The sequence below is a fragment of the Silene latifolia genome, chromosome 2, assembly GCF_048544455.1.
Source record: "Silene latifolia isolate original U9 population chromosome 2, ASM4854445v1, whole genome shotgun sequence".
Lineage (NCBI taxonomy): Eukaryota > Viridiplantae > Streptophyta > Magnoliopsida > Caryophyllales > Caryophyllaceae > Silene > Silene latifolia.
In genome coordinates this window covers 10,821,266-10,893,354 of record NC_133527.1, presented here as the reverse complement: position 1 = coordinate 10,893,354, position 72,089 = coordinate 10,821,266, and the positions used below count along the sequence as shown (strand labels likewise).

Here is a 72,089-nt window from a genome sequence, read left to right as displayed (position 1 = left end):
TTCCCTTATTTAAATTGTATTTAAGTTTTTAGTGGGGATATTTTGTTTGATTAGCTTAAGGTAAACCATATTACGTAGAAATTCTCATTTACATACTGTGGTGAACTAGACAAACAACTCTTATCATTTCGTAGAAATTACACTTTCGTAGGAAATTTCACTTCCCATAATAATAACCACAAAACCAGCTTCCACTTACCTAATTCCTAAAAATTTCAAAATACACGAAATTACCTTTAAAAGTCTAAAATAAAAATAAGGCGGCCACAAGACGGTTTTGCAACCAAATTTTTTTCTGTGACCACTCTAGACAGTTGCAAGATATAGTTCGGATCAACTCTGGTTCGAGACCCAAGTCGATTTTAATTCAACTTGTAATTCAGTTTAACAAAATGGAGCTATGCTAGGATGGACACCCATTGTGCTAGTAGCACAAACCGAAGTCCAATAATTATTTGCTTGAAAATCTTCGACGTTTCCATAGTTATTATTCCATAGAAGCATTTCGTCATTTGATACCTCTGATGTAGAACCGTCGCTATAATTGAACGTAGGGTAAAAACCGCCTTGATCCATTGTACTAGAACATGATGAACTAGGATTAGTGTTGGTTGTCGGCCCCTCACCGGCTTCCTTAATTTCTCCGTCTCCTAATAAAAGAGAGATCATCCATTTCATGTCTATTGTCATAAACTGATCATTTGGCTCTTGTTGTTGTGGTTGTGGTGGTTGTTGTTGTTGAAGAAGTTGATAATATTGTTGTTGTTGAAACTGCTGTTTTCGTAACAAACGAGTTTTTGACCTTTCAGTGTCGACTCTGGAAACTTTAGTCTTTTTCTTGAAATGTGTTCTCCAGTAGTTCTTAATCTCGTTATCAGTTCTTCCAGGTAAACTACGAGCAATTGTGGACCACCTACGCATAAACAATAGGGTACTATTAATTAGTCTTTAATAAGCATGTATTCCAAAATATAAAAATTAGTCTTTAAGCATTGCACTCAAATGATCATGACAACCAAAACATACAAGTTAGTGGACATAGAAGAAAAACTAGTTTACGTGTAGAAACTTTTATTAGGGTTAATAATTTAAAATTTTGACAAAAAAAATTTAATATGGTTGTTAAAAAATGTGGATATTTTTATCCTCGTTATCTTAAGTTAAGCGACAGTCTCCAATACCACCAGCCCACCACGTGGGCGATACTGAGTTATAATACCATATTAATAATAAAATAATCAAATATATATCACGGTATTAAACTCAGTACTAGTAGGTAGCGCTATTACATTTTCGTTTAGAAATAATAGGTAATTAATACGAGTAATATTAGGGCCGGGATTAATTACCTGTTACCCCACCTAGCATGGAGCTCAAGGATGATGGTCTCCTCTTGTGGAGTGATTTGGCCTCTTTTAAGGTCGGGTCTCAAGTAGTTCACCCATCTCAATCTACAGCTTTTACCGTTCCTTCTCAGTCCTACAATACGTAACCAATTGTGTCAAAATTTATTATACAAATTATTATAAAGTACGTATTAATAAGAGTGGAGAACCGTAGTTATGCAAGAAGGAGTACGGTCCGTTGATATTTCAAATATATGTTTTTTGTGCAAATAAGAAACAAAATCAAATATCTATTGCAATCGTGTTAGTGTAGGATGACATCAACGTTTATTTTGTCCACCAAGGATTTAATTAATCAAAAAATGGATGAACAAACTTAATTTAACTTTTGGTACGTACACGTACTTAAGATTGATTGTAAAAGTAAAGGAATCAAATCAATATTATATCTAACACGTATCTATAATCTAATTTTGTTGAGTATTTTTATGACTTTTATTAATGGTCGCAACTCCGGGTACGGAAGGGGGCTCATTTTTAATATGTCTGAACACAATATTAATATTTGTCAAATTTGGTTTAAATGATCACTATTTTCTTGTTATCGCTTTAAGAAAAACCGTTGTAAATATTCGTATTATAAAAGAAATAATGGAGAAATTAACGAATAAAATGCAAACGAAGCATTATATATAACCAATATGAAAGAAGACTAATTGATGCGCTATTTAGTTTATTTGTTTATTATAATGGGTCATGTAATCATCATGATTTAAATTTAATTTATTGGACAATACATAAGATGAAAGCAAAGCACCAACGAAACACTTTGTTATGTCGTAAATAATTATGAGTCGATCTTAATATCTTATGATAAGGTAACAAATAGCATATGTAATTTGTCTTTTTGTTTCAAAGAAAGTATAGAAGTGACCATAATCTCAATTAAGCACATCAATAGAAAAAGTAAGCATAAAATTAAATAAGACCGTTATATAAATACAACACTCAATTCATATTATATGCTCCAAGACATCGATTTTACGACCAGCGGGATTATTTAAGATAATGATAAGACGTCACCTGATGGTAGACTTGTAGTACCAAGTCTTTGTACTACATGCATGTATCTATGTAGCTGGGAATTAGGGTGTTCATCATTTCAATGTACCCTATATGCGGTATGTGAGAGGGTGATACTGAGACTCGATTACCAGAACAAAATTAGAGAAAAAGAATATGAATTACCTCCAAGCCTAGCAACAGAATTCCATCTACCTTCTCCATGAACCTTAACATATTCAATAAGCAATCTATCTTCTTGAGTAGTCCAAGGTCCCTTCCTCCATCCACCCTCTTCCATCATTCCCCAACCCATCATCCCCATTTCATGTCTCGACATTATCGTCGTTTTTGAAACTTACTCCCTTTAAATTTAAGAGGAAAAATATAAAACCCTAGCAATTAAGCTTGCTTTTGTTTGTATGTATGTGATGTTATGTTTTTCATACAATTTGATGCACTTAAGGTTGTAGTGTTTGTTGCATATTTATACCCTAACAACAACACATACATCTTATGTCTTTGCATGTCCCTTTCATGTAGCTTTTTAAAAACCTAGATCTTTTTGTATCTACATATCTAAGGAAAAGTGTGGAACACATTGATGTGCTTATTTTACTTATATGCCCTAGTCACCCTTTGCCTAAGTGTAAAGGATGTTTTTAGTTTTCAAGGTTAGTAGAAATTTATATTTTCACATTTAAGGTTATGTTATTTAAGGGTCTTGTAGCCAAGGTCTTTAATTATTAGACTCAATATCTATAGACCAATTTCTTTATTTGTTTATTGAGTTACAATTATATATAATTTTGCAACATTTAAAATGAAGTGCACTATCATTTAAATTTCTTAAAAGTAAGATGGCTCACTTTTAAAAGACTAATATATGTGTTTTCTGATTTTATTATTACGATCATGATCGTTTTATTCTCTCGGTTATTATTAGTCAATAAGTCTCATTAACTTGTTTCACACAAGTTTTTTAACCAGTCGAACCCAAGATACAATATTTAGACTCGTTGATTTTAATTTGAGCTGGTCCCAGGGTAGAGGCCAGGTCATGTTTTTCAAAGTCGACCTTAAACTACTCATCCATGCTTGAGCTCATGTTTTTTACCTCAAAAGTTCAATGTAACGAATGAAACAACGATACAGAGTACTTAATAAAAATGAGATACTCTGTATACCGTAAGTTTAATGGACTACTCATCCTATACATTAGTGAAATATCATCGAATTTGCTTGTGAACATATCCCAATACTCATTGGTGTCTCCCTAACAAAACTAAAGATACATACGGAGTACTCTTTAAGTTTTGCTAAGGATTGGGTAACATGTTTTCGCAACGTCATAAGACAATTAAGAATCAATGAGATGCTAAAGCTATAAAAATGGATAAACAAGAATAGATTGTCAATTGTCATGGTTAAAATGCCACGTATGGCATTATATAATTGGATCTATTTAGCTAGATACAGGGAATTAGTAGCTAATAATGCATAATTAAGATGATATTAGGGTAATTTAATATTTGTTGGGTGGTACCACTTTTATCAATGAATGTCACTACTCACTACTCACTACTCACTAGTCGACCACTAAGGAATCACCATGTGTTTGTGTACTTTCTTTTTAAAGTGATTTTAGTCATCCTCGACATACATCAAATCCTTGACTATATGTATGATACCGCTTTAGTCTTTCTAGTAATCTTGTTACTAAGGTTTTATTCTTTTGGTTTAATGAAGTTAAACTTAGTTGAATAAAAGTTAAATTAGATTTAGATTAAGTTGAACTGAATTAGAGTGTTAAGCTGAATTAAACTAGAGTGAGCTGAAATGATGAGTTAAATTGAATTTAATAGAGCTGAATTTAGCTAAATTATTGAACTTAATTAACTGGACAAATTATAGTGTTCCTTCTTACTGCAGTTGGTCATGGAGGAAGATTACACACATCATGGCTCTTTTAATTTCAAACAAGCATACACTGGTAGCAAATGGCTTAACATTGATCAGAATTACATCATACAATAACAATAATAATTGTTTATGAAGTATTTTTACAAGTACCATAATATATTGCTATTGCAAAAGAGCTCAATAAAAGCTGTGTTTTTTTTTTACTAGAATTAGTTTATGAAGTATTTCTACCCACTAATGCTCGCATTTTTATTAGAATTAGTTTTGTTATTGCAAAAAGAGTAGGGCCCAAATAGTTGTTCAGCTGTATGCCCACCAATTTCTTGTATTTTGAGCTGATGAATAAAAGTTGTGTTTTTCTAAAATAAAATAAAAAGATACGGAGTAATAAATAAAATAATAATAATAATAATAATAATAATAATTAATAATAATAATAAATAACAATAATAAATAACAATAATAATAATAAGAATATTGTTACTTCATCAGACATTAACTACCTTATCAGTTAGTTTGCCAAATAAAATTAATAATAATATCAAGAAATTTATCCGTTTTTAGTTTTCATTTTTTAGCTTAAGAGTTTTCAGCCATTTTTTCAGATTTCAGCTAACTTTTAACCAGTTTTGCCAACAGAGCCTTAACCCTAGCAATACTCCCTATATACTGGTCATTACTTAACATATTCTATTCTTGGGTGTCTCATTAATCTGTTTACTTTTTATTATTGAGAGTATTTTGAAAGGTGATCTAATCATTCACATAACGTATTGTTCAGTTGTTATTTAATAACACCCCTCTTAAATGGCAGACTCGCTTCTCCTTAATCTTTGTGCCAAAACTAAATTAAGGTAAACATTTTGTCTTAGAAGGTGGCAAAATTCGATAAATAGAGGAATAATAATCCCTAGTTGCGTACGAATGCTAACATTCGACAAAGAAGAAGTACAAAAGGACAAAGTGGAGGCTTAGTAAGCACTAAGCAAGTTTATTTATTTAAGATATTATTAAGATTAGATATTAAAATAAGAGTTATGATAAATACAACCTAGTGGGTTGTATTTAAGCAACTAAAAGAGGAAATAAATAGTTAATATATATATGCATTAATTGCATTGATTTATGTGTAATTTACTCTCTAATTTCTAAATTAATACCAAACTAGGTTGAAAGCCCGTGCGTTGCAACGGGTTAATTAACTCGATTATAATGAAAAAAATATTATAAAATATTAATGTTTACGTCTAATTATTTGTTTACATATGATTCAAATATCTCTTTCAAAGAAAATAAATGATAAATTCATACACGTCTACCGTTTATTGATTATGCGAGAAAAATAAATAATAAATAAATTTTGCTATTAAAGAGCTAATAATAAAAACTCTAATAAGAGATCTCTAATCAATATATATACTTAAGAGACTCAAAAAAAATTTGGTTGGTATTTAAGTTCCAAAGATAACTTCTATTTATAATCATAGGTTCACCCCACCTTACAGTAATTTTCCGATGTGGGACAATTCGACTATTTATACATTATATATTAACAACACCTACATTATTTTTCAATATGGAACAAATAACATTGTCATAAATACACTATCTTTTTCGCACCCAGTTCGACATCTAATCCGATTAATAATTAGAAAATAGAAAATACTATGCTATGTTCTTACGATTTTTCTATACTTATATGTATGATATGATGTTTTTTTCTAAGTATATTATTTGTGCCATATTAAAAAATAATGTAGGTGTGATGAATATACTACAAATAAATAGTTGAATTGTCCCACATCAGATGATTATCAAGGTGGAGTTTCCTAAAAATTAATTTAGGAAACTATTATAAATAATATTTTTGGATGCAAAAACTAAAGTGTAGAATCTTTTACTTATTATAATTTATTATATTATATTATGTTCAAGTGATGTTTCTAATTTTTATATAAAAACCTATACATTTCATTTGGTAAAAAAATATCGTTAAACAAATTATGAAAATAATATAATTTGATTTGTGGTAACAAATGCTATCATTAAAGTATAAATTTCATATAATTTTTTAATATAAAAGATTGTGTACTTCTTATTATGTTATATGTCCTACATTGAAACATAATCTAGTGTGATGAATATATTACATATAAATAATAAAATTTTCCCGCATCGAAAGATTAACACAAGGTGAGGTGATTCTATGATTATAATAGAAGTCATCCTGGAACTTAGATAATATATAATGTATAAATATGTGCAACTGCCAATAAATCTATACTTTAATGATAACGTTATTTTTACCACGAATCGAATCTTATTATATCATTTTCGTAGTTTTTTTAAAGATACTTTTTGGTCAAATGAAAGGTAAAAACTTTTATATAAAAATTATAAGCTATCACTTGAGTATAATATAGGAAATATGTGTTATAATAATTAAAACATTCTCCACATTATTTTTAATATCAAATTATGGAGACAATGATATAAACTCTTAAGAACTCTCTAAGTTAATTGTCCGTATTCAGCTTTACTACCTTTCAGATATCTTGGCAATTATTATTTCACGGTTGCGATCGTGTGTAGACCTTGACGGTTGCGATTGTCTTGGTGCCTCGAAGTGTATGGGACATGTCACTTAAATGGGACCTCTGAGACCATCCATTAGCAGTCTGTTCTTCCCCACGATTCAGGTTGTTAAACCAAGTCAATTTAGTTGTCCGGTCCTACTGAGCACTAGGGGTGAGATGTAAACCTCCTAGAATCGGTATGATTGGCGGGATTGATGTTCACATTCATACTTAAGGTGAGATGCAAGCCGTGAGTATGCGTGTGACATTAGTAGTCACGTCCCGTGCTTAATTGTTAGAAAACAAATGTTTTTAAAGAAATGACTACAGTTTTTACTCACATGATGCCTGTTGGATTTACCGTTGAAATTTTTATATGGTGGATAATCTTACTGTATGATAAAGAAATATCAAGGTAACAATGTCACATGTTTGATGATTGAACTTGTCGTGCTCACATGTGCTTAACTTGTATTCACTTTCTATAAGTGTTATGGTATTACTAAAACGGTTTCTTAATATATTTGAGTAATATTGAGGTACCATTGAACATCAAGAATGTTGTGATAAGAGAACCTATGTGATGTATGCTTTACGTGATTCTTATTTATGCATTTCATTTCCATTCACATGCCTGCTTTTGAATGATTAAGGCGATGATAGGAGAATGGTTAGGTTACTGTCGCTCAGCGACTTTTGTTTAAATGTTTTTCAGGTACCAAGAACGAGTCAGATGGAGACACCCTTAAAGGGCATACTGGGTTATGAGAGGAGTTTTAAATGTTGGTTTAATTTGTAATTAAATCTCTCGACTAAATTATTTAGTCATGTGTAAGTGATCCATGACGATCTGGATTCATTTTTATAGCAATGACTTGGATTTTTTCCGCTTTTATACCTTAATTAAGTCATTAAAAATCCGGGTTGTTACACCTCGCCTCATGATAATCTTCTAATGTGGGACAATTCAACTATTTATATATAGTATATTTAACACACCTACATTATTTTTCAATGTGGGGCAAACAATATACTTAGAAATACACCATATTTTTCGCACCTAATTCGACATCTAACCCAGTTTAATAATAATAAGCAAATACTATACTATTTGTTAATATTCTTATAGTACATTTCTTTTTATCTTCTTATCATAATTAAAATATGTGCAAATAATAAATTTATGTTACTTTTTTGCTAAATGAGATGTATAACGTTTTATATAAAAATTATAAGCATCACTTGGACATAATATAAAAAATATATATCATACCGTGGATATAATGATATAAACTTTTAAGAGCTCTCCAAGACAATGCTTAAGGCTCATAAGGTTTTGGGTTGGTATTTAGGTTATAAGGATGCCTTCTATTTATAATTATATGATCACCCACCTTATGCTAAACTTTCGATGTAGGACAATTCTATTATTTATACGTAATATATACACCACACCAACATATTTTTCAATGTGAGACAAATAACATACTTAGAAATACACTATCTTTTTCGCACATAATTCGACATCTAATCCGGGTTAATAATAATGAGCAAATACTATACTCCCTCGATTCAAGACCAAATACAACATTCCTTTTTTTTACACTATTCATGAACAAATAGAATCTTTACGATTTCTTGCAGTATGTAAGACAAAATATGGTCATGTGGGATCTTATTTGATTCACATATAAAGTACATTGAGAATATCAAATTTTTAAATTTTTTTATAATGTAAACTTAAAGGTATTTACGTTGTAATTTCTGTCTTGGCAAGTGTGTAAATGAAAATGTTGTATTTGGTCTTGAATGAAGGAAGTACTATTTATTAATATTCGTACATTTGTTTTTAATTTTTTATCATAATTAAAAATATATGCAAATAATATAATACTATATCTAATGGTAACATTTCTTTTACCAAGAATCTCTGATAATATAATTTTCATAATTTTTTTATAATACTTTTTGGGCAAATGAGATGTATAAGTCTTTATATATAGGTTATAAATATCACTTGAATATAATACATAATATAATATATATATATATATATATATATATATATATATATATATATATATATATATATATATATTTATATATCATACTGTGAAGATAATGATATAAAACTCTTAAGAGCTCTCCAAAATAATATTTAAGAGACTCAAAAGGTTTTGGTTGGTATATAGGTTACAATGATGACTCCTATTTATAATCATAGGATCACCCATCTTATGTTAATCTTTCGATGTGGAACAATTTTATAATTTATACGTATTATAATCACCACACTAACATTGTTTTTCAATGTGGGACATATAATATAGTAAGTACACCATCTTTAATATGTGCAAATCATATGAAATCTATACTCTAATGAAAGCATTTTTTACCACGAATCTAATTATATTATCTCCATAATTTTTATAACGACATTTTTTTTTGCCAAATGAAATGTCAAAATTTTTAGTATAAGGTGGTTAGATTAGAAACTTCAGATGAATATAAAATAGGAAATATAGATATTATAATAATTAAAAGATTCTCCACTTTATTTTTTACATGAAAAATATTATTTATGAGACTTTCCTAAATTAATTTTTGATGATGTGGACGCTCTAGAATCGCTCGAAAAAACTCTCTTCAGATGAATATAAATTACGCACGGGCATCCATAATCTTTTAGTTATTATATACAATGATCGTCATGGACAAGATATAAAAGGGTATTAAATGTTTAAATACAACACAGTGGGTTGTATTTATCATTTCCCTTAAAATAATTGTTTTATAATCTTTTGGTCGGGATTTGTAGTGGTTTATTAGCTATAAAGCAAATAGCCTAAAAAACCTTGGTGCGCATATATTCATTCTTAAATTGAAATCACAACATGCTTTGTAAAGAACGTTGTTTTCAGATTGGATTTTTTAGGATAAGAAGGCTGGCGATGCAATCATGATTTATTATTAATTAAGTTTCATATAATAACTCCAAAAGAAAAGGCTTTGTTAAACTTAAGAGATGCATAATTCGATCCCGATTCTAGAAACTTTGATATCATCATCGATGTCACTTCCTCCGTTCACATTTGTTTAATTCATATAAAACGGTTTGTATTATTGATAGTTTGTGTTTAGTAATATAGAAATACGGTGAGGTATTTTGTGACTAGTAAGTATTTGTATCTTTGAAAATATGACCATGTTAGGACTAATTTCAAAGCAGATTAAAAAAGTAGATTATAAATTACAAATTTTATCAGAAGACTTGGCTAACATATTTTAATTAGCAAAATTAGTTTAAATGTTTGGTAATTAGTAAATTAAAATTAACAAATTGTTATGTGGGTAAGCAGCATGCATGTTGTAAAACAACATAGTGACTCAAAATATGTCGTTTTAATTATGTTGTTTTCCCAAAACTAAAATTAACATTGATTAACCAAATATGTATTTTTGGAAAATTTATCGTTTTAATGATTATTTAAGTCTTATTTATTTTGACTTAATTTTAGCTCAGTTTACTTTACTTGACTTCACTTCACTTATGACCAAGTAAAGTCCACTTATTTAGCTTAAGTTAAGTTAATTCAAGTAATTTTTTTTTTTTAAAATCAAGTAAATTTTATTTTGATTAAGTTAAGTTAAATTGAGTGCTTAGTTTAAGTTATTAAGCCAATTTAAATTGTATTAAGTCAAGTCAAGATAATTTGATTTAAGTTAAGTAATATGAGTAATGAGTTAAATTAAGTTAATTTTAGTTTAGTTTAGTTTAAGTCAAGTCAAGTTAAATTAAAATAACGTAAGTTAAGTTAAGTTAAATTTATTTATTTTTAATTTAAGCTGAGTTTTAATTATAGTCAAGTTAAACTAAGTTAAGTTTATTTATTTTAAACCAAGTGGTGTTAGTCCAGTGCTAGTCGGGTTAAACCTTAAAACTTGCTGAAATGCAGGAGTTGAGAGGTCCCGGGTTCGACTACCAGCTGGGACGATGATCACTTGGCCACTGCAACCCCCAAAGGGGGTGGCTTACATGGTTCATGTGGTGGTGCGAGAATGCATGGGCCCGGGAGAATCAACCCCCTCGTCATAAAAAAAAAAGTTTATTTATTTTACATTACGATAACATCAAATATGTGGTTGTACTTCAAACTCGTAATTTTTTTTTTGGAATATAGTAATATTTACGATCGATGAAGTAGTTTGCATTTAAAATTGAGTCTAATCACCCTTTATATCACATGAAGTACATAATACATTCCTTTATCATCTTATACTTTATAATATCTTTCACAGCAAATATTCCATTAAAATCTACTATCATTCACAATCTATCTATCGTTTATCACTTAGCGCCATTACATTTGGTCTCTCTTGAGACGGTCACATCCGTTTTAAGCGTAAAATATGTCAAATACTATTGCATATAGAAAGATGAGACACGAGTTTGGCATTTCCTAAGCATTCTGCTTTTTGTCTAGTCTATCTTTTAACTCGTTTGATTGTTTAAGACAAATATGTCCGTCTTAGACAGGAATTTGTCCATTATTAAAAGCATGAACTTTTTATTGTTCTTTCGTCGTGATGATGCAATCGTGAAGTCCCAACTTTAAGTGTAAATATCTGTCTTTTAATAACAATTTTAAGGATATGAAGTCATGAAGATCGAAACAATAATATCATGAATAAAACACTTTCGGAGATACTCCCTATGAGTCTATGACCTATCAAGTAATGAGAGGATGTTCTACTGTTAGTCTAGACTCTAATAGTCTCCTATTTTGAGTCAAGCAATATAGATGGTCACAAATAGGGAAATGATTGTTTAAAGTTATCGAAAGGTAGACATGTTAAACTAGTTAAAGTCTTAAAAAGGTCCGTCATATGGATGTTTGTTTGAGTTAGGTCACTAGTCTTAAACCCGTGCAAATTGCACGGGATGTTATTTAGAATATTATTATTAACTAAAAATATATAAAAATGTTTAAAGTTTATGTCATATTTAAGATTTTTAGATTTGAATTATAAATTACATTAGCAATTAAGATGTTGTATATACCAGTCATAATAAAATGTGATGATTTAACAATAAATTTCTTATTTAGATACATATCCTACAAAGATTACCATATAAAAATTACAATAACAAATAGAGGATCTCTCATTAATACAGGTTTTAAGCCCGTGCAAATTGGAGGGGATATTCTAAAGTGTGTGACAAATACAAATATACAATATTGTTATTCTTAGATTAAAAATGCAGTACTTGGTGTTAAGTGAACAAACGTTCACTTACTTTATAAATCAGTTTAACATCTATAAATCAATAATTACAAAGTGATCATTAACTCAATCCGTAGTACTAAATAAATTGCGTGTGAAATTTCATGTATTATCAAAGATGTGAGGTTAGACCTTCATTTCTTCGAGGAAATGATTATTAAAGATTGCTTTTATAGGCCAATAAAGTTGCTGACTTATAGTAGTCTCTATTGGACATTGTTGTTCCAACTCTTTCAAGATGATTTGAAAGTCGATAAATTCAACTTACCTTCCTCATTTGAAAGGATGATAAGTTGCTCATACCCTAGAAGATCAATCTATTTTCTTACCTTACAAACAAAAAAATTACAAAATAATCATTTATTAATAACAACCGTAATAGCCTGTAATATGAAATCATCATTACAGTAGTCATAAGTTTAATCCCAATTTTGTTTATCAAAACAACATCCATGATATATATGACAAAAATAACAATGCCTAAAGAATGGTGCGTGAACGACATTAAGAATTACGGATTTATTTTAAACTATATTAGTTGTAACTTGTAACTTGTATTTTTCATTTTTTATTTGTACAGAAAAGAGTAGACATTATATCAAAAAATTGACGTTGACTTGCTGAATGATCAACTTGAACCGTACTCGTACGGTCGTACCCCCGACGTGATACTCAAATTGAGGACTTAAGCCTGACCGTAACTTGAATTGAGCGAATCAATATGACCTACCCGAATGTTAATTTATTGTTGTAAACGACCATTATCCATACAAAACTTGATAATAATAAACTCGAAAATTACCGACATTAAAATGACCGGACCTGGCTCGACCTAACCCGATTTGTACAAACCTAAAAATAACCCAGTCCGAGTTAACCAGCTATCAATAAGCCCGTATTCAATACGGGGTACATGTAAATGGTTAAACTTTGCTATGCGCTCAACCAAGCTGGCTCAACCCAACCCGTTATCATGCTCTCAAACTCGTCACATTGTCATATGCCGGCTAATAGGTTTTGTGAACGTTAACTTTTTTAAAACATTGTACAATTTTTTTTTAATACTCTTGAAATTTCTTATCTACATTTCCGAATATCAAGGATTTCGTCATGCCATAGTTTTGTGAACGTTACTCCGTATAGTTTTTGAAATTAGTGAGACGGTCTAATTTTTTTTATTTTTTTTTCCAAATACTTAGTATTTTAGTAATCTAATTTCTTTATCACAATATTAAACTGGTTACTCATCTAATTTACAATAAGCTATGGTATTAATAGATCTGTATCTAGCAATGTGAAATATGTATAACACTTTGATTAAAAAATCAAGGTGCATTTATGTATAGTACTCCGTATTGTTTTTCAAGTTTATCAAAAAATAGGAAAATTAGCTGTTTGTTACATAAAAAAATTTAATTCTAATTTTTCAATAAATTTCAAATTAGCAGCCAAGAGTAATTATCATTTTAATTTATTAATTACGTATTTATTTGGTTGATGATAAACTTGTCAAATTGGTATCAGACCCATAACTTCAATTTGTCATTGCAAATACATTCATTACTGGTTTCTTAAACACAATTAAAGTGACCACCGTTTATAGTTTATCATCTAATTAAATTCTTTAAAGAACATGGGTCCATATTTCTAGCAAAAGCAAAACCAACTTTGAATTGTTGACTTTCAACCACAGAGCGACACCTCAGCTCTGTGGTTGTTGCTTTAATAAAGAGGATTTTCCGTGTGTCATGACTTAGAAGTTAGATCTTATAGACTTCGAGTCTAGTCATATTGGGTTTTTTCGAGTATTGTCTTTGTTTCGGCTTGTTATAATCTGGTCATTTTTAAAGTGAGTTGATTTTAGACTAATGATTAATTCAATTTCAAGTAATCAGGTTGGATCAATTTTGGGTGATGAAAAGTACGAGTTTGGTTAATTCAAGCTCCAAATCACATTTGGATTGTTTTATTCAAGTCCTAGATCATCTGAGTCTAATCATTTTTACTAGATTTATTTATAGATGGCAGTTAACAGTTTTTCAATGAGTTTACATGAATAACATATAAATATATAATATATTTATTTTTAAAATTAATATTTTTTATGGAATACTCACTTTGTTTCAATCATTTGTTTAACTTTAACTAAAATACCTCTCACAAATAATTAAAATAAAATAAATAAGTGGTTAAAATAGGTAGATTGTATTTTTAAAAATAAAAAAAGATTAATTGAAAACATAATCGATTGGCCAAGAAATTATTCATGCTGGTTTTTTATCTATGTCATTTTTTATTTTGTTAACAATGTAACCTTCTTATAAACATAATTATGAAAAAATTTAATCATACATATGAACATCATATTTTTTGTCTGGTGAACATCATATATTATAAACAATATCTAATTCAGTAGTTTGAGATATAATAAGGACATACGGAGTATATGAAAAGGGATGATACAAATAACGTTTTTTCTAACGTGTGCTCTTATAACACACATTAATAAATTAAATAAAGCAATATTTATTATTAGAGTGTTAGATTATAAAACCGATCCAGGACTCCAACCATCACTTAAACTTTTGGTTGAGATGGTTTCTCGACATGGTATCGAGAGTGCAACCAAAAGGTCATGGGTTCGAATCTCAATCCCCTCAATTCTAAAACACTATGTTAGGGAAGACTAGAGGTGGCAATCGGGTCATATCGGGTTCGGGTTATGCCGGGTTAGCGACGGGTCAGGTCGATTACGGTTCATGTCGGGTCATCTTCGGGTCGGGTTATCAGCGGGTAGCAAGTCTGATCGGGTCCTTATGAAGGAAATGTAGATTCATATACACTTTAAACATACTCATATATGTCTAAATAATTTGTCATAAAATTAAAACGGATTTTATGCATGCAAACAATAATATAAAAGAGGAGAAATCTTGTCCTTACATTATAGATTTCGGATTAAAGGGCACAAGAGAGATCACCTTTCTCTCTTGTTCTTGAGCTTATCCTTATGGAAGAACAAAGATCTAAGTATAAGATCTCTCCCCAAGCTTTATACCCAAGGCTTTCACTTAATCTAATTAATATTATAAGTACTAGTATAATATTAATCTTAGTAGAAAATTGAACCAAAACTCTTTAAATCACATAAAAGTTTCGGTTTTTAAGAGAGAAGAAGAGAGGATTTTTCTTCTCACTAGAACTTGTATTTTGGATGAGTAGTTAGAATGAATAATACACACATTACATTATGGTGTATTTCAAAAATAAGAAGAAAAACCAAGTGGTTTTTCTTCTCTAAAAATCCGGCCAAGAGGAGGTGGAAAGGAGCCAATGCATGGGCTCATTTGTCTTCACAAGGTGAGTAGGCATGCATGGCTACTTTTGCTTTTCATCATTATGTTTTCTATTTAAAATATCAACACAATTTAACCCTAAAACTCCTCTAATATTTCGGCACTTATACTTAATATGGAGTCCATATTATTTTTGTCAATTGTCAATATGTCACATGTCACATGTCACATAAATTTGTTATGTATTTTTAACACATTAAAAATCAACGTATTAATAAAAATACGTCACTTACAAAAATCGACTTAGTAATTTCATAATTACTTGTGCCAAAATATTTTACCAATTTATAAATCACAATAGATTGTATTTATAATAATTCATTCAATTCCGATTGTTTCTTTAAACAATAATTTCATCCGAGTAATGATACAATTCAATTACTCAGACCGTATCTCATTTAATCACATTTCAATTTGATACGTAAATTTTACTTCCAAAATCGTCCGTCAATTTTCAAGTAATTTAATTAACTCGCAATGTTATACGATTAATTAAATAATCAATTAAGAGTATTGCCCTTTAGGTATGACCTAGGGGGTCAACTGATCACCACCGTCACACGACAGTAATGTCAAACTCTAGTCAGCCAATCATTACCGATATATGTTGACCAGTTGACAGTAACAATATTACTTCCCAATTGTATTCTTAAAATGAGATTTAATAATGATATTTAAATCATGTGATCGCACTATTGTTGAGGACACATTTCCCAACAATCTCCCACTTGTCCTCGACAAGTGTGCGTCACCAATTCTCTTGTCCTATTACTATCTCCCACTCAATGCAAGGTGTCTTTCAGGTCGTACTTGCAAGTGATCATATCGAGAGTGGTTTCCTCGATCTGGAGAATAACTGATTGACCGGATTTATCCACTCGGGATACCTTCCGAGCGTGGCCACGCATTTCGATTAATTACTCCTCGAGTGGCCCCGAGATATTGTTTTAACCCCGACAAGGGGGTGGACAATTCCTATCGCACTCATTCCCTTCGATTAGCCACAGCCATCATAACCCAAAATATGCCCATTTGACCCCATTTACGAAGGTCGTAGTAACACAAATCAAAGTTAATCTGAAACTGTGCCATCTTAGGTGAATAGTCTTTAGTCAAAAGAATCGACTCATTAGAATACTATAGCAGATCTCGCCACGACCAGGCTATATAAATTTGCAGAACTCTATAAGCGGTCATAAGGCCCGACAAGGTGTTCCTAACATCTGCCTATGTGATCGACTAGTCATCTCACATGACTGTATGGCACTTGAACTTGCCATCAATCGCATCACACTCTAGTCACTTCGAGACGTCACCTCATACAAGTGACTATGGGCGAATACAATGCTAATCCGTGTTCACTTTAACGGGGTTCAACGTTGTCTCTACAACCCGTTTGGATGTAACAAAGTATAATAAAAGAGTTTTAAAATAAAACTCGAACGACAAATGCGATTATCACACATGAATAGTCAATGCCTGATTACTATTTCATGTTCTATAATCTAATTTGATCTTGTACGTAGTTGTTCATTTCAATTCAATTGAAATGACATGACTCATCATGTTTAGCCTTTGAGAAGGCTTTGGTTAGTAGGTTTTATCAATTTCTTGCACCTTACTCAACCTTACTACGTACTCGTTTTCCTTTGTAATGTATACATTTGCATTACAAAACTTTCTGAGTACGTGTCGAGATCCAATCAAGACATAGGCCCTCTAGCCTTAGAATAGCTCCCACTTTGTTTTCACGGTGTGCGGGACTCATCCTTTTGCACATCTCATGATTGCAAGTGTACTCAATTTCCGTTGTAAATATCTCTCATTGTTCTTTATTGCCTAGAACGATTCTAGAAAATCTACTTCTTAATTATCATAGCCACAATGGTATCTTAACCATCCTAATGTGTTTTGATTATGGTTTTGTCGGAAACCATGCGCAACCTCAATTGTCAATTGTCACTTGTGTAACACCCTTACACAAAATTGCATCATAAACACTTTGCTTTACTTCCTTAATGCTTCTGCAAGCACTTAAGGGTAATCTTTATATACTAGGTAAAGATTACTTAAATTTCGATTTTGAAAATAATTCATCATACTCCAAGTATATGAAGTGTTGCACATCATTTCTTTTTAATTGATTCGGCAGCGGAAGCAAATGAAATCAATCAAATATGTTCAATTTAATTGAACTAGTCATGAATCTTATCAACATAAGACTTCTTACTGACGCTAATATCATGTGGATTTATCTTCATAGATCCGGATATTAAAGATGTATTATATTACTCCAAAAGTCTTATATCATTCGCAATGATCAATATGTCATCCACATATAAGACTAATTAAAACTTCCGTAACTCCCACTAAACTCCATATATAAACACAACTTCTCGACTTATCGAGAAATGTTTTATCACATGATCAAAATGTTGATTCTAACTCATTGATGTCCTACTTAAGACCCTCTCTTAAGTTTCACATTATCTTAGGATTGCAAGAATCTACTAAACTCAAGACATGTATTGAATACATTCCTTCTATTGAAGAAGTGGGTTTTAGATTCACTTGCAATGTATTTCATAACCTCATAATGAAACACAATCTTTAAGAAGATCCAAATAGACTTAAGCATTTCAATTAGTGCAAAACCCTTTGTAGCTAATCTTGCTATGAAATATCTCTTTATTAGTGCAAAACCCTTTGTCACTAATCAAGCCTTTTAATTTGGATTTTCATGGCTCTAAGCCTTGTATTGAGTTGTGACTTAAACACTCTTATGTAAGTCATATGTTCATTACTTTCTAAAAGTAATCAACTTGAATCAACCAATTTCTTTTGTAAGTTATAAGCTCTTTACTTTCTTAAAAGTAGCATGAATTCATCATTTTTAACAAGTGACGAATTTAACCTCCTAGGTTTTGAAGAAACAACGTCTTACACAAAAATGTCTCATGTAGCCAAGAAAGACCCGTTTCTTGCGACATAACATTCTTTGTGGCATTCTTTGTGGCTCTTGGATAATTTCTCCCACTCTGTCTTCTAGAAATAAACCTGTATTTTAGAAAGACAGCTTCATGAGCCGCAAACCCGTCGTGCTCGTGATAATTGCAAGGGAAAATGAGCATTTGTTTCTTGTGAAAAACTTACAACCATGGTACGTTTACCATTTCATATCTCATATGATTCGATTTAGTGGAAAAATAATTTAGACAAAAATGATAAAATCCCCAAAAGGATCAAGTAACTCAAAGTAACTTGATCGAAGTCCAAACCTTATCGAATAGCGTTTGAATTCTTATCCAATCATACATTATCCCATAATGCGTGTTAAGAGAGATTAACTTGTGATACTATATCACATTTCCTTTGGCTTATATCAAAGTCTTCACTTTGATAATCCCATCACGACTAAATCGTGATTCCTTGAACTCTTTGAAATTCTTCAAAGATTTCTCCTTTTACCTTATTAAGTGAACATATTTGCGTCAACTTAAATTGTTGGTAAAAGAAAATGATCAACCTATTTTGGATCGATGATATACAACTTCGATTTCCTTTTCAACCAAAAAGGCACGAGACATCTTGTTTTGAATACAAGATACGCATATACCATTAACAATCTAATGGTTTCAAGAGTACTCGATAACTCTTTGCGTTCATCATTCCAAAATTTTAAGGTTTAATCTTGGGTTACCAATTTGAGTCTTGTATCATCTTCATGATATATCGTTCTAGTTTGGTTTAGAATGTTATCACCTTGATAATGGGCTAGCCATATATCAAATCGTGGTGTAAAGGGTCACAAAAGTGAAACCTCTTTTGTATCGTAACAAGTTTGTATCCTTATTTAGAGTTTATGTACTCAATACTCACAATTAAGTACAACTCCAAACCCAAAAACTAGATTTAGTACACAATGACTCTATCTCTCAACTTCATTGTTGCTAGTCGTCATATTCTATTCATCCCATGTATCCAACACAATGATGAAAAACTCCACTGGTTTCTAATATTGACGAAGTAGTATTAGCAAAATTTTATGTTTAATCAAATAAACATTTAAAGAAGAAGGTCCCATTAGATGTCCTACATCTAACTTGTTGATTCTTCAATAATTTGGGGTAGTTTCCTTTCTCGTGTCCAACATTTAAGACAATGGAAACTATATCGGTCGGGATTGATAGGTTTAGTATCGTCATTCTCAACAATTTTACCTTTAACATTACCTTGTATCAATTCCATTATTATCTTTACTTCTTGAACCTCGTTCTCATCTTAACGGTTTAAGAGAATGCTCCCACTCATTTCAATGAGTCTTTGCTTTGAGAAGCAAAATTGAATTCATGAAGATTACTCTTCATTTGTTCGTTTTAGTCTTAAAACTTTCATTGAAGTGGTTGCGTTATTTTGGTCAATTACGAATTCTGACAAAACTAATTACCAAAACAATTTATCGCTTCAATGTACTTAATTCAATTAAGTATATGAAACATAATCCACTGTAAGTAGAAGTGTTAGTCAAGAATCAAAAACCTGTTTGATAATGAATAACTTTAATCTATACTCTTTACAAGAGATCCTTAGCAATGGTTCATTTGAGGTTTTAGAAGCAAATTCATATTTGTCTTTAGTTACGATGTTTTAATGGAGATTTGTATCAAAATCAAAATGATATCGTATATGAATTGTGGTAAAGAAATAGAACAATATAACAACGGAATAGTGGAAAACTTAACATTTATCGTTTTATTAATACTTGTAAACAACAAGTAAAGCATTTACATAGTGACCTCTACCCAACTATGATAAATGATTCCAAGATCCAAATTCATATTAACTTGGGCACGGTAGGGCCGATTCATCCCTTATCAATATAACTCGGTGGATTAACTCTTTAATCGATTCTACTTTTAGAACTCTTGGTCGATAAAATTACTCTAATATTTATCTATAGCCCAAAACACATCCGACAAGGGCACGGTAGGGCCGATTCATCCCTTATCGAAAAACTTTTGTTGAGTTCAATCCAAATTTCGAATAAATGTGTCCATGATCCAAATCCACATCAACTCGGGCACGGTAGGGCCGATACATCCCTTATCAACATGAATTCGGTGGATTAACATTCATCACCCACTTCCCCTACGTAACAAGGTTTGTACCCCGGTAGGGCCGAGTGCACTCCCTCGCGAAATAGGTTTTCATGGTTTCTACTATTTGGTAAGGCTATGTCTCAATTAATTGTTTTAGCGAGAGGTCATGTCAATTTATTATCTATCACGTTTTAAGTGAACTAAAGCGGTGAACTACGATAATTCTAATTGACACGGTCGATAAACTCGATAAAAGAAGACAATGCATGTTTAGTTATGGCGATTTAGCGATGCATGTGACATAAAATAAAATGCAAGCATAAAGGGAAAAAAAAAAATCCTAGTATGGCCTTTCCTAAAATAGAAAAACTATTAATCTATTACATATTCGGAAACCAACTCCATTGGTCCCTTGAACTTCGGTTGTGGCACGCATCTCGAGGTAACACCGTCTTTATGTATCGCCATTCTTGAAGAAATCCGTCTTTAGGAACTCCGGAATGAATAAAATTACATAATAAATTACATAATTTCCTATTATACATTTGTAACTAAAATAAAATAAATCTATTAAATTACAAAACGGTGATACGAGATCACAATAAAAATTACAACCGAATCGATATTCCCATACATATCGGGAAATACCAATTAAAAACTAAGGCCATACTAAGTAAAATTACATAATTCAAAATTACATAAATTAAAATTATGACAATCATAAAGGAAAAATGCAGCATTATAATATGTATGAACATGCTTAATTTTTATGCTAAATCGCCTTTTAATTAGCCAATATCGTATATTACTCGGTTTTTACGGATTTGCGTGATTTCAACATTTTATAATCACAAAATACATAAACTCATATTTATGCATGAGTTAATTACCCTAACCTCTTAGGACTCAAAATATAGTCTTCACTAATAATTTTGACCATAATTAACTTTTATTTACAAAATTGTTCATAAATGGACCAAAATTACAAAAATAAGCTATTAAACTTCAAATAAATCCAAAAATTTCAAATAAATTCAAAATTTGAAATTTAAATTCATGAACATTCTGGAAAAATTCCATGACACTCATAATGTTCAAAATCTTAGGTCAAAAATTTCGAAATTTATCCGGAAAAACAATGTTGCGGTTTATCGATATTTAATAAAATAATCATAAAATACATGGAAAAATTATTTTCATTAACTTTTCAATTTTAGATCTGAAAAATACAATAAAATGCAACATTAGACGTTTTTCCTAAGTCATAGAATATATTTTATTAATTTTCACTAATAATGTCACTATTTATGTCATTTTTCTACAAAAATTCATAAATCATGCTAAAAGACTTCTTTATAGCCAATTATTACTAGATTTATTTATAGATGGCAGTTAACAGTTTTTCAATGAGTTTACATGAATAACATATAAATATATAATATATTTATTTTTAAAATTAATATTTTTTATGGAATACTCACTTTGTTTCAATCATTTGTTTAACTTTAACTAAAATACCTCTCACAAATAATTAAAATAAAATAAATAAGTGGTTAAAATAGGTAGATTGTATTTTTAAAAATAAAAAAGATTAATTGAAAACATAATCGATTGGCCAAGAAATTATTCATGCTGGTTTTTTATCTATGTCATTTTTTATTTTGTTAACAATGTAACCTTCTTATAAACATAATTATGAAAAAATTTAATCATACATATGAACATCATATTTTTTGTCTGGTGAACATCATATATTATAAACAATATCTAATTCAGTAGTTTGAGATATAATAAGGACATACGGAGTATATGAAAAGGGATGATACAAATAACGTTTTTTCTAACGTGTGCTCTTATAACACACATTAATAAATTAAATAAAGCAATATTTATTATTAGAGTGTTAGATTATAAAACCGATCCTGGGACTCCAACCATCAGCTTAAACTTTTGGTTGAGATGGTTTCTCGACATGGTATCAGAGCCAGTGCAACCAAAAGGTCATGGGTTCGAATCTCAACCCCCTCAATTCTAAAACACTATGTTAGGGAAGACTAGAGGTGGCAATCGGGTCATATCGGGTTCGGGTTATGCCGGGTTAGCGACGGGTCAGGTCGATTACGGTTCATGTCGGGTCATCTTCGGGTCGGGTTATCAGCGGGTAGCAAGTCTGATCGGGTCCTTATGAAGGAAATGTAGATTCATATACACTTTAAACATACTCATATATGTCTAAATAATTTGTCATAAAATTAAAACGGATTTTATGCATGCAAACAATAATATAAAAGAGGAGAAATCTTGTCCTTACATTATAGATTTCGGATTAAAGGGCACAAGAGAGATCACCTTTCTCTCTTGTTCTTGAGCTTATCCTTATGGAAGAACAAAGATCTAAGTATAAGATCTCTCCCCAAGCTTTATACCCAAGGCTTTCACTTAATCTAATTAATATTATAAGTACTAGTATAATATTAATCTTAGTAGAAAATTGAACCAAAACTCTTTAAATCACATAAAAGTTTCGGTTTTTAAGAGAGAAGAAGAGAGGATTTTTCTTCTCACTAGAACTTGTATTTTGGATGAGTAGTTAGAATGAATAATACACACATTACATTATGGTGTATTTCAAAAATAAGAAGAAAAACCAAGTGGTTTTTCTTCTCTAAAAATCCGGCCAAGAGGAGGTGGAAAGGAGCCAATGCATGGGCTCATTTGTCTTCACAAGGTGAGTAGGCATGCATGGCTACTTTTGCTTTTCATCATTATGTTTTCTATTTAAAATATCAACACAATTTAACCCTAAAACTCCTCTAATATTTCGGCACTTATACTTAATATGGAGTCCATATTATTTTTGTCAATTGTCAATATGTCACATGTCACATGTCACATAAATTTGTTATGTATTTTTAACACATTAAAAATCAACGTATTAATAAAAATACGTCACTTACAAAAATCGACTTAGTAATTTCATAATTACTTGTGCCAAAATATTTTACCAATTTATAAATCACAACAGATTGTATTTATAATAATTCATTCAATTCCGATTGTTTCTTTAAACAATAATTTCATCCGAGTAATGATACAATTCAATTACTCAGACCGTATCTCATTTAATCACATTTCAATTTGATACGTAAATTTTACTTCCAAAATCGTCCGTCAATTTTCAAGTAATTTAATTAACTCGCAATGTTATACGATTAATTAAATAATCAATTAAGAGTATTGCCCTTTAGGTATGACCTAGGGGGTCAACTGATCACCACCGTCACACGACAGTAATGTCAAACTCTAGTCAGCCAATCATTACCGATATATGTTGACCAGTTGACAGTAACAATATTACTTCCCAATTGTATTCTTAAAATGAGATTTAATAATGATATTTAAATCATGTGATCGCACTATTGTTGAGGACACATTTCCCAACACCTTAACGGGTTAGTATCGGGTCACCTTATGAGCATATATATTTTCTCTTATGTATTTAGTTTTAGATGAATATTTTATGTTTAAATAACATGTAGATGTATTAATTGTAATTTTAAGTGAAAATAATTAAGATTAATGTCAATTTGGTCCTATTTACACCATTATTAAACTAATTCATTATCGGATCATTTTTCGGGTTGAGTCAAAATCAGGTCACAGGTCAGGTCAGGTCGGGTCGGGTTGGAAAAAATAAGGATGTTATCAGTTATCGGGTCGGGTTGGGTCGAGTCGATTCGGTTTCGGATCACCCAATTCTCGGATTGTATCGGGTCGGGTTCCTCGGGCCGGGTCAGCTTTTGCCAGCTCTAGAGAAGACCTACAGTTTCATCCACACTTCAAGCCCTACGGACATTCGTGCTAGAGTATAACCTTTTGGTTGAGATGGTTTCTTGACATGAACTATTAATTTATATCTTACCAAATTTTAATTTTTATCCTTGCTTTTGAAGAAAAATCTTGTTAAATTCAATCTAATGTTCATAACCAAATCAACATATATAATAATAACATTAAAGAAAACATATCAAAACCGAAAGTTTGACTGGAATGAGAATAGGACGTGACCATAACTATCAAGGAAGGTAAAAAGTGAAGGATTTTAGTGCCTTCAAACTAAGAAGTACTCCATCAATCGAATAAAATGATAATGACAATATCGTCATGCACAAATAATATCATCTTAATTAATTAAATCACAAATTAGTGAATAGAGAAGTGATTTGGTCAGTGAATTAAGTTTGAATGTACCTAATTTATCTTCCTTGTCTTGCAGGAATGGTACACCCTCCCCCAATTGTTGTGTGTTTTCTTTGTCATTCTTATAGCAATTTGTTATTATTGGTTAATTGTATAAAATCACTCGTGCAACATTGTTGATCGATTTCATGATTAGGTCTATATGAGCATGTTTAGTGGTCTTACTACCTTTTAGTTTATGATCATCTCCTTGTCAAATAAATTTATCATGAAAGTTCATTTGCCTTTTGATGATAATTATCTCCGCTGTGTCTAAAGTACTGACGTTCTTTTCAGCTTAATTTTAATTTATTTTAAATTAGTTCAGTTCATTTTAATTCAACTTATCTTTATTTACTTTAATTTAGCTTTATTAACTTCAGTTCAATCTAGTTCAGCTCCATTTAAATCGTTTTAATTCAATTCAGTTAAGTTCAGTTCCTTTTATTTTAGTTTCATAAATTTCAATTAATCCTCTCTTCGGTATTAATCCTAATAAAAGAGCCCAACCGCCCAGGGTATGATGGCTTATGTTGGGTTCTATTCTATATATAGTAGGGCTGGTCAAACATAAGGGCCAACCCGGTTCATCCCAGCCCGACAGTCACTTTTGGCCCAACCCGACCCGTCCCTTATCTTGGGCAGGTTCTGTTTCCCCCAGGTCAAGCGCGACCCACCCCAAAACCTGGACCTGTCCTAGGCCCATCCCTCGAGTCACCATTTTCCCGGCCCACATGCAGCCCGAACTGACTTGCCCATATCTCTGACCGTTTTCAAGTCCTCCAAGTCAAGGCCCACCCCGCCCGCCCGTTGGACCAGCCCTAATATATAGGGATGCCTAAATAATTGAACATGGTTTTTACAAAGTCATGCAAGACTTCATTGTTTATCAAAAATAAGATGCCCAAGTAGGTAAATACCACTGTTATTGCCCTTATTCCCAATAATTCAGCGGCTTCTATTGTGCTTGACGTTCGTCCTATAGCTTGCTGCACTGTTATCTAAGGCCATAGGTAAAATTCTTGCAAATAGACTAAAGGATGTTCTTTGGGTCTCTTTCTCAAAGTCGTCGTCCTGGACAGCGGCCTTTACGATTTCGACTAAACTGCTATGGAAGACATCGGCTTATGCCATGGCAGTTAGCCAGTTACCCCTAGCTATTTCGTCGCTGTGGTAACACTATTTTACAAAACGAAAAAAAGTTCAATTTAAGGGATGAACTCAATACTCATAGGCCTTTCTTTTCTTTTTATCCTAAATAAATAAATGTTCCAAGATTGGTTTGAATCATTTGATATTTGCAGACGATCTTGTGATATTTACCAAAAGAGATTCCCCTTCTGTGCCCGGCTGTGTTGTGGTCAAGTGTTTTATGACTTTCCTAGTACCGATGTCCTGGTCCCGAACCAAGCCAAATTTATTTGACATTTATTTTGGGGAGTGGCAAGTGAAATAAAGCAAGTATTCTGCAAACTATTGGATTTACTGAAGGTACCTTCCCCTTGAGGTATCTAGACCTCCCTCTACATGTTGCTCACTTAATAAAGATTGAAATATACCATCAGCTCATTTAGGCAAGCAAATCCCTTTCTTATGCTGGAAGGCCTCAATTCATTAAGACTGAGATATTTGGGGTTGAAAATTTTTGTTGCTGCCTCGAGAAGTCTCAAGGCCTTAAGGGTCTAATTGCTGATAGCCGGAGAAGCATCACGCCACTCCTCCCGCTGTTCTAACATAAATATTGTCTTCGGATGCTGATAATATGAATTCAAGTCGCAACAGATGAAATCTCATAACATCACAAGAAGCTAACAAAGAAGGCAGTCTTTTCTGAAGACACTAAGGGGGCGTTTGGTTGGAGGTCTATAGACTATAAGAAAGGGAAATGGAAATAAAGTTATTGATTTCTTTTGTTGGCGTTTGTTTGACACAAACAAAGAGAATGAAACTCTCTTCCTTACCCCTCAATCCTTCTAATTCCTTACCCCCCACCCCCCAAGGTATCAGATTTCATTACCCCTGGTACCCTTCAACCACCTTATTTACCTACCACCACACTTGCGACTCCCACCACACCAGTCACCATCAAGACGCCATCACCACCACCACCACCACCACCACCACAGCCACTCCACATAAAGCACCACCGCCACAACTACCATGACGCCACCACTGCCATCACCACAGCCACCGCCATCACCACGACGCCATCGCCACCGCCACCACAACCACCATCACCAAAACTAAAAACACCACCACAACCACCCCACATAAACCACCACCATAACACCACCGCCACAACCACCATGACACCACCACCACTATCACCACCGCCACCACCACTATCACCACCACCACATCCAACCTATTGCCACCACCACTACCACCACGCCATCGCCACCACCACAGCCACCCCACATAAACAACCACTGCCACAACCACCATGACGGCACCACAGCCAACCTACTGCCACCACCGCCACCACCACCATCACCATCTCCACAACCACCTCACCTAAACCACTACTCGCACACCAAAACAAACCACAACCCACCACAATTTATTTGTTGATGTAACCAAACAACTAGTTAAGGTTTAGGTAATCCCTTACCTTTCCCCCTCTTACCCTTTCTTATTTTCTTTCCCTTTCCCTTTCTCTAACCAAACGCCCCCTAATTTGTTTATCCAAGTTCATATTGACAAGAAACACGAAACGAAACAGATCATTAACCGAGACTGATGTAAATGGAGAAGAAGAAGCAATCAGCTTCAGCATTGCACTCGATTAAACGAGCCTTTGTAAAGACAACCCCGACTTGACGTTATCCTCTACATTCGACCGATGACCCAGGGTCTTGGTCACTTATAACTTGCTCCAGCAAAAATTATGAAACTGGGATACAATACAAGGGAACAAAACCAGCATTGCAAAATTACAGTTAAGATCGTGTAAGAAACCAGCATTTTCTGTACGGTCTGGAATTTACATTGTAAGAGAATTGAATTAGAAGACGCCAACTATAACTATAACACCAAGTAGATCAGGATAATCACCTTTCTCTGATGCTCATTGTTAGGAAATAGGCTTGATATGGAAATATAAGTCTAGAGTTCTAGACAACGTAGGATATTCGTTTCTGATATTTTGTTAGTTCTTAATTAATATTGCATATTACTTAGGAATATTTTCCTATTGGAAAATAGAGATAAGATATTAGAAAGTTTATTTGTTTCCTAATAGAATTAGGAAGGTAGACTCTTTTTTGGTAAGGAGAATATTTGTACTACCCTATAAATAGGGTTGGGTAGGTTGCTCATAATTGTACCCAAGAATTGTGAGAGAGAACCTAGTAGTCATATTTGAGAGTTCTCAAAGTTGTAGTGTTACAAAGAGTTCTTTGTAAGTGGCCTTGTTAATTAATACAATAAGGGTGTAGGAGAGTTCTTCCACTAAAATCGTGTGTGCCTTTTCCATACTTTGTTTTTATTTACCACTTAATACCTAACAAATTGGTATTAAAGCTAGTTGAAGATTCCGCTGCGATGGAGAAAATATTAGGTGGTAAGTTTGAGATGTCGTTGTTCAACGGTAAGAACAACTTCGCGTTATGGAAAAGCATGGTGAAAGATATCCTCATACAGCAAGGGTTACATCAGACCCTTGAGGACAAGAAGCCCAAAGATCTAGAAGATTCCAAGTGGAATGAGATGAAACTACGAGCAGTTTCAACTATTCGGTTAGCTCTTGCACCAGAAATCAAGTATAGCGTTCTTGATGAAGACAATCCGAAGAGTTTGTGGACAAAACTAGGGAACATATACAATGTGAAGTCCCTAGCAAATAAATTGTTTTTGAAGAAAGACTTGTTTGAGCTCGAGATGGAAGAGAATGGCGACTTGCGGGATCATCTTAGCAAGTTTAATGACCTGATCACTCATTTGGCTAGTTTAGATGAGACATTCAAGGAGGAAGACAAGGCGATAATGTTGTTGGCATCTCTACCAAATACTAATCATTATAGTAACGTGATTACTAGTTTGTTAGTGGGAAGGACAACTTTAACCTTGGATGAAACTGTCGTTGTTCTATTCGAAGCAGACAAGTTGTCAAAGCAAGGCTCAAGTTCGAGGACTTCGGAGGTAGGTGGTGCATTAGTAGCTGACGATAGTGGCGGTATATCTTCAAAAAAGGGCGGGCGCCGTAAGATGAAGTGTCACTATTGCAAGGAACTTGGACATATTCAATATGAGTGTCCCCAAGTGAAGGAGGACTTAATATTATTGAAGGAGTCTAAGGAGAAAGGAGTTGCAGCTGTGGCAGTCGAGTGTGAGGATGGTGAATTGCTCTTGGTACAAGAGAAGTGTAAGGCTAAGGGAGAGTGGATCTTAGACTCCGGGTGCTCATATCATATTTGTACAAAGAAGGAAAGTTTTTCTTCTTATGAAAAGTGTGAGGGGAAGTTCATAACTTTACCTACTGGAGAAAAGGTGAAGATTGAAGGAGTCGGAGAGGTCAAGATAAAGCTTCCTTACAATCAAATACTCCATCTAGCTGAGGTTAGACATGTGTCTAAGTTAAGCCAGAACTTAATCTCGATAGGGAGATTAGATACACTTGGGTACAACGTTCATGTAGGGGACGGAAGGATTATGGTCACTAATGGGTTCTCGGTGGCTATAGTAGGAAGAAGAAACAAGCGAAACCTCTATGAGCTCGAGCATTGTGGAGAGGTTTGTGTTTCAGGGGAGGCTTTGCCAGGACGAGTTCGTCACGGTGAAGTTGTTCGTCATTAATCAAGGTTGACTAACATATTACGCCTATGGGGAGGTTTGTTAGGAAATAGGCTTGATATGGAAATATAAGTCTAGAGTTCTAGACAACGTAGGATATTCGTTTCTGATATTAGTTCTTAAGAGTTAATTAAATTTTACACCCTTTCAAAATCGACTTTTTTAAAATTACTCGATTTTGAAATTTTTTCCCCTTAAATCACTCCCTTAAGTTACATTTTGACCTAAAATTGCATCAGAACTCCAACTAAAAAGATTTATTTCGTCTGTTTTTGAACTTATTCCTTTTGTGGGTTAGTAAATTTATATTTTGAAAAGTATAACCGTGTAGACAAATAGAGGAAGAATTAAACAACAGACAAAATAAGTCACTTAATTGGAGTTTTGAATTAATTTTACGTTAAAATGCAACTTAAGGGAGTAATTTCATGAAAAAAAATCAAAAGAGAGTCATTTTGAAAACGTCGATTTTAAAAGGGAGTAAAATCTAATTAACTCAACTATAAACTATAAGTTGCTAAATTTTTTACAATCAATTTAATTGTTAAATTTTCTATAAAACAATCAAGAATTGACTATCTAATTAATTACTATCAATTATACACATTATTAAAATTTATTTTACAATCAATTTAATCGTTAAATTCTCTATAAAAAGACGGTCTAAAAAACCCTTTATTATTACTAGGAGAATAAAAATTCTCTTAGTTTTTCCCTCCAAGATGCATCAACCTTAATAAGGAAACAATTAAAATTTTATTTTAATAAACTATTATATTTTCGTTAAAATACAATCTTATTATAATTATACTCTAATCTTTTAATTAAATTTAAAATTATGACTTTTTTTATTATAATATAAAATAAATTTGGTATTACACTACAAAAGAGTTAATTAAATTTTACTCCCTTTTAAAATCGATTTTTTTAAAATTACTCGATTTTGAAATTTTTTTCCCTTAAATTAGTCCCTTAGGTTACATTTTGACCTAAAATTGCATCAGAACTCCAACTAAAAAGACTTATTTCATCTATTTTTGAACTTATTCCGTTTATGGATTAGCCAATTTATATTTTGAAAAGTATAATCGTGTAGACAAATAGAGGAAGAGTTAAACAACAGACAAAATAAGTCACTTAATTGGAGTTTTGAAGTAATTTTAGGTTAAAATGCAACTTAAGGGAGTAATTTTATGAAAAAAATTCAAAAAGGAGTAAAATCTAATTAAATCGACTATAAATCATAAGTTGCTTTTTTTACAATCAATTTAATTGTTAAATTCTTTAAAAAAATCAGGTCTAAAAACCGCGGATCTGCACTAGTTTTAGTAAGGAGAAAAAAAATATAAGTTGGTTTATTGTTGTCAAAAAAAAGAAAAAAAAATAATGGGTTTTTGGAATAACAAAAACTAAACAAATGTATATTGATCCTAGTTTGGATGGGGTCCAAAAGTCCAAATCATTTGTTTAACTTTGAAAACCCTAAAGTGTGAGCTCCTTTCTGCCTGCCTTCCGCCCCTTGATTACTTTCTCTCTCTGAAAATCCTTTCTTCCTTACTTTCTCTCTCTGAAAATTGTTTTCTCCCTCTCTCATTTCCGTCTCAACTTGCATTTACGTAATGCTAAGCCAGTTTTTTTCCAAGTCGGCAACAATAGTACGCAATGTTTTCTCTTCTATTCCCTCAACCCTCCAACGGCGTCTACGTCATGGTAAGTCGACTTCCAGGAGTCGGTTTGTTAGTTGGCAAGGATGTAGTTCTCCTATTAAAGACCAAGGCTCAAATAATTTGTGTGCTACCTTTGCCTCGGTCACATTAGCAGAACTCCATCTTTGTCGGTACGGTAATATGGGGGCTAAGGTTTTATCAACCCAGGATGTCTGGGAAGGAATGTCCCGGGAAGGAAAAACCAGTGCTATGCCCTTAGCCATCCTTAGGTGGATCGTGACTTATGACATTTGTTTAGAACGGGATTATCCGTGGACTGGTAATTTGAGTATTTGGAACAGAGGGAGTCATCGCCCCTATTTTCCCATTAAGGTGTCGAATGTATTGAACATTGATTACCTATTTAGGGCCGACCTAAATAAAATACTGTCTTGTCTTAAGTATTCCCTCATTATCAGTGGTATGATAGTTGGACCCAGTTTTTTTAATATAAAATCGGATGGCTTGTATTTGGGTGAGAACCGTGAGTTTTATGAGAGAGTCGATAAATATATTCAGTTTTTGGAAAGGCAGAAGGCTGTCCGGTTGAATAAGAAGAGGAAGGGGGTCAATGTGGATGACGGGAAGAAGGGATATATAAATCATAAAGGGATGAATAATCGTACCCGCACATTTGGGTTATCTTTTCATGCGATGACGATCGTATACGTAGTATACATCTCAGGTGAAGCTTATTTTGTGCTTCAAAATAGCTATAGCAATTGTTGGGGTGCTAAGGGTTTTTGCATGGTTCCTTCTAACGTCTTGTTGCGACAAATATCGGCTGCCTATTTTGCATTGCCCATATCGCCTTCAAACAAGACTATCATAAACAATTGAAGTGGGGTATATTTTGGAGAATTAGAATTTTAGTTTTTGTTGTTGTTGTTGGGCCTTAGGTGGTAGACTCGTAGGACACGGTATTGTATTGTTTTAGAATTAGTATGTGATGGATTTCTGGTATGTAGTCTCGGGTTGAAATTCTTGAAATATTTGGAAAGTATTACAGTGGTCATGTTTGATTATGTAATTTAACCTGTCAAATTTCGGTTGAATGGATGGTGCAATGATTTTTGTAATTACTTGTGTAAGACGGTCTAATAGATAACACTTGTAGAAGTTACGTCCCTTAAGTTGTAATTTGTAAGAGATGGTCTCATAGGATGATTACTTCGGTGAGACGATCTCATATGGAGTATAAGTAAGTCTTGCTTAAAAGACTAGACCATCTGGTTTCTAATTTCTCACCCTGGCCCATTCTCTCTTTTTTTTTTCCAATTCAAAACCCAAATTATCGAATATTTTCTTCTTTAATTAGTATACTTAATTTAGAAAACTCCTCTTCTAATTCTAAAGGAACGACTTCTTAATTACAACTACACAATGTTAAGATATATGACTACCGATTCAGACTATCTTTTAATATAGTACTAATTCTATTAGCCATGAAATTTACGGGATTAGCTATGTTTTGACGTTGGTGGTGCTTTGAAAGCCCGAATTTGTGTTCGCATTGGGCTTTGCGGAGAAAAGAGCTTCGTAAGAATTTTTTTCTTCTATTAATCAATAATCAATACGTATATTGGCATAACCATAATATATCGTCAAAGTATAATTATATTATGTATATGACCACAATTTACTAAATTTTTGTCACAGATTATTAGCATTTTGCCATGAATATTGTTACATTATTAGTTTTTTGCCACGATTATTTTTATTATTGTAGTTGTTGTATTTGAATTTTTTCGTCTTGTTTATTATACTCATTTCCTCCCGGTCATTTGTATATTAAAATAAAAATTAATGTTGATTTTGTTCCTAAGATTTATTCTAACAATAAAATCTCTAATAGTATTTTGATGGTTTCAAATCTTAACCTCGCAAGTGCACGGTTGTCGTCGTACAAATTGAGGGTCGAATCCACGAGGAGCATGGGAGATTACCAATCGTTTTTAGTCTTGTGTTTAGCTAAGTCAGCAATAAAGTAGATGGTTTTTTTTAAACTAATCAACTAAACTAATTAAATTAAAATACAATTGAACTAGTGATGGAAAATAAGCAAGTGAATGAAAATGATGTAATCAAGATTAAGAAAGGCCTAGGACCCGACTTCTCCTCCGACAATTGCTCCTACAAGTTTAATTTCCCGTTAAGTAGTCGATTAGGTAGTGTCAAAGAGGATGACGGCTCTAGGTCGCCAAACACCTCCCTTTCAGTCTCGTGCGTGGACACTAGTAAACCTTTCCAATCCCCCTCTCGGGTTCGAAAGTCGGGCACCTAATCTCGAGTTCAACTCCCCTAAAATCATGCATTATCTCAAGGGTGGTTTAAACTAGACTTAGGTTCATTAAGCTCGCGTCACAAATGTTAGGTTTATATACCTATTATTAGACTCCTCTAATGATGAACTAATTAACTTCTTAATTATATGTTCTTTAGATCTAGTGCATTCATAACAAAATAAAAGATTTATAAGGAAAAACAATGTCCTTTACATTGCTATATGGTTCGAAATATAGGGCACAGGTAAGGTCACCTTCCTTCACTTGTTCTTAAGCTTAATATGATGGATGATCCTCCAAGATCCCAAATATAGAAATCCTCCTTAAATTGCACCCAAGACTTACCCTTAAACTAGTATACTAATTAACTAGATTATTATACTAGTGCCCTTAAAATAATTCTAATATTATTACTATTACTACACTAGTAATGTTATTGTTATATTAGAATAGATGAACAAATGCTTGTGAATCTCAAAATCTTGTTTGAGAAAAACTAGAGAGAAGGATGAGCATATGAGAGTTTTGCATGCAAGATAATAAGTGAATGAATGAACAAGTAAAATGAGAACAAAATGTTCTCATACTTGATGCATGCAACCGGTGGGAGGCAAGGAGAACAAGCTAAAATGGAATCTCCTTTTTGCTTTTTATCTTATCAAAATGTAGGTAGTGTAAGCTATGTTAGGCTAGGTGCAATTGTTTATATTTTATCACATATAACAAAATAATCACACCCACTTACACTCCCTCCATTTCGGTCCATATACCATAAAATAGACCACCATTTTATTTTGTCAATTTGTCATTTGTCACACAATATGTCACATGTAGTATTTTACATGTTATTAATTAATTTAATGCATATTTATCACATAAATATCATTTTACAAATTAACTAAATTACATACAACAAATTGACTAGTGATACTTGATCATACAAATAAAATGGGTCATATAATTATAATTCACAACATCTTGTAATTATAATTAACCATTCATTCCTATCTCTATTGTTTCTCAAACAATAAGCAATTTTAGTAATAAAGCATTTTTATTACTAAAATAAATCTTATTTAATCTCATTACAATAAGATAATAATATTCTCTCTCACAAGTAAATTGTTCACTTTTAAGGAATTGATTACCTTGTATCGTCATACAATTAATCAATTTATCCATTAAGGGAATTGTTCTTTAGGTGTGACCTTAAGGGACCAACTGATCACCACCGTCACACGACAGTAATGTCAAATTCTAGTCAGCCAATCATTACCGATTAATGATGATCAGTTGATTATATAATAAATCATCCCTCACGTATTCTTAATATGAGATTTAATTATGATATTAAATCATGTGATCGCACTATTGTTGAGGACACATTTTCCAACAACAAATCCGGGTCATCCCACTCCCTCTCTCGAGGGTCGATTTCAAACACAAAATTAGGGGTGTTCTCCCAAGGTTCTCCCTTTCGGTCTCAACCAAGGTTAACGAAAGACAAGTTAAAATCACACCATCCTCCACCTAATTGATTTTCACCAATGGTCAAGGACAAGAAGAAAATCCCAACAAGTCAATAACACAAATCAATCCCCTTAATTCTCCTTTACCACCACCTAAAATGACCAATTAAATGGGTCTTAACCAAGTAGGAAACTCATGTCGGTGATAATCGAGTCCTAGTTAAAGGACTACTCACTAATCATGGTTATTAAGACAAAATACTTGATAAAGATGGATTCTTTAACTATGAACATGATGTGAAAATGAATTCTACAATTAATCATGCAATAAACCAACAAATCTAAGAGGAAAGACTAATTAAGTTAAGATGAAGAAGGATTAAAGCAAAAAGACACAAATTTTAACACAATAACCCAAAGACTCAATCTTTGGAGGAGGAGAACAATGGTGAACAAGGAAAAAGATGAACAAGAGAGAGAAAAATAACAATCAAACAACAAAAGAAGAAATTAAGCACAAACAATTTAAACAAAACTTAAGCGAAAGCAAATGTAAACAAATAAAACTAAGGAAGGAAATTGTACCAATTCAATAGCAAGAAGGAAACTTGGATTGAAAATAAGGATGTAGAACTCTTCAACCTCGTTACAACCCAATTACTAGAACTAATAATCTACTCATTATTGAAAGAACTAGCCTAATTAGGGAAAGATTAGCAAAGTAATTAGCAAAGTTTCAAACTTGGAGAATGGAAATAATGTAGATCTAGGGTTGTGTGTCTCAAAAATTACAAAGTGGGGATATATATAGTGTTTACAAAACAAAGGGAGGTGAACCGGAAGAGAAAAGGGGAGAAATGAACCGTCCCTTAGGGACGAAACCTGTGTCGGCCGGTACGGCCTGTCTTATCCCTGTGGCTGTCCCGGTGGGACGAGTTTAGGGACGGCTTCCAGCATTCATCTCTTGCTTCCCTTCTTCCATACCGGTCATTGTCCCATAGGGATGGCCATAGGGACGACTCTATTTGCTTCATAACTTCTCTTTAAGGGTCAAGATGTCTTTGGAGGTCATCCAAATGGTCCTTAAGTGAGACGAGACCGCTTCTAAGCTAGGATTCCGCACCCAAGTCCTTGACTCATCCAAAATGGCTCCAATATGCACAAATTCCGTCTTGTTTCGCCTTGTTTCACCTACAAAACATTATCTAAAGCCAAATGGACTAAAGGGAAGCTATTAGTACCAAAAATCGCTCCAAAGAGCGGAAATGACATGTGATAAGACATTAAATAAGCGGTAAAATATTACAAAATAATCACATATCATATTTGTTTTGATGTTTAATGATTGTTTAATTTACTTTTATAATGAAAAGCCAAATTTTAATGATTCTGTTTAATGCTACAAATTCTTTCAACATTTTCTCTTATTTTCTAAAAAATAAATTAATAAATACATGATTATTTGGCTTGCTAATTTTCTTTAAGGACCCCAATTTACACTTTCGCCTAGGGCCTCATAAAGCTTAGGAACGGGCCTGTAACGGGACTGTAATTTTTTGGAGATCGTTAATCATAATGTTTTTAAATAAGTCATCTAAGAACTTGTAGATCATCATGTATCACTCTCCCTATAATCAAATCACATTGCTCAGTGCTCACCATTAGTCCATTAGTGCCGAACGCGGGATTATGGTATCAGGGGCAGGGGGCACAATTTTGCACCAAGTCTATTTTCAATTTGATTTTGTTTGTTTCCTCAAAAATATGTTGAAAATCAAAAAAAAAAAACTTTAATAGGCCATTATTTCTCAAGAAAAATGATACTCGTATTTTGGGACTACTTTGAATGAAACCAATTTTTGTGGTTCAGTCCAATGCTAAGCTAAGCCCAAGCTTCTCTCTTTTTTTGTTGCATTGGAAATGACGGTTACTCATACCAATTTTTTGTGGTTTCTGTGAAAAAAATAAAGGCAATAATCAGGCTACTCCTACGGCTATTCTAACATAAACAGTGTCTTCGGCTGCATGCATACCAACCAAAAAAGGCAGCCTTTTCTGAAACTCGGAACAAAACAGATCATTAATCCGAGACTGCTGTAAATGGAGAAAAAGAAGCAATCGGCTTCAACACTGCACTTGATTTAACGAGCCTTTGTAAAGACAACCCCAACTTGACGTTAGTCTTGATCACGTATAACTTGCTCCAGCAAAAATTATGAAACTGGGATACAATACAAGGGAACAAAACCAGCATTGCAAAATTACAGTTAAGCTCATGTAAGAAACCGGCATTTGCTGTACGGTCTGGAATTTACATCGTAAGAGAATTGAATTAGAAGACGCCGACTATAACTATAACACCAAGTAGATCAGGATAATCACCTTTCTCTGATGCTCTTAGTAAGCTGCACATTTTTTCAGAACCTCGGCCACCTATACAAAATTTATGAGACGAGCTCATTAAAGCCTATACTTCATTAAGGAATACATGAGGATTTTTTGTCTGTCCCACATGTGATACCTCTCATACAAGACTCACTAAGGCACCAATTAAGCCAGGTTCGTAGATGTGTCTCGAAACCACAGCCGAAGAGAAATTGAAATCCTTGGACTCAGATTTGTGGCTCGGATTCTCTTTCTCGTCTATAGGAGAAGATCAAGTTAGGTGACACCCTACCCACTCTCCGATATCTCCGACTTCTTTTACTTCTGCCTTTCTTTCCTTCCTTCTCAAACGCGGGTAATTCAAGAGGTAGACAGTTGATCCAAATTAATGGTACCAAAGCGGCCAAAAACTGCAGTGTGATTCCAACCGGAAGGCTAGAGTAATTACCGGAGGTTATGCCAAGCACATTAGCTAGTCCAACACCAAAGAACGCACTAACAATTGACGACAATGTCATGGCCGATGCTAGGAATGCAATAACCGAGGCCTCACATCCCGCTGGACATAAGCTTCCAATAAGCACGAAAAATGGCACTGTTTTAAATGTCGCTATAGTCTCAGCTAACCCGGAAAAGCACAAGGCAAAGACCTCGTTTGAAATTCCATGTTGTATGTTGATTTGTTTAACAAGAACAAAATCGAGAAGAAGAGTAGCAGCGTATAATATCTGAACCCTAGCTACCAATTTCCTCAAGGGGATATTCTTCCAGAACCGGTCATAGAGCACTGTTAATGACAAAAGCAGCATTTGACCGACTACCTTTGACATTCCGATTATTGAAGGGTCGAGATGAAGGGATTGGGTCTGGTAGCAAAATATAGATCCTGTAAGCATCGGAACTATTGAAATGGACGCAACAACCCACATGATCGGTTGAGAGATTCTTTCAGTTTTCAAGGCAACAAGGAGATTAGTGAACTGTCTCTTGACGCTGTTTAAGATTGTTTCTTGTTCTTCAAGGGGAGTTGAAGGCTTTGATAAACCCAGCCACTCCTCTTTTGTCGACAAGTTGATGCCAAGTTGTAGTAACAGAAGGGAGGAAAATACGACTAGAGCTGTCTGCGGGGGAGCTTTTGATAATAGTATGCCACCAATTAAGTTGCCTACGATTCCGGCAATTGCAATCGCCATGAATGTATAAGATTGTAACCCGACTACTTTGTGTTTTTGTCCATATTCAGCAACAAGAGCATCTTGTGCTACCTCTGTGATAGCGGCCCCAAGATTACTGAGAAGAACACAAGCCATAATAGTCGGAAGCACTTCCCCTACAAATGGGACTACTGCTAACGGCCCCCATGATAATACCTGCAAAAGAACTAAAGCGTGCAAACATAAATGAGTGTCGAATGATAATCTTAAGCTCAACAAGTCGAATGATAAGAGTCTTATGCACATACGAGTGTAACTGGAGGTTTACAATAATGTAAATCACTTGTTCCAAGCATTTTTGTAAGCTTAGAGACATTCTCACACACAGTCAATCTGATGCGCACTTTGCCAAACCCACAAGTTCATACTAGTTTTAGCTTTAAGGGTGTGTTTGGATAGCAAAAGTGGAGGGAAAGGGAGGGGAGGGGGAAGGAGGGAAGAGAAAGGGAGGTAAGTGAAGGGGAGGGCAAATGAAATGTGGGTGTTTGGATACAATTTCCTTTCAAATCTTGCCTATTGTGGAGAGATCTTGATTTGCCTTGTAGGAGGGAAAATGGATCCCTCCAAATCTCTCCCCCTCCATTTCCCTTCACCCTTATTTGCTATCCAAACAAAGGATTTTAAATCTCCTACTCTCCCGCCCTTTCTTTTCCCTCCAAATCTCTCAATCCAAACACACCCTAAGTGTCACTTCCAGATGGTCGGAGTAAGTAATTTGTTACTCCATTCCGAGCCATGGAAAACCTTAGTATTACAAGTGTTTGCATAGTTTGTTCAAACTTTCTATTGTTTGATTCCTTGCATCTGATTTCCTTCCTAAAATATTGGCAGAGAGCAATATTTATGCTAGTAAAAATTCAAAATCCTTTTCATCTTAAGGAAAGGTACATCTTTATGCCATGATATTCATCAATTTTAAGAACAAACATTAACTTGCGTCAAAACTTGTTTATTGATAGAAGAAAGTTACGCAAAGAGGGCCATGATAAATCCACGAAATTAATCCTTTCTTCCACAGGACTTATTTACCGGAAAGGTGGTAACTTGAATTACTTGATCATATTTAGTACAATCTCAATGACTTTGTAAATTCGTCTAGTGGCAATATGAATCCCTATAAAAAGGGCGAAAGGAAAAAATACATCAACATATCCAACATTCATCACACTGTAACAGCGTCGAAGAAGCATCAATAAACACACATGAACTGGTAGGTTTTCTACAAACCTGGCTTGTATAAGACCGTTTCACACAAGTAATCTATGAGACAATCTCTTAACACTTAAGGGCCTGTAACTTCTGATTTCTGACAGTGTTACCTATGAGACCGTCTCACACAATTAATTACAAACGTCATTCCATCATCCATTATATAATGTCATTCAACCGAAATTTGACAGGTTCAGTTACAATCAAACATGACCACATTTACAAATATCAAACACCACTAGAACACTTGCCAAATATTTCTAAGCATTCCGAAACTACATACCAAAAATCCATCACATACTAATTCAAAAACAACACAATTAATCAAACATACTAAGAGCAGAATAAAGACGAGCACAAATTCTTATTTAAGACGATTACAAGCGTGAAACGAATTTAACGCAGCTCACATACCCGGTTAGTTTTGTTTTTCGTGTCAAATGAGCTACAAGGACAAAACAATAATAAGGGGCGGGTAATTCGAACCCAGTACCTATTGTCCATTATACCTCCTTAACCACTAGCATAAAACATCTTCGGTAATAAACCCTACTCATTGCCAAACATATGTCAACTGGGTCCATTACACCCTAATAAAGACCGTCTTAAGAAAGACTTACTAAAACACGAGAATATAACAAAGAAAGAAGTAATACCTCCAATGCAAATATAAGGAATCCTATGAGCACCACCAATGAAAATAGCATCAGACAAAATCCCATACAAAGGTTTAGCAACCATAGGCAAATTACCAAAATGTTGAACAAGTTGCAAAGTAGATGGATCAAAATTAAGATTATTTGCCATATGAAAATTTAATGCTAACCATGGAAAACACCTAAACCCTTGTATCCAATACCCAAATCCACATAACAACACCATTTTTTTCTTACTATATAATTTTCCAACATCATAATTTTTCTCATCTCCTTCAACTTCAACAACCAACACATCTGCTCTTATTTTATTTTTATTTTTATTTTCATTGAAAGGTGCAATCTTTGATGACAAATCAATGACATTTTGGTAATTTTTTGAATTGGGTTTCAATATATTGTTGAATTTGGGTGTTTTTGATTGAAAACTAATGATGGGTTTGTTTATGGTGTTATAAATTTTATTATCGATAGTCGTTTGGTTCGTAAGAGGAATTAGACCATTTTGAATTAGCAATGAGACCATGATTATTGTATTATTTTTGAAATGTTTTTAATAATATTGTTATATAATTAGTGTAAGTTTAGATGAACAATTGTAAATATATTAGGAAGAAGAAGAAGAAAGGAATTGATTGAGGAGAAGGGAGAGAGATCTGGAAGAGTGTGGTGTGGTGTAGGGAAGGCATGTTAATGTGTTATGGTGCATATAATAAAGAAGACAATCAAAGAAACAGACAAACAAGTTTTGCACAAAACTTGCATTGGGAGTTCGGAAGAGGAGATGGGTTTGTGTAGATAGAGACTTCAGGGATTTGTTACATCTACCAAAGTGCCAACACATGAATTTGTGTTGATTTAATAATATTAAGGTACTTTATTTAGTCAATAGGCCGACTTGCCTAAATACAGGAGGGGATTAGGACTTTTATTTATTGATTACGAAGTATATCCGTAGAGATAGAAGGGGTCGTGTCGGGTTGTGTTTCGTGTTAAGAGGAGAAAAGGCCAAACAACCAAATTGGTAAAAAAAGTGAAGGGTATTCGCCAAATTGGTAAAAAAACTATGACTTGTGACGAATTGGTAAAAAAAATGAAAAATTGTGACGAATTTGTAAGAAATAAACCGAAATTCTCAAAAATACTCGCTAGTATGATACGAAGTACTCCGTAGTTAGTTACTCCTACGAGTCCTACTACTTACTAATAGTCTCACTTAGTCGGTTGGTTATACATAAAATTATTTTTTCTTATAAAATAAGGGCTATGGTATGAAATGAATTTGTTATATGCATACAACAATATTCTCATTATTCTAGCGTTAATTACAACCTAATAACCTATCGATAAATGTGTTGGCATAATAACAACACTAAAACTTGGGAGAGACGGTCTCTCACTAAGTTATTGAGAGACCAATCTTTCATACCCTTTTATTTGTATTTCGTCACTCTTACATTGTTGATAAGTAACATAGTAATTTCGCATCTATTTACATAATAAATGTACTCCATTTTATCATTAATCATGATTTGTCTATTTTATCGCTTTTTTAGTACACTTTTTTTTCTTAAAATTGTCTGATAGTGCCTCTCAATAAAGCTTATTAAGAGACCGTCTCTCAGGAGACCTATTGACACAACTTTATACGGAGTATCCGTATAAACATGGTTTGACCACTAATTAATTACGTAGAATTCTTGTAATTGTGGTGGTGTTTAGTAGCTACAGTGGTCGGTAGAGTTGTTAGTCAAAAATAGTACTCCGTAATCACAAATTGGTGACCACTACTTAATAAGATCGCATTCACATAAAAAGCCAATGAAAAGCCGTTTACGTCGTCTTATCAATGCTCGACTCATTAAACACGACAATTTGTTTTTCTTATTAAAGTGGGACTAGGATCCCACTCTCATCATACTTTCTCTACCGCTAATTTTTTTGTCAATTTACACATTTCTACAATCAATTTAAAGACTCACAGGACTCCTACCAATCCTCGAAAGTTCCAGCCTAGTGTAGAGTTGTTCTTAAAGTGGTCATTGTTTTGGTTTTGGACCTGGCTGAACCGGACCAGATTGTGTAGATCGAAAACCAAGTAAAGATAAAAATAGGTAGATCAAAGACGGGTTATAAGCATTGGTTTGACCTATCAAAGACGGGTCATAAGCATTGGTTTGGCCAAGGCCAAACCAAAAATATGTTTGAACTCAACCGGGCTGCCAAATAGACCAAATTGGACTCCTTTTTTCAAGCATAATCATAAATTTATGAATGGAGGACAATAGTGGTTATTCATTCGTTTATCATACTAAATTTATGAATGGAGCAATTAGGCTTTATCTGATAAAGCTAACTGAAAACTAAGAAGCTAATTGATAACTGAAAATTATGAGCTAATAAGATAGGTGATTAAACTAAAAATGTTTGACAAACTAGCTTAATAAAGGTGGTAAAATAAGTTATTTTAAGTAAAAATAAGCTAACTTATTTCTCACATGCTACCCTTGATAGCATTTCATTTCACTTAGTTTATTTGGTTAAATAAGTTACTTACAAAAAACTTGAACATAAATAAGTTAACTAAAATTTTGGTTAGACAAGGAGCTTGAAATGGCTTATCAAACAGAGTTTTATGAAATAAATTTTTGGGTAGATGGGACAATAAAAGTGAAATAAAAAGAGGACATTAAATGTGTATTCGGCTAACCAATCGTTGGTTGGCGCAGTGGTAGCATGGGGCTGCGCTTGGTAGGGAGGTCTGCGGATCGATCCCCCACAACTGCGATTGGGAGGGGTTTAAATACCGTAATCCTTGGACACGCCCCGAAATCCGGATTAGTCGGCCCAATGTGGTTCGGATTACCGGATGGTTTAGACCAAAAAAAAAAAAAAAATGTGTATTCGGCTAGCTGCTCATGGGCAAGCTCTGGGTAATGTGAATCGGGGGAGGAGGGGCGTGTTGGATGATCCATTATGTCCTTTATGTCTCTTGGAAAAGGAAACTACGACCCATTTACTTTGTGACTGGCCGGTGTCGTGAGAAGTTTGGAGCAATGTAGGAGATTCGACGTCGTTTGATTCATTCTTTGTCGCACCATTTTTAGAGTGGGTTTCGAATAATGTGAGTAATAGTTATCCTCTTACTAATTTGATTGGGCTATGCATTACGCCATTACTTGTTGGTGGATATGAAAATGGCGTAACAATATCGTTTATGGTAGAGCTTAGGAAAATCCAATTGATTCTCATGCTTTTCTATTCCAACAATTTGAGGTTACTAAACGAGCTCTTGGCAAATTTTTCTTCATCCCTTATCTTGGTTATGCTAAAAGTCAGGTTTAAATTCAATGACTTTCTCCACCCCCTAGGCGGATTCTCTTGAATACTTATGGTGTATCCAGAGGTAATCCAGGTCTAGCATGATGGTATCATTCGAGATAACATGGGTAATTTTCTGTCAACCTTTTATTTTTCATGTGGTATCTAATTGTCAATGAGAGCCGAATTATTGCCATTACACGCGTGATTAAAATATGCTAGACAACTACGGATTGCTAAACTAATCATCCCTATGGATAATGCTCCTTGTATATACGACTTCTTGTTAAGCGGTGCAGGAATCTTATTTGGATTGAGGGTTGAATAGTCAATCTATAACATGCTTATATAGAGGTTAACAGAGTTAGCGATTGGCTTGCTAATCGAAGAGTCAACTCATCGACAAAAACTACCGTCTTGGACTACCCTCTTACCGAGTTTTACCCTGCTTTTATAGAAGATCTTTTATGGGTGGCTATTCCACATTTAATAGGTAATTACTAATTAGTCTTTCATCGTGGTTCACTCTTTTATTATTGTAAAAAGAATTAGAAGTTTTTTGAAAAAATACAAAATGAAATAAGGCATAAAGTCTTTTACACAAGTCCATTAAAAGATTGAGTATAAAGTAGGTATAAGGCTAGCTAACACTAATACAATAGAACTATCTAATGACTAATATAACAAATAAAAAACAATACCTTAAAATTGCTTTGTCATGCACTTTCAAACGTTATACCAATTAAAAAACTCTAATTTTGTCAAAATTCTCACCTGTAATGAATACTTTATGGTAAAGTGACCAAATAAAATGACGATATTACCCTTATTTAAGCTTTTATAACACGATTTTGTCGTATGGCCATATCCAATTAATTGCCCTTAGTAAGCAGTTTCCTAATATTTTACTCTATTTAGCTCTCTTTTTCCTAATTTTATTTATATTCTAATTAAATTAAAATACGGGTCACAATGGATATAAAAGGTAAACAAATACTCCGTAATAGGACCCAAAAAAGGGAAAAAAATACGTGACTATTCTAGAGCCGTATTATGGAAAACCTAGGCTTTTATCAGAACCGTTCGAGAGGGAATACTCGGAAAACCCCAAAATACAAAGAAGACACGGCGGCGAGGAGACGAAACATGAAGGAAATTCCGGCGGAATACTCGGCGGAGATGATGGATCACGGTGGTTCAATGACGATGGACGTCGACGACGACCCTCTCGACATGTTCGGCGACGCCTACATCGGTCCTGACAACCATAAGCTCGCTGATTCCGATTTCTTCAACTCCTTCTCCGATGATTTCGATGATTCCGACATCAATTAATTTCACTTTCTCTCTCCTAGGGTTTGTCGATTTCCTTTTCTAGTACTAGTACTAGTACTTCTGTCGCAAAAAAACCGCGTAATTTATGTTGTTAATTTATCAGTAGTTTATGATTATGTTGAATTGTGTTATGATCGTTGCGAACAGTTGAAGTTTTAATGGGAGATTAATTAAATATGCTGCTTTATTCTGGTTTAATTTCTCTTTCCTAGGGTTTGTGGATAGCAATTTGATAGTACTCGTGCTTGTGTCGAAACGATTGCCGTATGTAGTTTGTGTTGTTAATTTGTTAGTATAGTTTATGATTGCTGAATTGTGTGATGACAGCTGCGAACAGTTGTACTGTTGAATGGAAGATTGATGAGATATTCTGGTTTAATATGGTTTGATTTATCTCTTTTAGGGTTTGTCGATTTCAGTTTTGCAGTACACGCACTTGTGTCATCGTTAATTGGTCAGTAGGTTATGATTTTGGTGAATTGTGTGATGATCATTGCAAACTGTTGAACCGTTGAAAGGATGATTGATGAGATATGCTGGTTGTAGTTTTGACCGTCTTATTTGGTGTGTTGTTTCTTTATTGCGCTTGAATTTGGTACTGTCTCGGTCTTGGTCAATAGTTATTGGGGAACTCCAAACAAGGATAAGTATTGACATGGCCGGAAGGAGTATTTGTTTGCGGCTTACATCTTTAGAGCTTGAAATCAGTATGTTTTTGTAACTTCGGGATTATGAATTGCGGAGCAAATTAAGGGCTGAAGTTGAGTTAAGTTAATGTCTCAATGACAAATAGTTTATGAAGGGATTTATAAAATTCCTAGGGTTAGTGGGGGATTTGGCTATAGCTTTCATAGCATGGAATATGAGATTTGATTTATCGGTTTCTAATTGTCAAGCGTGGGGGATTACTGGTTTAGATAACAATCATTAAACTTAATTGTGGACCTCATAGTTGATCTTATATCGAATTGCATTCTATCTAATGATTCCTCAAAGAACTGGCCTCTGTATTGTTATTGCTGGTGTATGTAGGATAAGTGGTGGGGTGGTTAAAGTGAGAGGCTTTAATGAGATTATGCAATAGTGTATTAACCAAAGACTGTCAGACATGCTTTTACTTGTGTTTTTCATCGTCACGACAATATTGAGTTTATGTTGCAGTGTTGCACACACGGGCTATCTTCTTTTTGAAATTTTAATGTTGATAAACTTCCTTGTGGGTGTATAACTATGTTGGATGCTTGGTCACTCTCTCATTGTTGTGATGAGAGCATACACATCTTTGTTCAGTCATGATCCATTGGCTCTTTGTCAAACTTTGATTCTAGTAGAGGTTTTCTCCCATCAAAGCAAACTTCTTGTTCATGATTTTTGTTCCTTGATGCTGCTTATCACCTGTAGATATTTAGCTTTCCATTGAAAATTAGTAGAAGTAGGTGGTTAACTCCCCTCCCCGGCAACATGAAAGGGAAAAATATACAGGTTAGTATATGTAATGTGTTGATCATGTGTTTCTGAGGCTCATTAATGATGTATCTTAATACTCCATTGCGTCAAATTTGTCTGTCTTAGTATCACCTTTGTTGTTTGAGAGATTTTTAATTGTAGAAGTACTTGGAATGTTCAAATTCAAGGGCGGAAGTTGTTAGTGTAAGTAATAGTTATCCTAAAGTTTCCTGGCTAATAATTGAGTTTCCGAGGATGGGAGTACCCGCAGTAGTAGAGATCTGAGATTTCTTTTTGGACTTTGGATAAGCTCTGTTTGCCCATTATGAAGCCGATTGCTGAAGTTGTTAGTTTCAACAGTTGTAGGAATCAGGATGTTTACAATTACTTTGGACAAGCTTCAGAAGTCACGTGGTAGTTTCTGCGGTCAATGAAATTCTGGTTTTTATGTATGAACTGTTTGGAATGCTGATCATTGCCCAAAGGTTGTTGAAAAAATTATTGTGTAGCCAGTAGCCACTCATAGTTCTGCTGTATCTGATATCACTCCCACATGAATATTGTTGCCTTGTTAGACCACTCCTATTAAAATTGTCTGCCTTGTGAACCCTGCAAAAGGAACGGCTGTTAAAATTACGGCCATAAGTCCTAGGTTGGAAAAATCTCTCTGCAATCTTTCGTTCACATCATCATGGGCAAGAATTTATTCTCTGCAATCTTTTTGGTGTTTCTAATACTCTGAACTGGACGTGATTATTATATGGGTCATTTGAGAACCACCTCTCTATGATTTTAACACACAGGTATAGATACGTACATCCCACCCCTTACCCCCACGGTCGACTATAGTCCTTGTAGTACTGTATTTCTTGTGATTTTTGTGTATTGAAGACAGATATATAGGTGCTCAGCATTTGTTCTTTGATTTCTGGTTGCAGCTTGATAACCTGTTTCTGGGTGTCACCCCTGTGTTATCTGTATGGACTGTATCTAGTATCAACTTAGTGAGAATGTGATCAGAGTTCTTTCCTGCTATGTGCAGCAGTGTTCCTCTCAATATCAGGGGATATAATTAGTTTTTTTTTTTTTTATAGCTGGAATCCTGAGCAAATCTATACCTTTGTTGGTAGCTCCTGAATTCTATGAGGCGTAGCTGTCTTACCTTTGCTCATGATTCCGGGAAGCAAAGAGGCATTGTTCAAAGAGCGTGTGGCTGCTCTGAGTAGAGGTGGGTAAGACCAGCCTCATCGCGTATGTATGCTCATGAGTATCTCTCTGCTTTTAGTATTGCCTCTAGGCCTCTACTTACTTGCCCGTGTTTGTTTTCTTTCGCTCGCCTACACACTGACGAGATGGTGCGCTAGTAAGGTGGTGGAGGGAGACATGGGGCCTGGGGGAGAAGAAAGAAATGACAGGATATTATTCCAAACATTTCATAATGCGAAAGTATAATATTAAGACACTAATATTAATTGAGCACATGTTAAAAAAAAGTGGTAATTTGTGAATATTAACATAAAATCTGCCACCCAAATGGAATTTTTCCGCACTGGTAAAGTTGTAATCCACCTTCCCGTGATCTCGTCAATCCTCAAATCATACAGTGTGAAAAAATAGTAATAAATGTGATAAAATAGGTATAAATCATGTTTAAAAATAAAATGAGTACATTTATTATGTAAATAGGTACGAAATCACTCCGTATCTCTCAAGTTTTAGTGAATCATAAAAATGATACAGTTTGGTTGTTTGCATGAGAATAAATTCTTGCCCATCATCAAAGAATCAGAGACTTGTTGCGCCTTCTATTATCCAGAGCATCTCAATTCGGGTCCCGTGTCAGATTCGGGTCCTCAATTCGGCTCTTTAATCTAATTTTTCTTTTTAAATTACATTCTCATTGGAAAATCTAAAAAGCAATGCTTGTTTGACGAATAAGAAATAATGTGTAGTCTGTAGTCTGTACTCTGTAGTGTGCTCTTCCTGACAGTCGATAAATAAGGGCTCGAACCAGTATCATTTATATAGAGAGTGATCGGAGAAGTAAGGCGGGTAAATACATCTCTGCAATTATCTCAGATTAATTCCTACCTCTTAATCATCACACACTTCATAGTAATACTAATAGTAATACTGTTATTGCCAACATTGTACAGGTTTGTTTTGATTAAGCGAAAAATGGCAACAGCAAAAATGAGCGAGCTGGAGCACCAAGCTAGACTTGAATTGATGATAAAGGAGGCTGCAGGAAAAGTCGTGTTCAACGAGTCGATCATTCAGGACAACTACAAAGTTACAAAAGCTACGATGCATAATTCAGTCAAGGATCTCAAGGACTTAGTTGTGTATGACAGTCATAGCTGGTTAGGAGATGTGGTTGAATCCTACCCATCCCCGGTACATAATATGGATACTGATCCATATGCCAGTTTTATTCATCAAGGCTCAGACGGTTCCAAAGGCGGAGTGGTGTACGTCGATGGCACTGACTCGACTGCCCGCAAGTGGCTTGCCGCTTTCGACGCTCCCAATAACAAGGTATGGATCAATGTACTTGACAAGTACTCTACCTAGCTCATCTTTTGACATTGATACATATTAATAGGAATAAATATAATAGTTGGGCCTTAACCATAACTTAAGGTTTTGGTTAAGATGGTTCATCTACGATGGTATCAGATAGAGCTGTTCATAGATCGTCCCGTCCATTTAACCCGGCCCATCCCACCCACTAAATAAGCGAGCACGGACAAAGGATTTTTAGAAAAATACAAAGGCCCAGCCCACTAACCCGTCCCAAACCCGCTTGTCCGTGGACAAGAAATTTGATGTCATCCCAGCCCATGTCCGACCCAAGCCCGCATTTGGCCACCTCTAGTATCAGAGCCAGTATGACCAAAAAGTCACAGGTTCAAATCCTGGCAGTCTCCAATAACTCACGAAGCTGAAATTCAGCACATAGTAAGAGGGAGCTTGTGCACTAACCACTCGAGTGAGGGAGCGTAATAGGAATAAATATAATAGTTGTGTCTCAACCAAAAGCGCACCAAAACACATAACGTTGATCGTATACATTCTAGGCCGAAGTTTTGGAGTTTGGAGTTAATTAATCTCTATTCTCTTAACTAAAGAAAATACTCATTTTCCTTACCTTAGTTAAAAAACAAAAATTGTATCTTTTTTCCTAATAAAAATCCCGAGTTTCGTAATAGTTTACTAAATTTGTGAAGTAAATGTAGAAGGCACTCTATAATAGTTTGGATATTAAATGTAAGAAAAAATTTTGTCTCGAGAAAGACTGTCCTCCTTACGTCTAAAGACAATGCACCTCACGGAATATAATGAAGGCTTAGGTGTAAGGAGTACGGTCCTCCCGAAAGACATGAGAATTTTTCTAAATGTAATCTTACACCCTCTTGATTAAATGGGAGACAGTGTTATGTGGAATGCGGACCAATAGGACCGACAAACTGGAAGGTGGTTGAAGAGAATCTGAATCAATCCGGAAACTTAAGCTCCTACAACGATCCGGTCTTGGGAGGATGGGCGGGAGCCCATGTTTACCGTGACCCTGATGGTAATGTGAATCAATATCACTTGTATATCGCTTTTTCACGTTAAGTAATTAGCCTATGCCGGAGGGGATTGCCTATTGCTACTATAAAACCGGTGTATATCATATAACGACCTTATATAACTTATGTACTTAATGATCGATAACAATAGATGAGGTGCCTAAGTATTATAAGGCGGTTGTACATCATATAAATGTATAATGATCTTATTTGAGAATTTGTGAAATAAAACAATCCCTCCTTATATTATGAGTAGTGTTGCTATGTTGTACTGTAGGAAATAATTTTGTTCCTAATGATTTTTCGCTGTCTAATAAAGCCTAGTTCTATAAAAAAATCGCGCTAGGCGAAAAACAAACGACTTTGAAATGGTTAATATCAGTGCAGACGAAGGCAGACACACAACTACTATGGCTAACCACAAGGACCTTGTCGATGTCAAAGCATATAAGCCGCTGACAAAAGCTATTAACGTTCCAACGAACGCTAGCTGAAGAACGTGGATGCAGAACGAGAGCAAAAACATAGGTTCATCATCTCGACGTGCAATCATCATTGCCCAAAGTGTGCTGAAAAACACTATTGTGTAACCGCTCATAGCTGCTGTATTTGATATCACGGCCACTTTGAATACTATGTGCCTTGTTAGACCAGTACTTCTATTGAAGCCGTCTACACTTGTGAACCCTGCTGCAAAACTAATGGCCGCTAATATTACGGCCATAAGTCCTAGACTGGCAAAATTTCTCCGCAGTCTTTCATTCACATCGTCTGGACGATGAAGAGCCATTTGCTGGATCACTTCAGGTTGTTTTTGCTCATCACTTGGTTGGATTAATAGCTGATACCCAATTTCTACCTGTGATTGAAAGAAAAAACACGTTAGTCTGCCTTAAAACGGATGTATCCATCTTAACATTAAAACGGGTCAAGTATCATCCCGTTTGTACATATAACACAAATCTGTTGCTATTCCCCATGCATTCTGATAATTAGTTTCTTTTGGGATATTCTCTGTATCCCTGAACTTTTTCGTTTTCTAAGGTGTACCCTTCGTTTTTCACAAAAAAACTTTGACCGACAATAATTCTCTGTTAGAGTTCAAAAAACGGTAAAAAAATTTTTCGAACCAATGATCTGGTCAAGGTCTTGAATTTGAAAAAAAAAATCACCGATTTTTGAACTCGTAGCCGGTAGTTATGGTTGGTCAACCCTTTTTTAACGAATAAACTTTGACCGACCATAATTCCCAACTACGAGTTGAGACGTCGGTGAATTCTTTTTCAAACTGAAGTCCTCTTAAAGACGGTCAATTTGGAAAAAAAAATTATTGTATTCTGAACTTGATTGTACTCAAGAGTTATTAACGGTCAAAGTTTTTTTTGCAAGAAAATAGGGGTACATCTTAGAAAATGAAAAAGTTGAGGGGTACACGAGAGAATATCCCGTTTCTTTTTGGTGGTGGCGTTGTTTCTGTGTACTGAAGTAAAAGATATAGGTGCTCACCATTTGTTCTGTGAGTTCCGGTTGCAGCTTGATAATATCCCACGGTGTGAAACCTTCCTTGTTTCTGACTGTCGCTCCTGTGTTATCTGTATCGAGTATCACCTTAGCTAGAATGTGATCAGAGTTCTTTCCTGCTACGTGCAGCGGAGTGTTCCCTTCAGTGTCGGGGATATTAATGAGTTTTTTCATGGCTGGATTCCTGAGTAACTCTATTCCTTCCTGATAGCTTCTGAATTCTATGAGGTGTAGCGCTGTCTTACCTTTGCTGTCGCAAATCGCTACAGATTCTGGACAGTGAAGAAGGATTGTACGAAGAGCGTCTGGCTGACCAAGACTGGCTGCTCTGAGTAGAGGAGTAAGACCAGCCTCGTCTCGTATGTATGCACATGATTTCTCTGCTTTTAGTATTGCCTCCACATGCCCTTGTTTATTTGTCTGTGCCGCGTAGTACAGTGCTGTTCTTTTCCGCTTGTCTACTCTTTTAGCCAATTCCGGGTGCTTTTCTAGCAAAAGTTTTGTAGCACCCTCTGCAACAAGGCATGGTATATAATCCATAGTTAGAACTAATTCTTATTTAAGACGGAAATATCTCTTTCAAACAATAAAACAGGTCAAATAGATTGACCAGGCAAAAAGCAGAATGCCCGAGGAATGACAAACTCTAGTCCCATCTATCTATATGGGACAGTATTTGACCCGTTCTATCTATAGTTAGAACTAATTATCTTATATATAAAACAAATTCTTATTTAAGACGGAAATATCTCTTTCAAACAATAAAACAGGTCAAATAGACGAATGAGACAAAAAGCAGAATGCCCGAGGAATGACAAACTCTGGTATTTGACGGATATGGCTGTCTTAAACAAGAATTTGTGTATATACCTGTGCAAGTGTCGACTGCGACATGAAGTGGGGTTAACCCAACAGGTGCACTCAAGCTATACGCCATGGTCGACATCAAAATCGTTTCTAGAACGTTCTCATGACCATAAGCAGCAGCAAGGTACAGCACACCCTCATTAGCATTATTATCATAATTAGCCAATTCAGGTTCAACTTCAAGGAGGTACTTCGCGACATCCTCGTACCCATGCTTAAGCGCCTCGTGAAGAGGCGTATTCCCATTTGAGTCTCGAGCCTTCCATGGCTCGGGACTGTCATTTCCCTTTTCAGTTGCCAAATGGGTTAGAAGTGTCGATCGCTCCTTCCTCTCTTTGATGTCATGCAGGTAAGACTTGTACTGGTTAACTAGAACCTGAACTGTGTCAAGCTGCCCTAGTCGAGCAGCGACATGAAGCGGGTTCTCCCCTAGGTTGTTACCCCAGCAGATAAGAAGCACCACAGCCGGGATTTTGTCAAGCGCCTTGACAATGAAGGGAAGCCTATCCCGGCTGGCTGCCAGGTGGAGAAGATTGTCCCCTTCCGGAGTTTGAGTTAGGAAATATCGTTCATCGGGAATACCATTCCGGTTTCCTGTCGCTGGTGACGGTGACCCCTCGAATTCAGTAAGGTAATCTTCTTTCCCTTCTGTTGCAGCCAAGTATAGTTGCTCATCCATGTTTTATTTGTTTCTTTTTATTTTTGGCTATTGTTCTCGACTTTTTTTGATGTAAACCGGGATATTCACTGTCGACAACCGTGTGTAGGCTATTGTTTTCTTTATGCAACTATGATGTTGTACTACTCATTTATAATGAAAGCATGCACCTAACACGTTCAGCTCACTTACAGTCTAAAGCTTCTTTTATTTGTTGTAGTAAGAATCCAGAAGATTGCAATTTGTATAACGTTGAATACAAAATGAAGTTGTTCAATTAGCCGCTCTTAAAACTGATATATACGTCTCGTCTTCAGATTAGAACAGGTCAAATAATATTTCACTTGCATAGATAGGACAAGTTTTTTTTGCTAATCTCTAGACATTCCGGTTTTGTTTTTATCTATCTTATTTAACCCGTTTAAGTTTAAGACTGATATTTCCGTCTTAAACAAGAATTTTTTAAAATAATGGGGATTACATGCAAATTATTTGGGTTTGCATGATAGAGTTGACTAAGATGGTTGGTATGCATGCGACACAAAGTTAATCCCTGCACGACCTTAATTATTCCATTTTGCTTAATCATGTTTTAGAATCTGGATTATTGGAATGTTTTTGTGTTGACAAATTAAATCAATTTCTTGCTATTGGGATGAAAGGGAAGCAGCACTATGTAACCTGTTCTTGGTATAAGAATGTGGTTGTTTTGGTTGTCTTATTGTAACTAGACCTGGTAAAACTGACCTGATCCGATAAGGCTGACTCGAGACCCGGAAATGATCCCAAATGTGTGACCTGACCTGAACTGAGTGAACTGAAATGACCCGATCCAAAGTGAACCGACCCAAATGACCCAGTTGCCAGGTCTAGTGCCAATGTCTTGATGGCTGAATGAGTGGATTCTTAAGGGTTAGAATCGCGATCGGAATCGTCTACGATTGAGGAGAACAATTCGAATTGTCATGGGATTGTTTTATTCTGGATTGTTTTATTGCTATGATCTTCAAGGTCGGGTGAGATTGTACAGAATTGTGTGGGTCATTGCCTCATTGGTATAACCGTATAATCATCATTTAGGATCGTAAAATAATGATGTATGTTCTCTAATTTTGAGTTTATTTACTCTTTTGTACATGCAATTAAAAGTTTAAGGTATATGTAATATACTCCCTAAGTAAATTCTTCACTCCTATATCACATAGATTGTGTTAAAAATATATGCTTGAAATCGAAATGAATATATGCTTGAAAACGAAATGAATGAAATCCAAATACCTTTTTTTTTTAAAACAAAGTGATTCAATACCTTAATCATTCGAGTTAAATAGGAATTTGAGGACATAATAATGTACACAAGACATTTGATAGACAAAAAAGGGAGTAATTTGAATTTGAATCATCTTCATTTCCTTCCATTTCCTTTCAATGATCCTGATTTTGTTCCGGATTTGATTTAACAGTCAACTGTTTAATGAAATAAATGGAGGGAAACAAAATGGAAAGGATCCACACTCAAGAGGGAGGGGCTGCATTTCGTCTGAAGCTTCAGATGAGAATATGTGACCATTTTATGGTTAAATGTAACCACAATGGTACAGCCAATGTTACGGCTTATGGTAACTTGTTTTTCGAAAATGGTCACATTTAGCTATAAAATGGTTACAAAATCCCGTCTTATTGCTTCAGACCAAAATGGCCCATGGCCCGTCTGAAACAAGATCAACTGCACTGCAGAATAGGGAAGACTAGATAGGATCAAGGGGTAAATGTATATTTCTAGTAACTTAATCATTGTTAAGCCAAGATGGCCACACCACAAACAATTACTACAAGAAATTTGTTACAATATGATCTGAACATGAACATATCCTGATATAATAATTTACCAACAGAAGGTAAAACAAATTACAACCAAACAACATTCCACTGGCCACTAACATCTTCATAGTCATCATCATCAACGTTAGTGCTACAAGTTCCCAACCACAATGGGGAGATACATCTGCTGGATTATACGACAGGAATGACTGACCTTGCTATATATGTGTCGGGCCCTATTTCATCTGGTTTTCCGAGTTTTGAAGCTCTCAGCTGACAATTGCCTGGATCTGCATTAACAGCTCTCGGCCTAGCCTAGAACAAAACCGCTCAAGGGCTTCTTTTCAATTTGGGACGTGCATCTAGTTGTGAGAAGAAAATCTGATATTAGCCTTCCAAAGCATGAGAAGGGACCTGCAGTAAACAAGAAGTAATACATTGTTGAAGCAACTAAAAAGAGGAATACGACAGAAGGGAACGTCTATCCTCGCTATTTATTGAATGCTACTTTACTCAGACTCAATGATAACTCTGCAAATTTCGGATACGACATGATGATATTGTGTCACAAATTTCATGCGTTTGGCCTATAATGAAGGCATCAAAGTTTCGTGTCATGTTCTGCCAGAATGCTCGAGTATCGAACATGAAATACGCAACCAAGCAGCAAAGTTAAGTATGGAAGTAACATATTGTGAATTAGCACAAGTAGAAAGTCAATGATTCTAGAAATAAAACACCAAGTTGGCCCTATGATAAGATATACCACTGCTAATTAAACAGTTCCTCAGCAAGTTTGCCATTCGCCGGAAACAATGGTTAAAATAGTCGGTCCCTCTGATATATCCCTATAGACCAATGCTTGTCCAACCACCACCTTTCTCTTCTAGATCCTTCCTACTGACCTGTAAGCTCTTATTCCTCGCCCATCTCGATAACCGGTAACCACCACCATCCAACCATCATATTTCTCAACCTCAGATCTACGCCACAGACACTATCATTGTCGACAAATCGTTAGGGTTCCCAAGTTCGGGAAAAGGGTTTGGATTTACTGATATACAAACCCAATGCCCTAACTTGGCACTTGTTCAGGCGGTGAACAAATGATCAACACCCTAAAGCGAAATTTTCAGCCAACTCTGGAATGTGCTTTAGAGAGGAGTACTTAATAGTTAATTGTCTGGAAATGAAGAGCTAGAGAAAAAAAAATTGGCCTTGATGTTGAAAGAATTTGGCCTGAAAGTAGGGAATTAGAAAGGAAAAAAATGGACTAGTGGTGTTCGTGGTAATCAACATCTTTGTTTTTTTTTTTTTTTTTTTTTGACAAGGGTGACATCTTTGTTTTCAATGGTAACACCACATTGCGAGTTGTTAATTCGTTATACTGCTCTTATGAGCACCATACTCCATAACACCCGTAACTCCGTAAGACCAGAAATCATAATCATTGGACACACACTGGTACTCACCTAAACACACATACGTTTTTTTAAAGGGTAACCAAACAATGCATAATTTTGGTGAATATGCTAAATTAATTTGGAAAATATTATAGCTCGTTTTGGTGGATATCACTCCCCAGAGTACGAAGTACTATACTCCTCGAAGCACGGTTTCCTTTACCCACATCATGAGTGTGATGCGTATCTATGTAACACAGGAAATATTTTGAGTAGCTTCTCTATAACCAAACAACTAAATTTGTTTCCAGCACCAGTTACACTCATCTCCAGAATAAAAGATTATGCATAAAAAAAAAAACTCCAACCAAAGCAAGGCCTAATAATGATGCAACCATTGGCAAATTTACATTGAGGGACCCAAGACACCACAAATTAACTTTTTTCTGCAGCTTACTAGAGGAAATGGAATGATGCGGGATCCATTTGTGAACATGGTATCCATTTAGATACGCTTGCAGGACAACTTCATAATGAGCATATATACCACCCTATTCTGGTCGGATATGGAAGCCTTCCTTTTTTAGTTGTTTAATCTATCTTTCATAATTAATGTGGGATATTCCGAATCCGCAGTACCATGGAGTCCAAACAATCACTAGATTGCTCAGAAGATACTTTCAATGGGCTCAAATCTGTTACTGGAACGAAAATAAATCTTGAGAAATCATACTGAATATTAACGACACATTCTGTACCTTGTTGAAAAACTGATCATTGTTTATCAACCACACATACCTAGCCATATCCAATTCTCTCGCGATAAAAATTCAAAATCAACAACTTCACTATATAGGCTTTATAATCCCCAGCTACACCTATGTTTAAGCAGATTATTGAAGTCTACACATTTTTTTGTTGATGATAGAAGACAGTAACATATTTTCTCTTGGATCTGATGTAGCTGTAGATCCATATCGTATTATTTCTAGATGTCATATCGTATCAGTGAATGGAATAATAAAACAACAATTAGAAGAATTATATCCCACAATATTAATTACGTTTCAAACATGATCAGCAAGCTTTTCAAGACACAGATAATTACAGATAGTTGCACCTACATGCAAGTTAACGCAGCAGAATATGAGAATAGTAAAATAAAAGGCAACTAACCAGAAATGGCAGACACAATTATTCTTACCTCTACAAAGTTTTCTTCCAGAGAGGACGATGTTGTACTGGTCCCATTGGAACAATCATACTGGAGTATCCTAAGTTTCCCCTCCTGCATATAATTGCAAGCAATATTAGAGATTTGATGTGATGACAACTCCGAACAACCAAGTCAACCCTATCAGAAAGGCCCATAGCTCCACCTTAGTTCCATAAACAAGGCCGCCGCCAGCATCAGGATGAAAGCATGCTACATTTACTTCATCCTCGGCACTGGGAAGAACTCTCACAAGCTCCATATCAGAAACTCTGTAAACCTGGGACAAAATAACAAGTTCAAGGTAAGGACGTCATTGCAGAAACCACATAACTGAAATTCACAAAGTTCATTAACCTATAAGAAACTGAACTTTTAGCATTTATCAGAATGAAGGAGGCTAGACGAATCTTTTACCTAGAAAAAGAGTAGAATCAAGGTAGTGGGATGTAAAACAAGTAAATCTCACCAGAAGCTGACCCCACTGATAGGTTTTATACGAAGGAATAATTGGAAGATACAGAATTGTTTATAATACCTCTAGGATAGTGTAAATGTGTACAGTATTCCTGCCATCAATAACAACACTTTTGAGAAGAGAATTATGACGGCGTCCATAAGCAAGAAGCAAATGCTCTGAAGTAGGAGAGAACTGCAGCAAAACACATCACAAACAAAACTGAACGTCAGAAATGATGCTAAAACTAAAAGGTTAGCTACTTCAACAATAAAGAGCATCCCGGTGCACGATGGCGTCCCCGCTAGGTGAGGGTCCGGGGAAGGGTCCCACCACAAGGGTGTAATTGAGGCAAGCCTTTCCTTGCCATTTTGGCAAGAGGCCGCTCCAAGGACTTGAACCCGTGACCTCACGGTCACAAAGCAACACCTTAACCGGTGCGCCAAGGCTCCCCTTCAACAATAACAATAACAAAGGATAAATGAATATACAAAAGGCAACCATATGATGGACGTGCTAATACTTCTAAGGGGGTGTTTGGTTGGGAGGTTTGGAATGGAATGGAATGGATTCTAGTTATTCTAGTGTTTGGTTGGTGTATTTTGGAATGGAGTTAAAATCTTGATGGATTCTCATTCCACCCCAACCCCTTGGAATCCCATACCCACCTCCTCCTCATGGATTCAAACTCCATTCCTTCATGTTTATTTTTCTAATGAACCAAACATGTTTTGGAAGGTATGGAATTGGAACCCCATACTCCTATGGTTTCTCATTCCAATCCATTCCATTCCTAAACAGTGAACCAAACGTCTTACGGAAGTAATAACATATATCACGAATGATTCACTGAAAAGTGCATTTAACTCTAACATCGATCGTTGATGTTCTCATAAGAGTATTACAAGGTCCATGATCTATACGAATTTCCGGTTAGTTTTTATCCTCCTTCCTGCCCACCTCAAACGATAGCATATAGCGTCCTCATCATAATCATTTGCAAATGCTAAGGACCCAAACAGAACTTATAAACATCCAAGCAAAAGCTACCAGTGACTCAAGAGGAAATGAAGATTGGTGCCAGTCACGCCATGAAAATAAACATATAGGACAGGATAATTTTCTATTAAATATTAGCCGAATATACAAAACTATGTTTATGTGAAAAAGATGTACTAACAGTAAGCCACTACAATAAGAGGTATATCAATCGCTGACCTGAATCGAGGTCAAACAATGGGCAGCTCTTACAGCTCGTGAAGCAAGTACTAAACCAAACCTGCATTGTCCTCGGATAAAAAAGAAGGTAATTTAAAGTGGGGTCATGATTAGCAGATAGAAAAAGTTGACGGTAACAGAATGACAAGGAGCCAGATAACAACTAAGCAGCAAGACATACGTTGCTTCCTCGAGGGAGTATATCCGAAGCTCGTAAATAATAGGCTGCGCTGAGATTGGATGTCTAGTAGGCGATGAGGAACTTCTGGATACATCATGTTGAGTCTGCATATGTAATCCATATTCACCTTCAGGAGGAGGAAGCATGCATGCCACACATGCTGCCAAAAATCTCCCACATGGAGAAAAATGAGCACCCATCTCACTGCAAACATGATCAAGACCGTTCATAGCCGAGGCAAGATAATCAATAAAGATAACAGAGATCCATTGTCATAACTCCACATTGAAAAGGACATTTATTAGTGCCTATAGTGATAGGCAGAGAGGAAGGCATAAAGCATACTCATGGTATTAAATATCATTTTCAGTCGTGACCAATTGACCATGGAATATGTTGTCAAACTTGTCACACCCTCAAATCGGTCACTATGCCATAAATGTGGCTGATACTGCCTCAAAGTACGGGTGCAGTAACCTTGAAGACCCTTGCAAAATAGTTGTGATGCAGGGTCGTAACACACATTTAATACCATGAGTGCATGAGTTCATGACACGAGTACGAGAGTAGCTGTTTACAATGACGTCTACTGTACTTTCTCAACTAACCTGCAGAGGACAGCATGTGGAATTGTTAAACGACATCTGTGAACTTCTAGAGGGGCACAAGGGTCTCTTATGTCATGTGGCCATATTCTAAGCTTCACAGTGCATGGTAACTCTGCTGCAGCAGCAGCTGCTGCTAGTGAAGCTGAAAGCTCAGTCTGTATTCTGCTAATGACAGGCTGAGTATCACCTTCGTCAGCCAGACGGTTTGTTCCTTCAGTCACAGCAGCACTGCCTGTTGTACGGGAGTGAGATATCCGATGCCGTAACCTCCTTATGCCTCTTGTATTGGATCCTGGAGAGACTGGCTCATGGTTTGATGACTGATTTGATGACCCACCTTGCACAGGAGGAAGCGTAGAAGGAAGTTCCTGTAAGTTTCCATTTAACGAACGCATCATGTGCTGATCACCTTGGCTCTGACCAATCAACCACCCTTGAACAAAAGGTAGCTCCCAGTAAGCTGGGTCTCCAAAAGGCAAAAACTGAGTATTTCTCTCTTCAGGCTGTACATCAGACGAGTCCATAGCATCAGTGGCCATATCAGAAGTCATGGTATCCAATTCAGCCGATCCTCTATTGGGCCTCTCATCCAGAGTACGAGACGTGTTATTAGATTCAATTGGGGACAACAAAAGTTCATACTGACCAGAAGGGGTTGAATATGTCAACAACCTCACTGAAGCAGGACCAACCCTCTGTTGCGTACTAGCTAAACCAGCACCATCAGGATGCTGCGAAGATATTCTGGCATTGTTTATGGAGGGCGGAGGCCATATCAAGTAAGGCATGGATGTTCGAGGAAGTTCCTCTAATAAGCTAGGCCGATCCCAAGAATATGTGTCAGCGAAATATACAGTGGGAGGTGGATATCGCATGTAACCCCGAGAGGTTGCAAGGGTCATCGACGAATCTGCAGAATCAAGGTCATTGACCTGCAGGAGGAAGTCATCAGACAAAGAAGAAAGATTGCAAATGAGGGAACAACCGCAAATGACGAAAAATTACCTCCGCAGTCAATAGAAAAGGTGCAGCACGTGGATGAAAATGAACGGCACGCAAAGAGCGCCGTGTCGTCAGCACAATGGTAGGAGTCGATGCTTCTCCTCTTCTGTTATAGTGCCATATGTATAGCTTCCAAAATAATTTACAAATGAGCATGTAACATCACATCAAGTGGGCATACCATAAATAAATACTATACATGTTTGCTATGCTAGTAGTATTTCTACCTTGTGTCCAGAAGCCACTGCAAGAAGCTCACCCTGGGCATGGAAGGCAATAGAAGCAATTGGGCGGTCTGCACATGACCAACCACTCACATTTAGAAGTAGAAAGGGATGGAAAAACCGGCCCGGTAGTTAGTAATTTCAATTCAAAAGGTAATAGAAAAAGTAGATGAAACGTAAAAAAATTCATCTCATAAACTCATAATAGAGGTAAGGAAATTACAAAAATCACGTGACCCTATACATTCTGCTGTATTTGCATCCCAAAGGCGAACTTCATGATCCAAACTTCCACTTGCAAGTAAAAATGGACATGTTGGATGGAATCTAACCTGAAGAAGAATATATAACAGTTTCTCACACCAATTGTACATTTTTATCGACTGTTAATAAAGAACATTGAGAACAATGAAACACCTAAGTGCATGCTTAAAGGCGGTAGTTACAATTACAATGTATGGGAATTTGATTTAGTACATACGAACAAGGAGAAAGGGGTCACAAGAAAAGTAGTTGATTTCATCATATATTTTTTGCATGGGTTAAAGTAGTATGGCATTATTTCAGTTGAATAAAGGTCCCAATACATTCCAATAGGAATTGCCTCCCAAACACTATTTCACCTTTTTTCACCACGTGTATTCTCATATCTCTACTGATGGAGATTCTTTTACATTGTTATGGGAAAAGCCTACAACCAAACATGCCATAAGATCTTTAACATTTAAAAGAGCCTTCATATCCTTGTAGATAGAGAAACTAGATTCTTCCTAAAATAGACATACAGATGACAAACAGATTATACAAAATAACTTCTTATGCCAATAACTATACTCCTCACTCATTTTTTTGCAGTGTTAGTTCATGGTGTAAACACAATGAACTACAAGAGAATTAGACAACTCTGACCAATCACAATATAGGCAATAACCATTGTATGTTCATTCATTTTTTTTTTTGTCTGGTGATTTTACTTGTGACCTTGTGGGGGATGCTGCAAAGGTATGCATGCATCCCATGCATAAGCGCCATGAGTAGGCAAATCTTGTACTTTCCACAGAATTGTTTGTTATCTTAACAGGAGCATTGTGGACATAGAATGGCCTAGACAAACAAGCTATCTCTGGAAATCAGATACCAGAAAGTAGAAGCAATCCTGGAGCAACAGAACACTCAGGAATAGACATGTGACAAACGTAACTCTCATAAATTCCGTACATTCCCTCTTCAATTACAAAACATAGTGTCACAAAAACACACAACAATATACAAAAATAAGCTTACCACCCATGGTGTCCTTCGATGTCCACTAAGCACCTTTAGACAGTTTCCAGTTTGGCAATCTATTATCTTCACAGTATGATCACCACTGAAATAAAAAATAAAATTTTCACATCAGAAATCAAACTTTTAGGCACTCTGAGTTTCTGCAGCCAGAATAAAGAAAAACTCACTGTGTGGAAGCAAGTGTCTTCCCATCTGAACTAAAAGCTGCAGCAATTGTAGACCTAGGAGGCGGTAGAAGAGGGCAATATTGGGCCGAGAAATGACACAAGGACTCTGCCTCAACCCTGGAATGCAACTCACATGAATTATACATATAAAATCTGATTTGGAACTTTCAAAAGACAAATTAATAGCATTTATAATGACAATCATTCAGCAAAAAGGTAATAAGCGCAAGAGAAGCTACCATGAGATGAGTCCACGCCTTGCATCTCTTCCAACCTCCAGTATTTGGCCGCGAGAGTCACTACAACCTTCCAACCCTTCACCCCACAACCTTCTTGTCAGGCGTTTTGTTCGAGAAGTGACCTCCCGACGTGCAAGAAGGTTATAGACATTGTCAGTGCTGGTGAGATAGAATTACCATACACCACGTTAGCTAGAGACAATTATAAGCAACTCCAATGTAAATTGCTTCTATTCAGTTCCGTCACAACTATCCTTAAAACAGCAGCAGAAATCAAAAGGGGCCTGAAGAGTTTCTGCTTCTCATAAACAGAACAATGATTCTAGCCACTTAAACCTTGCTTCTTAGTTTTGAAAGGCGCAAGGCTATAAGGCGACAAGGACCCGTGACGACAAGGCACAAGGCGCAAAGCGTAGGCACCCCGTTATAGACGCATGGCGCACTGTTTTTGGTTAGAAATTTGTTTTTTCAAAATAACATTTTGTGCAACACTACACTTTTCTAGGATTTTGCTAATATGTTAAGGGGTAAAAGTTAGGGATAATGTGGCAAAGACAAGAGCATAATAAAAGAGAGAAAAAAATAGAAATTGCATAGTAGTTGGCCTCGCTCGCCGCGCCTGGCACACCAAGGCAATTTGGCTAGAGCCTCACCCAATCTTGGCCTTAATGCGCGACAAGACATTCTTTTTAAAAACTAAGGTCATGTTGGTTGGGATGGAGGTAAAGTTACTAAGGCATAATGTTCAAAATAAGAAGAAAATGGAGGAAACGATGGTCATAGAATGTGGAAATAAGGAAGAGAGGGTACCTACTAATGAAGGGAATGGTTACCCATCTCTCTCTAGGGTAGTGCATTAAGTCACAACTACTCTTCTTTCCGCCCTACACTACCATCACTTACAACTACTCCTCTTCTTTCCCTTGTTTTAAACTCTATTACTGGTAATAATAACCCCATCCCAAACAAGCCCTTAGCAATAGAAAGTTTTCTTAAGCAGTCCGCGTCATAATACAAGCATACAACAAGCAATTCATATCATTTTCTTTGTCTATTTCCAACAAATGGTGATAAAATCGCGCCAATACACACTACTGGCCAACAAAAACAAACATCAAGCTAGATAAGAACATGCAAAGAGAACCCTGGCTAACCTGCAAAAACAATAAATTTCGCGGAAAAGTAGCCTCAATCTGAATCATGTGCAACTTAGGAAAAACCCCTTTAGTCCTAAAAAGGGAAATTTTCACAGGGGAAGCAAGAACAATACAAATTGAATCAAATCCATCACACAATATCAATCAACAATTCCAATTCCTAAAAACCAATCAATCCACAATTCGACAAAACCTCGAAAATCGAATCTTTTCACCTAAATTCAACTCCTCCCCCAAATATCCCAAGATCTTAAACCTCATTTTGCCAACAAAACACAAAATCGAACATAAAATCACAAAAATGAAGATCATTAACAACAAATTTCAAAAATCAAACAACAACCCACCTCCTTTTATAAGATGAATTGCTGGAAACAGCTTCAGCAACACATGATGAAGGATTTGAAGTAGATGGGCAATTACTTGGATCATCCAATAACATTGTATCTCTCATTTTTTTTTATCAAATTAATCCAATTTAATTCAAACCCACATCAATTAACACCTTTCCCCACTAAATTAAGAAATACCCACCTCAATTTTCTCACAATTTCTCCCGAATTCTTCCCCAAATTACAATAATAAAAACCTAATTAAATTATGGCATGATATTGTACAAAAGGATAATTGGGTGTATTTTTTTGGGTTTTTTATAATTAAAAAGAGGGAATTAAGGGAGGATCGAAGGGAGAAAATTAAGGGGGGTTGGGTTGGTGTAATTAGCAGCCAATAAAGGAAGATCGTAGATTATCAATTGGATTAGTGCGAAAGAGGAGAAGAAGAAAAAGGTGACCAATTTTTAAAAGTTAAAATCTGAAAGTTGGGTAAATGACAACGGTATTTCATCTTGTTCCTGTTTAAGCAATTTTATCGTAAGATTGTCTTTTTGTACTAGGGTAAAAGAACATTTTAAAATTAATTGGTTTGAAAACTAATTTAAACAAATATAATTTTTAAAAAAAATTCGTGTAAATAGTGTGACGTAAGTTGTAACTTAAGGATTTCACTTAGTTAATTTTCAAGTATAAGACAATTACTTATGAAGTTTTATATGAAAAAGTTAGTCTTAATTTAGACTTAGTAAATGGGGTAACTGGGTCAGGTCAGCCATCAGGTAAGTTTGAGTTTGATTATTTCGGATTTGTCAGAATTCGAGCCAGATTAGGCTGAGACACGTTATTTCGAGTTCGAGTCATTTTGGAGATACAATTACCAAGCTATTTAGGGAGAATGATTCGTAGGTGGCAATAAACTTTTATGTTGGGTCGAGCCCGATCGGACAGGTTAGGGACAATTGGATTGTGGGTCAAAATCAGGGTCCTTTGTTTGGGGTGCAAGTCAAGTATAGGTCGGGGTATTCGAGTCAGGGTTTTTGGCAAGTCTACCTACTGCAAAAGTTGTGGTTTTGATTTTGAATTTATTTTTCGAAGTAATTCAGTAAATATAAAGAGTAGCGAAGAAGTGACTCGAATTCGAAATCTAATTTTTAGAGTATCTTAATTATATTTTTTTTTTGGTGCAAAAGAGGGGCAAAGCCCCGATACAAATACGAAATTAACTAGTAACTAGACGAGGTATAGCTACTCCTAGAATGTCTTCACGAAGAATCGAACGGAGGCCGTCCGGAGGATGATCATAGTAGTTGACATTGGTGCTTGCCATTACTCCCTCGTTAGCGAGCCAATCAGCTGCTCTATTAGCTTCTCGGAAAACATGATCCACTTTAACCACCCAACCTTCTAGCTTGATGAGAGTGATGCATTGTTGAACGATGGGACGAAGACTATTACTCAAGAGCTGTTCCTCATGAATGAAACTGACACAAGTCTTGTTATCCATATGAACCGATAGTTTGCGAATTCCTAATGCTCGAGCTCGTTCCAAACCCACCAAAAGGGCGCGCATCTCCGCCCTCATGGAGGTACAAAAGCCACCCGAAAAGTTGTATGCACTTAGAAATTCACCCGTCTCATCGCGTAAGATGCCCCCGCATCCGGCAGGACCCGGGTTTCCTTTTGATGCACCATCCGTATTCAACAAAACCCATCCGTGTGGAGGCGTATTCCAGCGAATAAACCTCTCCTCGTGCACAGTACCCGGAATAGGTATAAAAATAGAAAATGGGTCAAAAGCTTTTCGTGTAGTCTCGAACTGATGTCGTAAGAACCGAATTGGTTCCACTGGGTTATCATCAGACCTTCCGAAAACCACATTATTTCGCCACCGCCATAACCACCAGCAAGTTATCGCAAATTTCATAGACCAATCATGGGAAGCTAAGGGGATGCCGTTACTAGCGTTTTTGGAAATCCAAGTTTTAAAAGGTAAGGTAAAGAAGGAAGGGGAAACTGCAGACTCACCCAATAGGTCCCAAAGTCCTCTGGAATAAGGACAACGGCGAAGGAGATGATCGGTTGACTCATCCTCTTCGAAGCAACGTGGGCAAACTGGATCATCATGAATTCCTCTACGGACCCGGTTATAATTGGTCATGAGACGACCGTGTGCAGCTAACCAAATAAACATACGGACTCTTTGTTGGACCGGTAATTTCCATATGACATGCCATGCTATGGGCTCTGTCTCCGGACTCATGTCGGCTGTTTTGATGAGTGTTAAGGCAGATTTGATTGAGAATTTTCCGTTGGATGATGCGTTCCAGTAGATAGAGCGAGTCCTCTAGATATGGTTCAGGCGAGAGGTAGTGTGATGCAATCTTGAGGAGGTCAGTTTGAGATAAATAATTAGAGAAGTTGTCCCATTTCCAGCCATAGCCCTCGCTCCACATATCTGCCACGGTTGCTCCCAGAATATTTTCGGGGATAGGTGCTATTACCCGGTCAGATAAGCATCCCGCATCTACCCATGAATGGTCCCAGAATAAAGTTTTCCGTCCATTCCCGACTGCTACCGTACTCCCTTTGTTTATGATCTTTGCTTGTGATGTAATGCCGGCCCAAACATTAGACATATTCGGCTTGGGTTGAAACATATCGACATCGCATCTCCCATTGCAATACTTTGCGCGAATGACTCTAGCCCATAAAGCTCGAGGTTCAGTAAGAACCCTCCAGCCCAATTTAGTGAGAAAAGCCGCGTTTGATTGTCGAGCTGACCGAATTCCAAGCCCGCCTAAAGACTTTGGCTTCTGTACTGTATCCCACGATAGAAGATGAATTTTTCTATGCTCTTCATTCCCTCCCCATAGAAACCTTCTTGTTTTTCGATCAAGAGAATCACAAATCGACCGCGGTAATTTAGCTGTCTGCATATTGTAGTTAGCTAGGGTTGACAAGGTTGATTGTACAAGAGTATTTCGACCCGCTAATGATAGGTACTTCGTCTGCCACCCTGCTAGTCTCTTATTGACCTTCTCTTCCAGATTCACAAAAGTGGCTTTGGTGACCCGGCCGTTTATGGTCGGCATCCCCAAATATGTCCTGAGGTCGGTTGTGTCTTCGTACCCGAGAATACTCTGAACTGCCTCCTTATCCGACATGTCAGTATTTGAGGAGAAAAAAATTTTTGATTTTGTTACACTTACTTTTTCTCCCGATGCTTGGCAGAAATTGTCCAACACGTATTTAATTACCATTGCCTGATCAGCTCTTGCTTCGGCGAACAGTACCATATCGTCTGCGAAGAAAAGGTTTGAAATACGAGGTCCATTCTTGCATATTGGTAATGGTTGCCAATCGTTACCTCGTACTCGAACATCGATAGCCTGCTGTAACTTCTCAAGGCACATGACAAATAAATAAGAGGACAACGGATCACCTTGACGGACTCCTCTTGTAAGCTTGAATCTCTCAGTAGGCTCTCCGTTCCATAGAATTTGCATAGTCGGAGACGTGACGCATTCCATCACCGTATCTATCATTAAACCCGGAAATTGCATATCCTTCATTGTGTCTTCAATAAAACTCCATTTGAGACGATCATATGCTTTTTCCAAATCGATCTTGATTGCCATATACCCGGTTTTGCCTTTCTTCTTTCGCATTGTATGTATTGCTTCTTGAAAAATCACTATATTGTCTGTTATTTGTCGACCCGGTACGAAACCGCTTTGATTTTCGGATATAAGCCATGGTAGGACTTTTTTAATCCTATTAGCTATAGTTTTGCTGATAATTTTGTAGGCTACGTTACATAGACTTATGGGCCGAAATTGTGAGATATGTTCGGGACCGCTAACCTTCGGAATTAGCACGATATGGGTGTCATTTAAGCCGTCCGGTAAACCTTTGCCTTCCAATGCCTTCAAAACCATATCGTATACATCATGCTGAACTATAGACCATTGTTTCTGATAAAATAGTGCTTGAAACCCGTCGGGTCCAGGTGCTTTGAGGGAGCCCATATTAAAGACGACATTATCGATTTCTGCCGGTGAGTAATATTTATTTAGCCATGTCCAATGTTCCTGACTAAATTCTTGAAAAAGGTCGTAAGGGATATCTGCCGCTTCTGTACTATTTATATCATCAGTGTATAATTTCTTATAAAACTCAACTACTAGCTGCTTGACATCATCCCTGTTTTCGACCCACACCCCTTCATCATTCTTCAAAGAATTTATACGGTTCCTCCACCTACGGATTAAGGTGCTTACCTGAAAATACGAAGTATTTCGGTCTCCGTCCCGAATAAAATCCACTCTAGACTTTTGATACCAAAGGAGTTCTTCGCGTTCAAGGATCTCGTCAAGTTCCTTTCTTAGTCTCGCTTCTAATTTTATAAGATGAGATTGTCGACGGATCGCTAATTCTCTCTGACAACCTCCTATGCGAGCTCTCAACTCGCGTTTTTTGCGGAATATGTTTCCAAAAACCTCTTCATTCCACTGCTGCAATTTATTTGACAGATCATTTAATTGGGTGACCAAACTGTTATTATTCGTCCAACTTGAAGCAATAAAGTCGGAGAAATTTTCATGCGTCATCCAAGCTGCTTGAAAGCGAAATGGGCGTTGAACCGAGTTGATAGGAGCGAACCCATTAGGTGAAATAAGTAAGGGGCAGTGGTCCGATTGAAACGCAGGGAGATGTCGAACACTAGCATCGCTAAACATAACACTCCATTCGCTATTACATAAAGCTCTGTCTAATCGAGCACTTTGACGCGTTTCCTCTGATTTCCCTCGAGCCCATGTATGTGCAGGCCCTGAGAACTCGACCTCGATTAGTTGACAGTTTTCTATCCAATTATTAAAAAGGTCACATCTCCGAGCCATATTAGAATCACCCCCGTGACGCTCTGCTAAATTCCGTGTTTCGTTATAGTCTCCAGCTAGTAGCCAAGAGTGATTGTTTGTATGTGCAAAACGTTCCAACTCAGCCCATAGTTCAGTACGGTTATTCGGATTTGGGCTGGCGTAAACTGCCGAAAAAAACCAAGGAATCTCTCCATTACGTGACACTTCAATCGTTATGTACTGAGGATGTTCTTTTACTGGAATTACTGTCACGAATTCTGCTCTCCAGTATAGCCAAATGCCACCACTAAAACCATTCGCATCGACTCTAGAGTGACCGCTATATCCTATGATTTTCTGCACTTTCTCAGCATGTTCACCATTCATATGAGTTTCTACTAGAGCAAGAATCGCGGGTTTGTAAACTCTGATAACCTCTTTGAGGGCATTGATCTTATTTTTATTACCAGTCCCTTGTATATTCCACACCATACAGGTAATGGGGGACAAACTGGGTGTTAATGCGGGTATTCTATCCGACATATGGAACGGGGCATAGTGTAAATGTGTTAGATACGATCGACTTACCATCGACAGGATTTGATTAATGTTCCATGGTATCGACATCTCCATTTGGAGTGTCGATGGGTCCTCCTGGATTGAGCTGAAGCTGATGTCCATCACTGGACTCTCCCGTACCATCACTGCCATATAAGGTGCGAGAGTCTCCTTCCACATCGATTTTGTTATAGTTTGTGTTGGTGGTATCATTTCGAACTGTGGGTGTTGGGGTAGATGACTGATTTGTGGTAGTTTGAGATCCAAGTATGGAATGTGAGGGTCCATGATTTTCGAGCGTTGTAGGAGCAGGGGAGGAATTTTTTTGAATCAACGTAACAGGGGAGGTAGTCTGGATGTTAATAGGGTTGGCTTGTGAGTTGGATTTTGGTAAGTTTGTGATATTTTGTAAAATATTAGAATTACTATTTTGCCCAATATTAGAATTATTTTTGGTTAGATTATTTTTGGGAGGATTTTTGGAAATAGAGGAAGATTTTGAGGCTCTAATTATGGGACGGGATTGGGATAGCATCTTGTTAGCCTGCTTATTGAAGGAAAGAACCCGTTGATTGATTACCGAATTATTTTCCGTATTTTTTTTGGAACTGAATTGTATATTTTCCGTTTCCCCATTAGGAAAATGCAATCCCTGATTACTGTCGGAATTATTTAGAATATCAAACCGGGACCCCTGTTGAGCTTGATTATTGGCGTAATTGAATACCGTTTTGCTCGTGCTTGGGCCTGGGTTCGTCTTACCCTGATTGTTGGCTACCTTTCTTCTTGGGGGTTTGGTGACCATCATCCATGTTCCAAAATCATCTTTCTCCTCAGGCCTGAGGCCTGCTTCGAAGGAATTGTTAGGGACGGGATCACTCACCATAGCTTGATGTGCATTCGTCTGTTGAATGTTTTCTGCTGCATTGGTTATTTCAGTCGTATGACATGCTTCCGCATTATGACCTAATTTGCCACAATTGAAGCATATCATCTTTAGTCCCTCATATTGAATACAATAAATTTTACCATTTAGCCTGAATTTGGATAGTAGAGGTTTTGATATATCGACCTCAACACTCATTCTCGTGAATTGTCCCCTTTCCGCTAAGGCAGTGTTCTTATCTATTCGAATTACTTCACCAATTTTCGACCCCACCTTCCTGAGAAATGCTTCATTGAAGTATTCGACAGGTAAGTTAGGAATACGTACCCACGCCGTGAGGAATTTAATTTTATCCTCTGATGGAACAAAATTTGGTCGCCATTTTCGAATTGTCAGGTAATGGTCGTCTATCATCCATGGCCCTTGGGTGATTACATGCTCATAATCTTCTCTCGATGTAAAACGGGCTATGTAGTATGAACTGGTTAAATCAGTAAGGGTTAACTTTCCCTTGATTGACCATTTCGCTTGCAACTTTCTCATGAGCGAGAGGTAACCTATGTTCTTGTCGAACATTTTTATTATTAAAGAACGTCTCCATGGCTTTCGTAAATGAGCCTTCTCTTCCTTGGTGAGTGTAATGCGTGGACACACATTGTTATCCTCATCCGGTTCCATCTCAGCATCATCATCAGATTCGATTTCGATATCGTCCAAGGAAATATCATTCAAAGGGTTTGTAAACGAATCGAATCCTTGAACTGTTTCCTTATACGAAAGGATTGGCCCTCTATGAATGGACTGGGAATGGGTTGAAGGACTGTTGATAATAGGCTGAGAGTTCCCTGGATTCATCGCTTGCGGTTGCTCGCTGATGAATTCGCTTAGATGCATAGTCTTTCTCTTTGAGTTTTTTGTGTTTGATGGAGGATCTGGGGGATTGAGTTGAGTGGGTGTAGTATCTGGTGGGAGGCCATTAGCAGAGGCCTCCATGGAACAGAGGAGAACTTTATCTCTCTAGAACTTTATCTCTCTAGAACCATGTACCCATATTAAAATGACTTAACAACGGTTAGAGTATCTTAATTATTAAACTGGCAAATCTATGATTTTGGATTTAGGTTTGTTTTAGTATTTGGTCTCTAA

At 35.7% G+C, this 72,089-nt stretch overlaps 5 protein-coding genes across 5 annotated transcripts; 1 reads left to right on the top strand and 4 right to left on the bottom strand.

Annotated features, from left to right (window-relative positions):
• Positions 1–384: 384 nt before the first annotated feature.
• Positions 385–2,712, bottom strand: LOC141633722 (uncharacterized). Its single transcript, XM_074446154.1, has 3 exons — positions 2,595–2,712; positions 1,350–1,479; positions 385–913 (listed from the first exon to the last, which is right to left on the bottom strand). The coding sequence occupies exons 1-3, from the start codon at positions 2,710–2,712 to the stop codon at positions 385–387; spliced, it is 777 nt and encodes a 258-aa protein (XP_074302255.1).
• Positions 2,713–37,336: 34,624 nt separating this feature from the next.
• LOC141642255 (putative folate-biopterin transporter 9, chloroplastic) lies at positions 37,337–41,368 on the bottom strand. The gene is made up of 2 exons (XM_074450981.1): positions 40,603–41,368; positions 37,337–38,904 (listed from the first exon to the last, which is right to left on the bottom strand). Exons 1-2 carry the CDS (start codon positions 41,126–41,128, stop codon positions 37,751–37,753), a joined length of 1,680 nt encoding a protein of 559 aa, XP_074307082.1. The 5' UTR covers positions 41,129–41,368; the 3' UTR covers positions 37,337–37,750.
• Positions 41,369–48,625: 7,257 nt separating this feature from the next.
• LOC141642253 (uncharacterized) lies at positions 48,626–50,526 on the top strand. Its single transcript, XM_074450980.1, has 3 exons — positions 48,626–48,756; positions 48,861–49,242; positions 50,140–50,526. The coding sequence occupies exons 2-3, from the start codon at positions 48,883–48,885 to the stop codon at positions 50,323–50,325; spliced, it is 546 nt and encodes a 181-aa protein (XP_074307081.1). The 5' UTR covers positions 48,626–48,756; positions 48,861–48,882; the 3' UTR covers positions 50,326–50,526.
• Positions 50,527–50,589: 63 nt separating this feature from the next.
• LOC141633709 (protein ACCELERATED CELL DEATH 6-like) lies at positions 50,590–53,346 on the bottom strand. Its single transcript, XM_074446139.1, has 3 exons — positions 52,671–53,346; positions 51,786–52,312; positions 50,590–51,138 (listed from the first exon to the last, which is right to left on the bottom strand). Exons 1-3 carry the CDS (start codon positions 53,344–53,346, stop codon positions 50,590–50,592), a joined length of 1,752 nt encoding a protein of 583 aa, XP_074302240.1.
• A 1,734-nt stretch (positions 53,347–55,080) lies between these two features.
• LOC141642252 (uncharacterized) lies at positions 55,081–65,161 on the bottom strand. Its single transcript, XM_074450979.1, has 14 exons — positions 64,650–65,161; positions 63,146–63,304; positions 62,907–63,023; positions 62,737–62,821; positions 61,676–61,784; positions 61,456–61,523; positions 61,232–61,357; positions 60,227–61,158; positions 59,619–59,822; positions 59,438–59,498; positions 58,301–58,414; positions 57,929–58,042; positions 57,754–57,837; positions 55,081–55,560 (listed from the first exon to the last, which is right to left on the bottom strand). The coding sequence occupies exons 1-14, from the start codon at positions 64,754–64,756 to the stop codon at positions 55,534–55,536; spliced, it is 2,307 nt and encodes a 768-aa protein (XP_074307080.1). The 5' UTR covers positions 64,757–65,161; the 3' UTR covers positions 55,081–55,533.
• Positions 65,162–72,089: the final 6,928 nt, after the last annotated feature.

Bases quoted from the DNA above. Each gene is read 5' to 3' on its own strand.
- LOC141633722 (XM_074446154.1), bottom strand. From the start codon at position 2,712: ATGATGGAAGAGGGTGGATGGAGGAAGGGACCTTGGACTACTCAAGAA. The intron at 1,480-2,594 runs GTAATTCATATT...TACGTATTGTAG, and splicing joins TTCTGTTGCTAGGCTTGGAG to GACTGAGAAGGAACGGTAAA. The intron at 914-1,349 runs GTAATTAATCCC...GTTTATGCGTAG, and splicing joins CATGCTAGGTGGGGTAACAG to GTGGTCCACAATTGCTCGTA.
- LOC141642255 (XM_074450981.1), bottom strand. From the start codon at position 41,128: ATGGTCTCATTGCTAATTCAAAATGGTCTAATTCCTCTTACGAACCAA. The intron at 38,905-40,602 runs GTATTACTTCTT...TGCACGCTTTAG, and splicing joins TCCTTATATTTGCATTGGAG to TTCTTTTGCAGGTATTATCA.
- LOC141642253 (XM_074450980.1), top strand. From the start codon at position 48,883: ATGGCAACAGCAAAAATGAGCGAGCTGGAGCACCAAGCTAGACTTGAA. The intron at 49,243-50,139 runs GTATGGATCAAT...AATGGGAGACAG, and splicing joins TCGACGCTCCCAATAACAAG to TGTTATGTGGAATGCGGACC.
- LOC141633709 (XM_074446139.1), bottom strand. From the start codon at position 53,346: ATGGATGAGCAACTATACTTGGCTGCAACAGAAGGGAAAGAAGATTAC. The intron at 52,313-52,670 runs GTATATACACAA...GCCTTGTTGCAG, and splicing joins CGCAGTCGACACTTGCACAG to AGGGTGCTACAAAACTTTTG. The intron at 51,139-51,785 runs GTGAGCACCTAT...TTTCAATCACAG, and splicing joins CGGAACTCACAGAACAAATG to GTAGAAATTGGGTATCAGCT.
- LOC141642252 (XM_074450979.1), bottom strand. From the start codon at position 64,756: ATGAGAGATACAATGTTATTGGATGATCCAAGTAATTGCCCATCTACT. The intron at 61,524-61,675 runs GTAATTTCCTTA...GGTCATGTGCAG, and splicing joins TATAGGGTCACGTGATTTTT to ACCGCCCAATTGCTTCTATT. The intron at 58,415-59,437 runs GTCAGCGATTGA...GTTTTGCTGCAG, and splicing joins ATTGTTTGACCTCGATTCAG to TTCTCTCCTACTTCAGAGCA.